The following is a 72,089-nucleotide window of genomic DNA, read 5'->3' as shown; positions in this document are numbered from 1 at the left end:
GAGGGCTTTACAGGGTTGCACAACACCAGTCTGGCCCTCTTGGGACTCTGGCCCTCTTGGGAGAGATAGAGAAGCTGCTCTAACTGAGAATTTGGGTACCGCTGGCTGAGACGCCGGTGCCAGAACAGAATTTGAATCAACAAAGGGGCTGCTGAGACGGGTGGGGCTGTCTTCCTGCAAAGTCTCAACGTCACAGTAGAGCTGGCTGTGGAGTTTTGTTTTTTTCGCAGGGCACTGACATCCTTGGTGACGAACAGATTGAGGGGCAGCCCCCGACATAAGGGATGGTTCCTGGTTACCTCAGCCTGCTTCTGAACAGCGGAGAACCACTGGGCAGTCTCAAACAGTGTCGCTGATAAAGGCCACCATGTGAGATGGGAGCATCGAGAAAGTGAACTCTGGCATGGGGGCGCTTCTGGACTGCCAGAGTGGATATTATCTGGCTGAGGGCCAGCGCTGTGACTAATCATGGTTAATCACTATGTACAGCTGAACCCTGACTCAGAACTACCTTCGTACATTTTGAGTATTTTGGCCTTCCCCCGACTTGCAGGGTTGCCATCACATGCAGGGAAGAGGCGGTCTGCAGTAGCACAGCCGCCCCACCATTTAGGGTAGTGAGAGAGGTAAACTTTTTCTATAGATGTTTGGCTTGCCATATAGGCGCTAATATGCTTACATACTGCCAAAGTTTTTCACACACCTGCGAAGACAAGGGGGACGGGGCAAGGCAATTATGCGTCGGCCAAAGGAAAGCATCGCTGTGAAGTCTGAATCCGATTCAGTATGAGCACACACACACTATTATAGTGGAAAGCTCAGCATCATCTTCATTTCCAGAGCGTAACAGCCCTCTCTCAAATGCAGCGATCGACATCTGATCCTCCCCTGGAGCCCTGAATGAAATGCTAGGTCCCTCATGAGGAGGACCAGCAATTCCATCCGGAACCTGCCAGGCATGTGAGACAGTGAACATGGCCGTAGGACGGCACATGGCATGCTGAGCAATACGAACAACGTGCCGACGTGGTAATGCTATCATGAGAGAACATGAACCACCCATGAGTGCAGTCTCAGCATGTTTGTGACGCAATAGAGTGAGGGGCCCACAGGGATTGGTTACCGGGCGGGGAATCCTTCACTGTAATCCTCAGGTCACCCTGGCTATTCAGTGAAGAAGCCCTTCTCTGGTTGCACCAGAAGAGGAACTAGATCGGGGTATAGGTGTGGTATATCCACCTCATTTGAGGCACTTGAGCCTCGACCGTGCATTAAGAGCACCGAACGAAGCATGCTGGGTTGCCGTGACAACCCGTGAGGTCAGCCGGCAGCTCAACGGCACACTGAGCAGCTCAAGCCTTTACGAGAAAGGTGAGATGAACAACGTGCCGATGTGGTCATGCTCTCATAAGAGAACATGAATCACCCACGACGTAGTTTCAGCACGCTTAAGCCCAGGCATATGACACCGTGATCGTGGCCTTAAAATGAGGATAGGAAACGACTGGATCCAGAAACACACGGTTTGAATGACATCTTGAAAAAGACGCAGTGTCAAACCGTGTATGCTCTTTCAGGAAAACTGCTCTCTCTGGTGCCGAGTGTACAGGGTTATGGCCACGGCTACACAAGCAGGACGATAGTGCAAGCCTGATGTGAGCACTCACATTCTCATTGAAGGCCCAACCTCTATCAGCTGATTTAATCAGCACACTCTTTGAAGACGCAACGTTCGAACTATGAAAATAGCTGTTTTGTTGGCTCTCTGTGAGATCGTGGCCAGCGTTGTCTTTCATTGTAATCCAACACCAGCTTTGAAGAGGCATTGTCCTGAAGAAGCAGACTTGTTTTCTTCTTTTTTGAAGTTAAAACACTCTTAGACAAGATTGTAGAGCAGGAACAACCACTAGGTTTCAAAGCAAAAAGCAAATATGTGACACACATATCTCCCTCCTCCCTTCCTTCCCCTGATTCAAGTCACTAAAAGTTCACTAAGATTGTCTATATATCACATATGATGTATCTTGTAAATCTATTGCTTTTCCTTTTCATGTTTGGTATCATTTTAAATGTCTCAGTGCGATTGGTAAAAATGGTCTATTTTCATTGCAGTCATTGGTGTTATGAGAAAGATTGAAAACTTAGGAGAATTCTGTTCTCTTTGGGTGGTGTCTCTTCAAGATATCTGATAATTCTCTCCTCTCCCCTGAAACCAGGTGTTACCCCCTGGGGTACATGAATTGACCCAAAACAACTCTAAAAATATTTATACAAGCCTTTTGTTCTGGTCTGGGAATATAATGGAAAGTGGCAGAGCAGTCTTTGGGAACCTGTAACCAGGAAAAAAACTCACACAGTGCTGTGTCAGTTACCCCTTTTCCACCAAGGCAGAGCTGGTGCTGGTTCGGAGCCAGAGCCTAGTTTCAAATCGGTTCTTTGTTTTTCCACCGCCAAAGCACCAGCTCCGAACCAGTAAAACTGGTTCTTAAGTAGCACCAAATCATTGCAGGGTCTAGAACGGAGCCAAGAAAGAACCGCTTGCGTCAGGGGCTGGGGGCGGGGTTACCGTGACCAACAAGACGAATAGAAACTTGTGACCGCCATTTTTAAATAGCAGCTAATCGAGCTAATAGCAGCTCGATTATAATATCCGTCTATGTAAGTTACGGCGAGCTGCACGAACGCGTTGGATTCCGATGTATTTTTGCAAACCCATGAGCATCCATAGTATTGCAACGTCCGTTATTGTTGATGGCTTGTTCGAGATGCATCGGAGCGGCGAGGACCGATCGGAGCTGCGGGAGTGTTTGGAGAGCATACGACTCCTTGTGCTTTTAGATCGCTATCGCAGTGCTTTGATGTCATGCGGCGATCGATCTGCGAGAAGCCGATGCATCTCGAACAAGCCTGGCGTGTTTGTGTTTGGCGCTACCGCACTAGCGGTTGCTGGGCAACATGAGACGTATACAGTGACGTAAGATCTGGCTCTGTTGTGGCTCTCTAGCCGGTGGAAAGGCAAACCGGTTCTTAGTAAGCTCGTCAGTCGAACCAACTCTGAACCAGCTTTGGCTCTGGCTCTGAACCAGCACCCGGTTCTTGTTGGTGGAAAAGGGGTAAGTGTTTCCCCAAGTCTTACACTTGGTACACACTCACGTAACACTGAGTGTCTCTGTCAGGTCAAGTCAAGTCATCTTCATTTATATAGCGCTTTTAACAATGTAGATTGTTTCAAAGCAGCTTCACAGAGATAAACGTATAATTTAAGGGTAACAGATTGTTTTGGCTTTATAGCGGTTCTTTAATAAAGTTATATTCCAGCTAAAGTTAGTTTTGATTGATTCGCTTCCGTCGCAACAATCATTTGTTTATAAATTAGGGGCCGCTAAGACGACACCATTCTCTCTATACAGACTTTAAACGCGAACCTGTGAGAAACGCTGATGGCGTTCACGTGCGCATTAAGAATTGGTTCTATAGTTATGTGCGTTTGAATATATGTGCGCAGGTTTGTAATTCCCTACAAACCAAGCCTAAACAAAGTACTGGTGTTTACTTATAATTTTTGATACAGAATTTAATTTAATTTTATCAATTCGGGGTAGATACGCGAATTGAGTTTCCCGACGATGCTTTATCTGTAGAGTAGTAAAGGGATCCTCCATAGGGAGAGACTAGTTGGCGCTTCAGCACTGCGTTGTCATCGGGTCCAGGCGCAGGTCCTTCATCAGATCTGGATACGGCCTGGATCCGGCAGGCTGCGGGAAAACCTCGGGATAAACAAAGACACTAAAATTAGCGCAGATGCCATTCTTCTTATGATGTAACGAGTACATCAGGATTTATGGGAAGTGTTCCCGGTTCCAGCTGACCTAATCTATGCAGCCTAACATTGAATTATAGAAGTTTATAATGTATTATGTGAATGCTAGGTCAAAGAGATGTGTCTTTAATCTTGCTTTGAACTGACAGAGTGTGTCTGCTTCCCCGAAAATGTTTGGAAGACTGTTCCAAAGTTTTGGTGCTAAATAGGAGAAGGATCTACCGCCAGCAGTCGACTTTGATATTCTAGGTATTATCAACTGGCCAGAATTTTGAGATCGCAATAGACATGAAGGACTATAATGCGTTAAGAGCTCGCTCAAGTACTGCGGAGCTAAACCATTTAGTGCTTTGTAAGTGATCAGCAATATTTTAAAATTGATGCGATGTTTAATAGGGAGCCAGTGCAGTTTTGACAGAACCGGGCTAATATGGTCATACTTCCTGGTTCTGGTAAGAACATGAGCTGCTGCGTTTTGAACTAGCTGTAGTTTGTTTATTAAGCATGCAGGACAACCACCCAGAAGAGCATTACAATAATCTAGCCTTGAGGTCATGAACTAACTGTTCCGCATTTGTCAATGAAAGCATATGGCGTAATTTAGATATATTTTTAAGATGGAAAAATGCAGTTTTACAGATACTGGACACGTGACTTTCAAATGAAAGATTGGTATCAAAGAGCACACCCAGGTTCCTAACCAACGACGAAGACTTAACAGAGCAGCCATCAAGTGTTAGACAGTATTCTAGATCAGGGTTTTTCAAAGTGGGGGCCGCAGCAAGTTGGGAAAAAAAGCGGAAAAAAAGTTTAAAAAAATTATATTTATATAAAATATTAAATATTTGCTAATATGAGTATTGTTATGAAATAACATTATAATAATTTGTTGCATAGCCTATCTGAACATTATACTTTTAATGCTAATCTTTTAGAGATAAACTGATTGATCGGCTAGTGACAAGAATTGGCCGATTTTCACGTGACTTTCAGTCTGACATTATGCCGATTCAAATGCACTCGGGCGCCGCATGAATAACATTGCGCAACATCAGCATCACACATGCACACAGAACGCACATGTAGGAAACCTTGTGAATTACGGCCGTTTCAGACCGTGAGCGGCGCGTGAGCAGCGCAAATTTTTTTCGGCATGCATGTTCAGTGAGTGTATTCACACCGCGAGCAGGAGCAGCGCATGAGCAGTAGTGAAGCGGAGGGTTTCGGCGCCGAGTCTATTTTTGCTGCGCTGCTCACGCTCAATTAAAGTGAAGGCACACTTTTGATGGACAAAATAAATATAAATGAAAATATAAATAAATGTGTTTGAACAAGAACTGGAGTAGGATTTTTGTCTTGAAAATGAAGACAAAAATATTTATAGAAAATGTATCCATTTAAACTTGTTTTTATTAATCAGTTTGGGTAAAAGTGGTGTTTTATTTAATATATATATATATATATATATATATATATATATATATATATATATATATAAATATTTGTGTGTGCTGTAAAGTGGTTAGAAAAAATTAAATCAGAATCGGCTAAAATCTGTATCGGCAGGTCAAACTCAATGAAAAATCGGAATCTGCCTTGAAAATTGTAATCGGTGCATTTCTATAATCTTTCTGGTATCAAACACCATCACATAATCTGATGTTCACCTAGATGTTTTATTTATTTATTTCTACACGTGCCATAGTATTGTCGATGGGTTCAATAACACATCCTGCAACACGGGGGCCTTGACCAGAACCTAGTGGTATTTGGGGGGCCTTGGCATGGAAAAGTTTGGGAACCCCTGTTCTAGATTATTACGCGAGGAAGTTTTTTGTCCAATAATTAGAATCTCTGTTTTTTCAGAATTTAGTAGTAGGAAATTATGAGTCATCCAATTTTTTATATCAGCTATGCATTCCGTTAATTTTGTGAATTGGTAAGTTTCGTTAGGTTTTGAAGAAATATAGAGCTGAGTATCGTCGGCATAACAGTGAAAGCTAATTCCATGTTTCCTAATGATATCTCCCAAGGGTAGCATGTACAGAGTGAACAGCAGCGGTCCTAGTACTGAGCCTTGTGGTACGCCATACTGAACTTGTGATCGATGAGACATCTCTTCATTTACTGCTACAAACTGATAACGGTCAGATAAGTACGATTTAAACCATGCTAGTGCAATTCCACTAATGCCAACATAATTTTCGAGTCTATTTAAAAGAATGTTGTGGTCGATAGTATCAAATGCAGCACTAAGATCGAGTAACACTAATAGAGAGACACAACCACGATCGGATGATAAGAGCAAATCATTTGTGACTCTAACGAGAGCAGTCTCAGTACTATGGTACGGTCTAAATCCTGACTGGAAATCCTCACAGATATAATTTCTTTCAAGAAAAGAACACAGTTGTGAAGACACTGCTTTTTCTAATATCTTTGACAGAAAAGGTAGATTCGAGTTCATAAAGTCATTGCTGCTGTGTTGCTTGGAAATTTCTGGGCTTGAAGCTTTCTTTTTCGTTAGTTTAGCCACCGTTTCAAATAAATACCTAGGATTATGTTTATTTTCTTCTAATAGGGTTGAAAAATAAGCAGATCTAGCAGCTTTTAAGGCCTCTCTGTAAGCAATCGAGCTCTCCTTCCATGAAATGCGAAATACCTCTAGTTTTGTTTTCTTCCAGTTGCGCTCCATTTTTCTGGCTGCTCTCTTAAGGGCCCGAGTGTGCTCGTTGTACCATGGCGTTGGACTATTTTCTTTAATCTTCTTTAAGCGCAACGGAGCAACTGTGTCTAAAGTGCTGGAAAAGAGAGAGTTAAAAGTTTCTGTTGCAATATCAAGTTCAGGAATGTATTGCTTACTCTTAGAGTCATCTTTGAGTAATTGATGTCATGTATTTATTATTTCTGAATTGGCTTTTAATCATTTACTTGTGTAATGGGCATGATACATTTTACATGACAAATAAAATGTTACATTTGAATTATTCTGCATTATTCTGAAATCATTATTCATAGTAGATTACTGTGCAGTCTGGTGTTTCTGCAAAGCTACTCCAGGATAGATCAAACTAAAGAATGAAGCATGGAGCACATCATTAAGGAGACCTTACGATTTCTGACTATCACTGACTTAGCACGTTGCATCTTGCAACTATTACATTTTTTTTACACCTTTTGGGAAGCATAGGGCGACCGCTTAAGGGTAAAATAGTTTGCAGTGCATCCTCTGACTATTTCAGAACTGGTTACATTTGTGATCGTGAGCGCACATTCGCGGCGTGACGTCACAAAGCGATACCGGGTCCATAATGAATGAATGAATGAAAATATGGGATACCCAGAATGATCAAAGATCTAAATTAAGTCATAATCAATATTTATGATTATTTTCTAATAAGAAACACAATCTAAATTTGATTATCATTTGAAATTGGAGTCAGATTTAGCGTAGGGCTAAAGTAATATTGAAACTAAATTCTAATAAATAAAGTGAACTTCACTGGAGCTCTGAAAAGACATACAGGCATTATACCTTCGCCCAGACTTTTTCTCCTTTGGCTTTTGGCTTGCTTAGTTGGGGAAAATTAATTTAATATTCAACAATATTATTGAGATGCCTGCATTGACACCATTATATGAGAGCTGCACTGAGTTGGACGATGACATTACAGTTCCCTTTCGTTGTCACTCCGAGTTACGTCGGATGACGACGAATGGGGTTTCGCTTAGAAATCCTATCATCTTCGAGTATTAAAACACGAGCCAATGGCAATGAAATGCCATGGGTCTGCGGAATTTGCATAGCGTAACTCCGCCCCACGCAGGGGGTATATAAGGAAGTGCGCGAGCAACATGCAGACTATGTTTTCGCTTCGGAGCCAAGTTCAGTACTTCACTCCACAAGCCTTTTGAGTGTCATCTCAAATCTCTTCGAGACGAGCGGCTCTTCAGTGTGTTGGTGTGACGGCGCTTCCAGCGAGATCGCATTTCCTGCTGCTGATTTGTGCAGTAATCTGCCGACAGTGAGTGTGTTTCTCCCTGGGTGCTTCAGCACTCTGCTGAGCTTTTCCACTCTCTAAAAAGAGCTGCACGCGGCACGTCTTTTTCAAGACGGTTCGCCCGTGTATTTTCTGGATGTGTGTGCGTCAGTCATCTGCCTAACGGTCGCGAGCGCTGTTTTGCGTGTTGGGCTTTATCACGCTTGGCAGCGCTCGTTGATGAGTCATGTTTTCATTGCGGGAACATGACCATCGCGATGTTTATAGATCAAGACTCAATGATCTCCATGTGAGTAGAGTCCCCTCTGCCACACCCCAATTTATCTCTTCCTCGAGAAGGGATACTTTGGCTGGTGGCCAGGGTGATCTGAGGGTTTGGTGTGGCACAACAACCGACGATTCAATTCCTCGGGCCACACCCCCCTCCACATCGCAGACCATGCACTCACAGCATCACAAGGCGGGCTTGATTCCTCTGGAAATGAAGTTTCGACTGCGTTGCCTCCCACGGGAGTGCCATCGTTGCCGGGACCGATCCAGAGCTGTCAGCCATGCTTTCCCGGGCAGCTGAAAGCATCGGCTGGAGTGGCCCCGCCCTCCCCCCGAGCGCTGTAAGCTTCTCCCGCACGTGCATCAGGACGCCTGCGCTGCGCGAGACTCCACGTGACTTTCACGGCCCGCGGGTGTCCTCCGCCTTCGCTGCTTTCGATCGCACGGCGATCATGGTCTGTATGTTCCCTGTCACTATAGTGGCACGGTCATGCAGTGCTGTGTGTCGCCTGCGCCTTCGATGCAGTGCTGTCCCGGGAGTTCTGTCGAACCGGCCGCAGTGGAACGCTAGTCCTTCCCTGGCCAACCCTGACAGAACGCGGAAACTCTAACCACGCCCCCATCCTGGGACGCTATACCTCCCATGCCGGGCCTGGTTGTTCCGCCACGCACACTACTGACCTCGCTCAGGCGACATCGGTACCTGCGTGATCCTGGGTCAGGTGATGCCCACTAATGTGGTCCAGACATGGGTTTAGCCAGGTTGATGTGGGGCGGTCTGAGAATGAATTTTCTCAAATTCCCCATGTCCCGGGCTGGGCTCTTTGGCGGTGTGGCTTCGACCACCTGAAGCAGACTCGGGTCCGGCACCGATGGTCATCCATCCGTGCGGCCTCCTCAGTCTGCTTCCCGCCAAGCCCCCCTCCATGCGGCTGCTCCCCTCGGGCCTGCAAAAAACGGACCTGAGCAGGAGGAAGCCGCAGGAGGGCGGCGCTGCCCGTCTCCGCCCCTTAGACTGCCACGCCAGCCTAAGCAGCACCTTGAGGCGGGCAGCCTGGTCGGCGGGCTGGTTGAAGACTGCGCCCAACAGTCTTCGATCAATCCAGAAGCAGACTGAGGCTTCTGCACTGACGGTCATCCGTCGGTGTGGTCTGCTTAGTCTGCTTTCCGCCGACGCCGCCTCCTTGCGGCTCCTCCCCTCGAGCCTTCACTGGCCTGAGCACAAGGAGGTCGCTGGAGGCTGGCACCGCCTGTCTCTGCCCCTTAGCCGGCTAACACCTGGCTGAGCAGCACAAACCTGAGACAGGCAGCTTGGAGTTAGGGCTCAGTTCTTCAGGAGCTGGTAGCAGGACCACTCCTTCCCCCGCTGGAGGGTCGGGGCAGAATCTCTACAAAAGAACTGATGCTCTTTCTCTGAGCCCCAAGAGGCTATGGATGACAGCACGCGCCGCCCACGGGCCACGCTCCTCTCATCCCCCTCTGTCGCCAGACCCCTGCCAGAGCACGCCCCCGTGGGACGCTGGTCCTCCCCCGGCCTCCTCTGGCAGGACGCGGTTATGACCGTGCCCCCGCACAGGGCCGCTATGCCACCCTCGCCTGGGCTGGTCATTCCACCTCGCTGCACCCCCGACGGTACGTCTGTGGTTCGAATAACCCCGCTGGCGCAGTTTCTGGAGGCCTGGCTAGAGCTTTCCGGACTGTCCCGCCGGGTCGCGAGAACCATCAGGCTCGGCTCCGTGATTCAGTTTGCGCGGTCTCCTCCCCGCCTCAGGGGATTCCGCTCACTATGGCCGGTGGCAATGCCCCTGTCATGAGAGCGGAGGTCGCTACCCTACTGGCGAAGGGTGCGATCGAGACTGTCCCTCCAGCCGAAATGAAGTCTGGGTTTTACAGCCTCTACTTTATTGTACCAAAGAAATCCGGTGGGTTTCGACCAATCCTGGACCTGCGCGTCCTGAACCGCTCCCTTCAAAAAAGAGGATGCCGTTCAAGATGCTCACAGCCAAACGCATTTTCGAATGCGTGCGGCCGCAGGATTGGTTTGCAGCGATCGACCTGAAGGACGCCTACTCCCATGTCTCCATTTTTCCTCGACACAGACCGTTTCTACGGTTTGCTTTCGAGGGACAGGCATACAGTATGCGGTTTTCCCTTTCGGGCTAGCCCTGTCTCCTCACGTCTTCACGAAGGTCGTCGAGGCAGCCCTTGTTCCCCTACGTGAACACGGGGTTCGCATCCTGATTTATATCGACGACTGGCTGATCCTAGCTCACTCTCGAGACCAGGTTTGCGAACACAGGGACCTTGTGCTCCGGCACCAAGCTCGTCTGGGCCTTCGGGTCAACTGGGAGAAGAGCAAACTCTGCCCGTGCAGAGGATCTCTTTTCTCGGTATGGAGATCGACTCGGTCGCCATGTGCGCGCAGCTTACGAGCGAGCGCGCGTAGTCACTGCTGACTTGTCTTCGCCAATTCAAGGGCAAGAATGCGGTTCCACTGAAACTATTTCAGAGGCTCCTGGGGCATATGGCATCCGCAGCCGCAGTAACGCCGCTCAGATTGCTTCATATGAGACCGCTTCAGCTTTGGCTTCACGATCGAGTCCCGAGGTGGGCATGGCAACACGGCACGCTCCGAGTCCCAGTGACTCCGACCTGCCGTCAGACCTTCACCCCGTGGTCGAACCTCAATTTTCTACGGGCTAGAGTGCCCTTAGAACGAGCTTCCAGGCATGTTGTTGTCTCCACAGATGCCTCCACCACGGGCTGGGGTGCCATGTGCAATGGACATGCTGCTGCAGGTTCCTGGACAGGTCCTCAGCGCCTTTTTGCATGTCAATTGCCTCGAGTTGCTGGCCGTACGCCTTGCCCTGCACCGCTTCCGAGCGTTGCTCAAGGGTCAACACGTACTAGTCCGATCAGACAATACCGCCACAGTAGCGTACATCAACCATCAAGGTGGTCTACGCTCCCGCCGTATGTCGCAACTCGCCCGCCACCTCCTCATATGGAGTCAGAAGCATCTGAGGTCGCTTCGAGCCATTTATATCCCGGGACACCTGAACCAGGCGGCCGACGAGCTGTCTCGAGTTCGGCCTCTCGCTGGAGAATGGCGACTCCATCCCCAGTCGGTCCAGCTGATTGGGATCAGTTCGGAGACGCACAGGTAGATCTGTTTGCCTCCCACGACTCGTCCCACTGCGACCTGTTTTATTCCCTGTCCGAGGGCGCTCGGCACGGATGCACTGGCGCACAGCTGGCCGCGGGGCCTACGCAAGTATGCGTTTCCCCCAGTGAGCCTCCTTGCGCAGACTTTGCGCAAGATCAGGGAGGACGAGGAGCAGGTAATATTGGTTGCCCCGTATTGGCACAACCGCACCTGGTTCCCAGAACTAGTTCTCCTCGCGACAGCACCTCCCTGGCCAATTCCTCTGAGGAAGGACCTGCTTTCTCAGGGACGGGGCACCCTTTGGCACGCTCGTCCCGATCTTTGGAACCTCCACGTGTGGCTCCTGGACGGGAGGAGGTAGGTTTGAGTACCCTACCACCAGCGGTGGTGGCTACCATCACTTCCGCTAGAGCATCGTCCACGAGACATGCCTATGCGTTGAAGTGGAACCTCTTCGTCAACTGGTGTTCTTCTAAACAGCAAGAACCCACGAAATGCCCGATCAGTGTCGTGCTTTCCTTCCTGCAAGAAGGGTTGGAGCGAAGGCTGTCTCCCTCCACCCTGAAAGTGTATGTTGCCGCTATTGCCACACATCACAATGCAGTTGAAGGTAAGTCTCTGGGGAAGCACGACCTGATCATCAGGTTCCTGAGAGGAGCGAGGAGACTAAATCCTCCTCGCTCTCCTCTCGTTCCCTCTTGGGACCTCTCAGTGGTTCTAACTGCCCTGCAGAGTGCTCCCTTTGAGCCTCTGCAATCAGTGGAGCTTAAGTTCCTGTCTATGAAGACAGCGCTCCTGGTTGCATTGGCCTCCATCAAGAGGGTAGGGGACCTGCAGGCATTCTCGGTTGACGAAGCGTGCCTGGAATTCGGGCCGGCTATCTCTCACGTGATCCTGAGACCCCGGCCTGGATATGTGCCCAAGGTTCCCACCACACCCTTTCGCCAGGTGGTGAACCTGCAAGCGCTGCCCTTGGAGGAGGCAGACCCAGCCTTGGCACTGCTCTGTCCAGTACGCGCCCTCCGTGCTTACGTAGACAGAACGCAGTGTTTCAGGACCTCAGACCAGCTCTTTGTCTGTCATGGTGGGAAGCTGAAGGGAAAGGCTCTCTCGAAGCAAAGGTTGTCTCACTGGATAGTGGACGCCATTGCTTTGGCTTACCAGCAGCAAGGTCGACCGTGCCCCCTTGGTGTGACGGCCCACTCCACCCGGAGTGTGGCATCCTCTTGGGTTCTAGCGCATGGCGCCTCGCTAACAGACATCTGCAGAGCTGCAGGCTGGGCGACACCTAATACTTCGTGAGATTCTACAATCTCCGAGTTGAGCCAGTTTCTTCTCATGTACTCGCTTCAACTAGCCGGTGCTAGATTCTGCTCAGGTGTCTTCGCTTGCTCGCCATTCCTCTCCACGGATGGGATACGTGCGATATTTCCTCAGGTGAGCCTCATAAGCCCTGACGCCCGTTTCACACATACTCCGTTTGCAGTGCGTGTGCGGTGCGTATTTTTTTCCGTACCCATGTTAACAGGTCAGAGCTTTCACACTGCACGCGGTTGCAGTCCGTCGATCCGTTCCAGTTGCGGTGCGTATACAGCAGTGCAGCGATCGTTTCCGCACCGAGTCTATTTTTGCTGTGCTGCACCGCAGTGAATTAAAGTGTCGGCGCATTGTTCACATTAAAATAAACACAGATTGACAAGAAACAAAAAATTTCATCATATACGCATTATAATTGCAGTTAATGTGTTCTACAGTTAATAAATTACAGGGTCAAGAAGTAAAAAAAAGTAAAATCAGTATAGTCCCAAGAGATGCAAAAAGCAATCAGATATTAAAAAATTTTTCCCTCAAGAAATACATAATATATATGTTGGGGAGGGGTTTGGGGGGAACACTCGCTGGCAATCACGTGACAGGCTGGCGGACAGAAAAGTACTCAAAAAGAAGGTGATATGGATGACACTCGTCTCATCGTGGAGGTGGAAAAACACAAAATTCTTTATGACCCGCAGAATATGTTGTACAAAGATTTGAATGCCAAGGAAAAGGCATGGGAAGCAATTTCCTCGGCTATTGGTGTCGATGGTAAGTTTTAAAATGTTTGTTTCAAGTGCCGTTTACATAGGCCTATTTTTCCATTGCTTGAATATCAATCTATATAAATCTAATGAATATAAGAAAGTTATTTAGGCTATATGATTATTATTATTATTATTATTATACAAATATATTATTGCTGTATGTTGTTCTATTTAAACTTAAATACTTTACTGTTTTTTCATCTGCAGTCCCTAGAAAGATGGTAAAAAGTCTCCCTAAAAGGGAGTAAAATTACATAATATAAAAATTGCAATACATTTAGTAATAAATACTAATATGTTAAAATTTTTATTTTACAAATAGTAAAAACTATATAATTATAAATCAAAATGTATAACCCTATATGTATGTATAACCTACCGCCAGCCTTTTACACAGTAGAGGAAAAATAATTGTTTTGGTGTAGATAATTGACATGTACTAACAATAATTAATATATTACAATATCTACATTGATACATGTATACATAATGTGTTAGATTAATGTTTTAATTACAAAAACAAACTGCAAGAACAGCTGTTTATTGACATACCTGATAATATAAATATATTTTCCAATTTGAAATTATATAATACAAATTATAACTTTATTAAAAAAATAATATTATATATATATATATTACACATGGGTGGGTGTTCTTACATTACAAAAGAACTGAGACAAGAAGTGGTTAAATCTATTTATTTGTTTGTTTGTTTTTCTTTCTAAAATATATGACAGGTTGTTTTTCACTCACAAAGTAAAACTATTTACAAGTCAAAATGTTCTGTACACTCAACACAGTTGTATTTTCCTTTCTTTGGAGAAGCTTAATACAGATCTTAGATCATCTGTTCTTGCCAGGACACTCTGCCTTCTGTGGAGTTGAAAAATGTGCAAAGCCTCTCGCGTACTTCATAGGCTTCCCTGCATCCCCTGTTGCCACCTACATTTCTCACACGTGGTAGTACTTCACCTCTTTCTTCAGACTCCTCCAGCCACCTTTGGTTCTCTGAAGGATTCAGGAGGTAGTTGTGTAAGATGCAGGCTGCAGTGACCACAGAATCAGCATTGGACGGATTCACGTTCATCTTTGTGTGGAGCACTCTCCATCTAGATGAAAGAATGCCAAAGGCACACTCAATTACCATCCGTGCCCGAGACAATCTGTAATTGAACACTCTGCGCCATTGTGGAATTTGTTTCCCAGGAAATGGCCTCATCAGATATGTCTTCAGGGGAAATGCAGCATCTCCCACCATGGTGAATGGCATCGGACCTTGTGCCCCAGACCCTGGCAAAGGGCAGTCTGCAGGCACAGCCAACTTTTTGGCCTCCATTGCTCTTCCAAGTGCTGAACCACTATATACTCCTCCATCACTTGTTCTACCAAAGTCACCCACTTGTAGAAAAGTGAATCGGTATTCAGCATCTGCCAGCGCTAAGAGAACAATAGAGAATGTCCCCTTGTAATTAAAATACAAGCTCCCAGAATGTGCTGGTGACACTAAGGTGACATGCTTTCCATCAATTGCACCTATGCAATTTGGAAAATTCCATTTCTCCCAAAATTTGGTGGCAATATTTCTCCACATTTCCTCAGTTGGTTTTGGGAACTGGGACGCCATCATTTGCCTCTCAATAGCTCTGCATGTCATGTGGACAGATTCAGCCACGGTACTTATCCCAAGCCTATATTGGAATGCCAGGCTGCTGAAACTCTCCCCTGTGCCAAGGTATCTGAGAACAAAAGAAACAACAATGTATTAAAATATATATGCACTTTTTTTCAGTGAATGAATGCAAGCGTAGATGGAGACTACTGAGAGATGCCTTTGTAAGGAGTAAAAAGCAAAAGAAAATGCCTAGTGGTTCTGCTGGTGGCACTGTGGAGGAGTGGAAATATGAACGGGTGATGTCTTTCCTGTTGCCTCATATGCAGGCCAGAAGGTTAATAAGTTTGTAATGTTGAAAAAATAACTCACCAATTAATTAAGGAAAACAAGAATTGTTTAAAGAATTTTGTATTACTATTTTTGGAATATTGTTATACCGTATGTTTTCAAAATGCATAACTAATTTGTTGTTTTTATATTACATTGTAAATGTAAATTAATATAACATCTGTTATTATTTCAGTTCAAAAACCACTTTGCAGCTAGAGGATGAACCAGTGGATATGAGTTTGGCTGAGGAGGATGTGGATCCAGAGATATGCCAGCTAAGCAGACCATACAGTCCCCTTACTGTTGTACAAAGGTCTGCAACACCTGTGCTGGAAAGTCAAATATCTTTAACACCCACTCCACCCCCAGCCACCTCTACTCCTCCATTATCAGCACAAATAGTTGACACCCCTGCCCATCCCAGAGTGCAGGCAATAATGAATGAAGGTCGACAGAGACAAAAAAGGAGAAGAGTTGCATCACCAAGTCCAACAGAACAACAGCTTCTGGATATTATAACTCAGCCAACAACTACAGCTCCACCTCATGTACCAAGACAGGAGGATGAGATGTACTATTTTGCCCTCAGTTTAGTGCCTAAACTAAACAGGCTTCATCCAAGGAACCAAAATAGGGCACAAATCCATATCCTCAACTACCTTGCAACTATGGAGTTAGAGGACGAAAATCAACGACATCAAGCCACACAAGCCGGCCCTGTGTTCTCACATACCCAGCCCGCACAAACAACAGGATTTCAGCCAATCCACCCCACCACCTCCTGCCATGAAGTCCAGACCCATCACCTCCACCGTATAACACCTTCCCCAACTACATCCTACCATCAGCATGGATCAGAACAGGACACCTCTCCTGTTTATCATCAGTTCCCTTAGCTCTATAAAGTATTTAGTTGTACACAACACTTAATGTTTTATTGTGAATTATTAATAGGTTTGCAATATTTGTTCATTTAAATTATGCCAATAAGTTAGGCTACTTTAATGTTATTTTTAAGGTCTAAAGTGTTTTATTACTCTGACTAATATGTATATAATAATAAGTTTTACCATGTATGCATGACTGAGTTGTAATGTTTAGATATTGTACTTAATAAATAAAGATATTTAAATATATATTGTGTTTCAGATATATACACACACATACATATACATATATATATATATATATATATATATATATATACTTTTTTTAAGTACACTTGTAGAAAATTTCACTTTTGTTGCATTTCAAAATATGACCAATCTTATATATATATATATATATATATATATATATATATATATATATATATATATATTAAACAAACATATAGCATTCTATTTATTAATTTATACATGTAATTAATGTGTATAAAATCTGTCCTTACCTCAGTGTAACAGCAAGCCTCTGCTTGGGTTCGATGGATGGACGATAAGTTGTGGTTTGCCTTGTGATGTCTGCTCCAACCAAAGAAAGAACATTATCCATCTGTTCGGCACTCATCCGAAAGTACTTTAGGTGCCGGTCACTGTAAAGTCGTAGTTCTGAGACAAGATGGTAATAAGCACCAAACTGTATTCTGCGCTGGTTGACTGAGTGAACCCAAATGCGTCTCTTTCTTCTCCTTTTTAGAAACAGATATAGCGCGATAGCTTTTCTTCTGTCAACAAATCGAACTACATATAAAACAAAGAATCACAATGATTAAAATAACTTTTCATAGTGTTTAAATGTCTTTAACAATGTCAGAGTTAAAATTTTTGATTTAAAATCAAAATGAATTACCCATTTTTGAATTTGTTGCACACAGATACTGCGGATCAGCAGCGCACTGCAAACGTGTGATGTGTGAAAGCACAATGGCACGTCATGCTTCCGCACCGCATACATACTGCAACACGCACCGCATACGTACTGCACACGGAGTATGTGTGAAACGGGCGTGAGTCTCCTCCAGCACTGTTGACGTCAACGCAAGAGTTATGCCACCGGCAGCTTTCGCGCTTGGCTAGGTGCCTCCATGTGCATGGTTCCCCCTCCGGGCGACCCCCACATGTGTATTCCACTGTAAGCCTCTTTGAGCATGTGTCTTTCCCTTGGCAAGCCACCTTGCCACCCCTGGGGTTTAAATATTCCACCTGCGGCTGGACACCCCAGTGACTCCGTATGCAGCCCTTCGGCGTCATATGTGTTTTCCAAGTCCCCCCCTTCGGGTTGGGCATGATTGCATATTTCCACTGAGATATGCTTCCCAGTGTACCTTGGTATTCCTGTGTTAAGTAGGAGTCCTTCGTCCGTGCCAGTCTCACGACAGGGAGCTCAGACTTACGCAGGGCACTGGAAGACAGTCGAGAGGTGGCGTGATTACACTGGGAACCCCATTCGTCGTCATCCGACGTAACTCGGAGTGACAACGAAAGGGAACGTCTCGGTTACGTATGTAACCCTCGTTCCCTGAGTAGGGAACGGAGACGTTACGTCTCCCTGCCACTTCCGCTGTACCGCTGGAACGCCTGAGTTCAGTCTCGGCTCCTCAGCGAAGACATAGTCTGCATGTTGCTCGCGCACTTCCTTATATACCCCCTGCGTGGGGCGGAGTTACGCTATGCAAATTCCGCAGACCCATGGCATTTCATTGCCATTGGCTCGTGTTTTAATACTCGAAGATGATAGGATTTCTAAGCGAAACCCCATTCGTCGTCATCCGACGTAACGTCTCCGTTCCCTACTCAGGGAACGAGGGTTACATACGTAACCGAGACGTTTTCTCCAGAGCAGGTATTCAAAAATGAACCATCACTGAACTTTCTTAAGTGATACTTTGCTATTTTCAAAGTGATACTTTGCTATTTTCTTCTAGAAAAAAACATTATTCATTATTTCATTATTTTCCTGTTATCCCTGTAAAGCTGCTTTGAAACAGTCTGTAGCCTATTATACAAAAATATAAATAAAGGTGACTTGACTGCTGATCTATATAAATATCTAATAATAATAATAAACTTGATTTTATATAGCGCCTTTAAATGTTACTTCTCAAAGCGCTTTACACAGACAAGGATACAATGAGAAGGTAAAATGTTAATCGGAAAACAAGCAAAATAAAACATCAAAACAATAAAACTCAACATGCAACTAACATACAAAATACAAAATATACAATCAACCAATACACTGCTAAATCACATAAAAGCAAGTCTAAAAATATGAGTTTTAAGCAAAGATTTAAAAGCACTAAAAGATTCTGCATGTCTAATCTCATATGGAATAGAGTTCCAGAGTTTTGGAGCAAGGGAAGAAAAAGCCTGGTCACCCATAGAGCGCAAGCGAGTTGAGGGAACAGTCAGAAGTCGGAGGAACGAAGATCACGCCTTGGAGTATAAACAGTTAAAAGTTCAGAAAGATACTGGGGTGCTAGGCCATGCAAGGCCTTATAAGCAAGCATAAGTATTTTAAAATCTATTCGAAAGAATCTATACTGAACCCGGAACATCCCTTTGATTATGAATAACCATTAACTACTTGTTTTTCTGGAGAAATGTAAATCATTTATAAAAGACAGTAAATCAGGACACTATAAAAGGAACATGAGAGGCTGTGAGGATGAAGAGCAAGAGCTGGAAACAAACATCAGTGAAGAATGAAGGGTTTAGTATGTTTACTGCTGCTGTTGGAAACCTTTGTGTGTGTCGTACAGCATCAGGTAGATGGAGGACTCAATGAGAATGAGATCAGTCAACAGCTCAGATCTGAGGACGGAAAACAGAATCCACCTCAAACAGACACTTTGAGAGATGAAGCTTCAACTGACAGCCAACAGACCTGCGAACCAAGCTTCCCTGACATCTATGCAGCGCTGAGAGAACTGACCGCCACCGTTACAGAGCAGAAAGTGAACATCAGAAATTTAGAGACACAACTGAGGGATGAGATGAACAAGAAAAATGATGGTACCTCACCAAAACATTCACTCTTTTATCAATGATCCTCAAAGTAAAACCAATGGAATACATTGCATAATGTAAATGTTAGTGTAAAGTTGAGTGTATAATGTGTAAATTGTGTTATCTATCTATTACAATAATCAGTGTAAATGTCATTTAACAGAATCTTTATTCCTTCACAGAAATTTCAAATCTTACTCTGGGTCAAGTGGAGTTGAGAAAGGAAAATAGAGGTGAAAGTGTGCTTGAATGATGTTAAATTCAGTGTATTCATTCTCAGTGTAATACAGTAATATCACAATTGTAATCGCAATATTGCTTATGTTTTTCAATAACAGACAGAGAAATAGCTTTTTCAGCGGCACTGGTGCAATCTGGCGGTAGAAATTATATTGGTCCTTTTACCTCTGGAATCACACTAACCTACAGGAACGTCTTCACAAACATTGGGAACGCCTACAACCCAGTTACAGGTAATTAACAATGAAATGAGTCATAAAACTCAGTTTATAGTAATGAAAACCCTTCTGCTCCATTCAGACCCCTCTGCAGTTGTGTAATGTGTATTAGAGAATTAAATGATCTGCCATCTTTCAAAACTATTACACAGTGTGTTTGCTGATTAAGTGATCATACAGGAAACCGCTGATTCTGTATCTCTTGTTATTTGATTTAGGTGTTTTCACAGCCCCACTGAAAGGAGCGTACATGTTCAGAGTCTCTGTATTTGGTATTGGCCCAACTGCAGCAACTGCAGACATTTATAAGAATGAAGAGCGTATGGTTGTAGCACGTGCTTATCAGCCTGAGCAAGGGTTAAACTCCTCGAATGGTGTTGTGTTGATCCTGGAGGTTGGAGATGTTGTCTATGTGAGACTTTCGTCTGGCTTTAGGATATCTGATGACCAGTATAATCGCAACACTTTCAGTGGTTTCCTACTGTTTCCCTTAAGATAACAGGAGCTATGCAGAATGTGATTCCAATAATTCTGAACCTTCAGCGTATGATTTAAGATGAAAATCATGAAGAATCATTAACATATAAACCTGTATTAATGAGGACTAATGTGTGTTTGAAATTTGCAATAGATTACTGTATAAAAGTCTGAGCTGTCTATACATGTAAGTGTGTATTAAGAGATTCAGCACTGAGACAGAACCCATGAATATCACCTGTGACTCAAAAGTGTTTTGTTAAAGCAGTAAATCTAATAATGTTAAATAATACATTTTTAAGTATAGTTTGTTGCTGATCCTTGATCTGTATCTCGTCACCCTACATACATAAATAAATAAGAGAATAAAGAGACATTGTGGCATTTTCTTTTCCTCATATTTTCATGAATATTTCCCCAACAATGCTTGCTATTATCATGATATCATGCTTATCGATCAAAATAACTGACTTTGTGGTGGCAATTTCCAGACATTTTTAAGAGTTTTATTTATCATTTACCGGATTATGTATTATGTTAGATGCACAGTAGTCATACAGCACGATAATCGAGGACATAACTGGAAAAAGGATCAGGGAAGGCAAACGATAGGGTCACAGGCAGGGAACAAGAAACAATAGTCAGTAATACAAATAAGGTTCATACACAAGAAGACAGTCACTGGAATAGAACGCTCAGAATGGCAGCCGGGTCAAAATATAGTTCACGAGGAGGTGTGTGTGTGCCTGGCTTAAATAGCTGGGTGATGAGAGACATGTTCATGGCTAGGTATGTGGGCTCTTGGGAATTGTAGTCCACGGTTAATACGCTGGAGATTGAGACCTCTGGTGGCCGATCGAGGGATCTCCAATGGAGTTTGTAACAAAAATAATAAACAATTTAAGACCTTGAAGGTATTTATGACATAAAAACTTGTTTTTGTATTTTGAAAAGAGATTTACAATCCAAATTTTAACTTGAATGTACAGTACGGCATGATTCAGGCTTAGACTTTCTGAAATGATCAGAACAAAGATAATTCTATTACGTAAAAAACAGTGAATTTATTTAAAAGAAAATATTACAGATACATTTGTTTTAAATTACTAGTTCAAGATAATTTAGTTTTTTAATTAGGATTTTATAACATAAAACATGGCATTTTTTAAGAGATGTACAATCCAAATTTTAAATTGAATGTACAACATGACACGATTCAGACTTTGACTTTCTGAAATGTACAAACTTTATAGAAAATGTATAATAATGAATCATGTATGACTATTTCATTCTTAGAAATTCATGACATAAAAAAATCTTCTTTTTTTACAATTAAAATAATTAACTTCATTGTAAAGCATGACACGATTCATGCTGAATTGAAACATTTGGATTTTCTGTAATGTTAAAAATGTAAGAAAATATATTTAAAAATAATTAATTAATTTAATTCTTAAGATTTTATAGTACAAAACACAGACAAAGACATAAGATAAAAACATTTTAATATAATTTTCTCCAGTAAACATATCTTGACTTAATCATGAGGAGTCTAAGGAAAAGGGGAAAAGTAAGGTATTGTAGCCTGAAAACAATGTCACAAAAGGAAAAACTAGATATTTCTAAAACATCTGAGCTGAAAGTGTTCCTGTAGCTCAATTGGTATTGCATTGCATTATCAGCACATAGGTTCAATTAGGTTAAATTCCCAGGTAACACACAAACTGATACAAATGTAAACATTGAAAGTAACTACAGATCAAGTTTAAAGACATAAATGATCAAACAACAATAAAAGGGAAGAGAACCAAAAAGTGGCGCCAAAGAAAAGAACAGAATATAACAAAACAATCCTTATACTAAACCTAAACCTAACCAAAGAAAAAGGTGAAAAGAAAACCGAAGTCTTCGGTGCATCCGGCACCTAAATAGACTAACTACTAAAACAAAACATACACAGAGTGGCGCTCACTCGTAACCTAGTGTATCTAACAAATAAACAACACTACGGGCATTATGTATACCGCGGCATACTGACCTGTCGTTCTCTTTCTCAAAGAGCCGTGTAGGACCCCATAGCATTGAACTTGGACACACCTCGAAACTATTGTCTCTAAGATTCAAACATAAGTACTAAAGGTACAAACAAACCGAGCACAAAGCACACAACTCATTCCACTACAAAGAGCAAGACTTCACTATATGGATCTCAATTCACATTTTAGATAACTCAAACCGCTACACGAGCTCATGGTCGCTTCAGAGAGAGAGCATGAATGAGCACGCCATCCCTTTGAACCCAGCTGGACAACTCTGATTGGCTCCCGGGCGCCGCCCCAATGATGAGTGACGTCCCGCTAGGCCAGTCACAGCAGCCTGCGAGCCGAGAGCGAACTAGAAACAGAGAGAGATAATGAGCACAAACAATCAACACGTGCGAAATATACTAGCGTGCGCAGACCAGTGAAAACAAGACAAAACACACATGGAACGTAACATGCATATTCACTCTGCGCATCGCCAGTGAAAATCGCTTGGGTATGAACAAAAAGATGCGCTGAAAAACATCTTGTGTGCGCGATAATCGTCTCGGTGTGCACGGGCTTTAAGGATGCACAATGCCGGATCTAGGCCGTATCCAGATCAGATGGAGGACCTGCATCTAGACACGACCACAACGCATCCCTGAAGTGTCAGCAGAGATTGTGTCAACTAGACTCTCCTCTCATCGACACGACAGCCATCAGCACTGGTCCTCAACAAACTCATCTCCATACCGGCGTGATGACTCCGATCTTCAACCAGATGGAACTGGATAAATATTTTAAATGTTCTGATCTAATCTGATTTCTGACCTATAATAGTGCCTGAATCATAATCACAGACTCTTTGTTCATTGGCCAGTGGAGAACCCCTGACTGAGCCTGGGTTCTTCCAAGGTTTTTTTGTCCATTCTGTCACCTGATGGAGTTTTGGTTCCTTGCCACTGTTGCCTTTTTCACCTTTGGCTTTTGGCTTGCTTAGTTGGGGACATTTAATTTAATATTCAACAATATTATTGAGATGCCTGCATTGACACCATTATATGAGAACTGAACTGAGTTGGACGATGACATTACGGTTTGAGGGGAGTGGTTAAGCGTTTTTCAACCCAAGCCGTCAAGCCTACGTCATCAGAAAAGGAACGACATTTCAGTCACAACAGTTATTTGCAACTTCCGGTTCACGGGGACTTTAAGCTGGACTGTGATGCTATTTTCTTCTAGAAACAAACTTTGTTTCATTATGTAGAAACATTTCGTTCCTCAGGTAAGCCTTTTTTTGCACATAATGCATTCAAGGACTGACAGAGATTGAAAAATCCAATAACAATTCATTTAATTAATATTTTTATAGATTGATATAGATGATATATGGTGTAATTTTGGCAATTCTTGGTCCGGATCCACTCCTAAATTTAATAGTTCCTCCCTTTACCTGTGCTACACCAGTTTGGGGGAAATTGGCCTGGTAGCTTTTGCACAATGCAGCTGACAAACAGACAGACAAGCATTGAAAACATCCTTTGTGGAGATAATGAGTTAGGATTTAGGTGGATTATTATAACTGTCAGTGTCAGTACTTTTATTTTTCTATTGTCTGTAAGTTGTGAATTGGTTGTGAGATTAAAACAATGAAGTTTCATACAGAAAACAGACCATAATGGATTTTTAAATGTTGTCTTCGTGTCATTTTTCCATAGCCAATTCAGAGAGTTTGAAAGACCTCCTCAAGTTTTGGGTTGGCTGGGTGGTCTTTCCACAACACCTCTACATTGAGGTTACCTCTGGTCTGCTGCCAAAGTCCAAGACCTGCTATGAGACCTTGCAAATTCCGGGACATCATACAGGCTACAGCAAATTGACATGTTCATTTCAACCCAATGCACTTATGTAAACATGGCTATATTTACAGTTATGATTTCATTGTTAGCCAATAAGTTGCAGAAACAGAAGAAATAATGTGGTAAGGTTTTTAGCAATGTGTCAACAAGACCATTCTCTTTGATACATTTAAGAAATGTTAATATTTTTTTTAAATGTATTGCTGTTCTTAACATTCGTGCTTCTTACAATGTTCATTTAAGGGGATTACTGATTGTACTAAAAACAAAGTTTGCAAAGCACTGTTAATCTCTTGTTTATGTATAGCACTAATGATGTGTTAAAAATGTTCTAAGAATAGCTTTAGGACTGATGTGACATAATCCAAGGTTATTTATCCTCTTCTGTGCATATGTTTAACAAGAGGTACAAAAGTAATATCAGGGTCAAGTGCCATGGAGTTCCAAGTGTCTGCAGGTTAACATTCCAAGCACATCCTGTACAAAATAAATTAACCAATTGGTTCCTTCTCTACAGCTTAAGTTTGTTTGTCTAAATATAGTCACATATTACAGTATGTGATAAAAAGAAAAACCTGCTAACTTCACATGAAGATGGTTAATTCACTTAATATTTTCTATATTTTCCAAGGGAAATTCAGTGATGTGAGTGAATTTGTTTTAGATACAACACATAGCATTATTGCAAACTGAGTATCTCAGGTGAGACTTTGAAAGTTCATGTTATGTAAGACTTTAATCTTAAAAGTTAACATAAAATAAACATGTATTTGTTCATTTTGTATGTGTGATGTGTAATTTTGTATGTGTCATTATGCAAAATTTTTATTTTGAAAGTGAATGTGAAATACAAAATCGTGGTTTCCCTGCAGGGTGAAAGTGAAGCCCCCTGGAGGGAGACAGGTACACTCAATTTCAGTGCACCAGTTTAACACGTAGGGATGGACAAGGGCCGGGAAAACTTAAAAAAAATCATGAATGAATTGCTACTACCTATACTATGAACAAGTGCAAGTGGACTACATTTATAAGAAGTGATTATGGTTGAACAATTGTTAGCTTATTTGACGAAGACTGCAGAACTGCAATAACTTAGGGCTACGTGAGAAACGTCATCGTTAGTCTAAGCCAATCAGAGGTAGAGTAAGGCGGGTCATGCAAGCAGGAGCGTGATCCAATGTTTGGGCGGGAGTGGATGCTAATCCAAATGCTATGAGAATGGACTAGGGTGACCAGACGTCCCGAAATCTAAACTGTTGTCCTGAATCCCGAATCTGGCTCTAATTGTCCCGAAAATTATACTAAAGCAAAATCTTGAGTAGTTATTGTCTGATAAACATTAAAAACTGTCTGCGGAGGTTGAGGCCGGCGGCACACTGGCTGCGTGGCGTGTCCGTTTTTATTTCGGCTTCCATGTTAACAGGTTAGAGCTTGCACACTGCCTGCGTGACACGCGCATCTCAGGCGCGGCTCGAAAACGTGCATGCTAGAAATAGAACCGACGCCTATTTTTCACGCGACACGCAAGCGTGTTGGAAGCGTTTCCAGGCAAAATAGAATAGGAAAAGATGTTTGTATGTCATTTTGACATGAAAACATATTAATAAATGACATGTTGATGTTTGAAAGTTCAAGTTTTGACCTAAATGCAGATATAAATGTAATTTAAAAAAATATATTATGGATTTTCAACTATTGCACCTGTCAATACAGAACAAAATATTCTGTAGCCTATTTTGCCATCAATAGCCTACTGCCGACGTTGTCTTTGCTGCTATATATTTATGTTTAACATTAAATATAGGCCTTCCACAACTCTCTCCCCATATGTCGAATATATCACGCACCTATCACCTATATGGCTACGCAGTCTAATATCATAGAAGCCCCCCATCCCGCAGACCAACGGGACTAACTGCCTTCTGGATGTAAGCTGTAGGCTGTATTTTACTGATTTTTATACACCAGTCACACACAAAGGGACATCTGTGCTAAAATATAAGAACCTAAAGCACCGTTAAAGACGTCACTCATTTTTAAGGCTGAAAGGTCAGATATGTTGAGAAAGGTCAGATATGTTGAGCATATAGGCTACTGCTGACTTGATTATCTAATAAGATTACAGAACACAGGATATGGTTACAAGGCCTTTTTCAATATGGCCATTCAGAGTGGCAACCAACATGAGCATCAGCTCCACAGTCACAAGATAAGGTCAAAGGTTAAGTTTATCACTCACACTTGATAAAGTTAGGAACCTTTCATTTATTTTGTTTTAGAAAATGATTATCAATTCCATCTTGGTCACAGACCAAATATCGATATGTTTTGTTACATAGTGTCCTAGTTTTTATGTTACAAAGTTACATTACTTCTCACAGTGTTGCTAACATAATCAACTAGTCTTATTGTGTTACTAAGTCTATTCCTTAATATTTCAGAATTTCAGACTTCTATGCTGACATGACTGATGCAGAACTTGATAAGATTATTTGTGACATTCAACACATGTTCCCCAACTGTGGCTACAAAATGGTTCAAGGACATCTAAATGGACTGGGCCTGAGGATCCAAAGTAAGAACCTATTTTTGAGTTTGAAGGGGCAAGAAAATACTTTTGCCAGTTATTTGAGAAGGATATTCTGGAAGGAAAAATGTTGTTCATCTTTCCAATAGCTATGTTATGGAGTGGGCATGTGATGGCCGACAACGTGGCCACACAGCAAGGCGGTAACTAAACCACACACACAGATATGCATCCTTCTCTTTTGTTTGTTTACATGTTATTTTGGTTGTCCTTTAGTACATTTCATAATTAAATATTTTGTTGCAGATCACCCTATATATATATATTTCATAATAAAGACAGACACAGATTTGGTTCATTTTACCCACTTTATTTCTAATTTATACTTTTACCATACATGACTAGGTTGGGTGCACACTTTCTAGTTATTAGTGGTATATTGTGTTAACATTTATTTCTTTTGAGTTTAAGTTACCTACATGTGGAAAGCGGAGGTTTGACGCTGTCTGGGCAAAACGCTGCACTTCTGTGGAGGTCTGTTCTAATAAAGGACCGGCTGGCGTCAGTGGCCGCCATTTTGTTCCAGTGGTTGAATCCATGTTGTAGGTATGTGGACAAAAAATTCTAACTCAACAAATAGACAAATGGATAGCATATGTGGAAAGACCTGGGAACCCCCTTAAAAAAAAAAAAAAAAGTAAATATGTCAAGTATGAAGAAAGTTACACCATTTAATAGTTCAGTAATCAGCGTCTATTATTGTCTCATTTCTAAGGTTAAAACTATAGAAATTAGTGTGACCGAAAACGAGTTGTTTTTTCACAAAAATGCTCATAACTTTTTCAATATTCAAGAAATCTTGATGAAATTTTTTGTGGAGATGGGTTTCATAGAGTTCTTTGGATCCAACGTGTTAAAACTTCATTTTAACACACATAATGACTGATTTGGCCTATCTTATGGTATTTTTCTGATGAGCAGTTGTTGAAAATACAAATAATTAAATGGAAAACAACGATCCAAGGAAAATGATATCATTTTTTTTCAAAACTAAAATCATGAACAATATTGCTGACTGTAGAAACACATTTTTGTTATATATATATATATATATATATATATATATATATATATATATATATATATATACATAACTTTTTTATTTTATATATTGCACAAAAATAACCTACGATACATCACAATTTTTTTAAGAAACATGCGATTTTTAAAAAAAATTTTAAACATACTACGTATTATTCATCATTTACATTTGTTTTCATGTGCTTTGTGCCCCCGTTTTCTTAAATAAATAAGTGACATAAATATTCCCTGTGTCACACTAACATTGGTTGGAGACGACGCTGGACCGTAGATTGTAGGTGAGTTGGAGACGACGCTGGACCGTACATTGTAGGTGAGTTGGAGACGACGCTGGACCGTGGATTGCAGGTGAGTTGGAGACGAGGTTGGACCGTGGATTATAGGTGAGTTGGAGACGACGCTGGACCGTGGATTGCAGGTGAGTTGGAGACGAGGTTGGACCGTGGATAGCAGGTGAGTTGGAAACGACACTGGACCGTGGATAGCAGGTTAGTTGGAGATGAGGCTGGACCGTGGATTGCAGGTGAGTTGGAGATGAGGCTGGACCGTGGATAGCAGGTGAGTTGGAGACGACACTGGACCGTGGATAGCAGGTTAGTTGGAGATGACGCTGGACCTTGGATTGCAGGTGAGTTGGAGATCGCGCTGGACTGTGGATTGCAGGTGAGTTGGAGACGAGATTGGACCGTGGATTGCAGGTGAGTTGAGACAACATTGGACCGTGGATAGCAGGTGATTTCCGAGCAGAGAAAGACTGAGGCAAGAGGACACTGTAGATGACTGGCGATCTGGCCTAGAAGTGGTGATCGATATATTGTCACACCCTTAACAGAGACTATATATATATAGTCTGTTAGATGGTGAGATCATCAGCAATTAGATCGGCTGCCAGCGCAAACACAGACATGTCAAAATCAGTTGCATCTTCATAGGATTCGTCCTCCCCCCAGTACGCAACAACACACCTTTTTCCTTTCGCTTTCATTTTTACAATTCTTCCATTGTACACAATGCGTTTTCCTTCTTCACACCAAACATGGCACATGTTCCTTCCAACTGCTTTGCCAGACAACAGCTCTGTGATCTTTTCGAGTTTTGATTTTTCAAGCTCTGGAAATTTCTATTCGAGATCTTCAATCTGGATATTCTTTAGTTTTCTTTCCAGTTTGTTTCTTGCGGTTATCTCCTTTGCTTGTTCTTTCATAGCTTGCCTTTTACTCAGCTCCTCCCTCACATCATTTCAAATCTATTCACACTGCTTAAAGTTTTCCAGCACCGTGCCGGATCTCCGCCGTGTGGCGTTGGCTGCGAATTAAAAAAAAAAAATAATCATGCGTTCGCCTACAAATAGTATGAGAGGAACACATCTTTCACTCTCAACCAAACTAACAAACTAGCCAATCAGAAGTAGAATGGGGCGGGTCTTTTAAGTGTTTAGTTTGTTTTTTAGTTTAGTTTAGTTTATTTGAGCTGTTCACATTCATGTTTGTTACAGAAGTCATAAACTTACACAGTAATGGAAGCTCAAAAGGAGTAGGCTGAAGCTAGGAAGCTTATGTGCGCCTACCCCTATGTTCGTATGCCCCTAAGTGTGGTTGAGATCCAGCTGCAGATGCCACGCGGAGAAGTCACGTAGCAAGTAAACTTCAGCAGGATGAAGAGTAAGTTTATGAACCCTAGGGAAGACGACCTAATTGATAGAGGACTTAAATCAGTGGCGCTGGGCGTGGATAGAAGGAATAGGCAGAGACGGGCAGCATTTTAGTAGCTGGTGTGAGAAATTAAGAGAACCAGGTGCTGGCTGCTTTGACAAAACTGTCAGTAGGCTATGCCAGTTATTTAAATATCAGGAATGTATTAAAGCGTCACAGGATTTATCATCAAGGGGAAATGCTGTCTAGCAATATCAGTATAAAGTTGCGTTTGTGTCAAAACGTTTTACTTGCATTATATTATTTTGTAATCACATACGTTAACGCACGCATCCATGCGAACCAGATCCGACATCATCCTGACGAACACACGCATACATTTGCTCCTCTTGATGGTTCGTGAATCTGGTTTGCAGGTGTGCGTTAACGCTTGCGATTACAGAATAATATAATGACAAACACACATTCGTGGATCTGGTTTGCTTGCGTGTGTGTGTGTGTGTGTGTGTGTGTGTGTGTGTGTGTGAAACACGGAGCTCTTGACTGTTAAATGCTTTGCCAAAAGAACTATGCAAAAGACAAATGCACTTGACTGCCAAATTTATCTTTTACTTTACAGATAACTAAACTGTCATTGTCTGGTGGCAAGAACTTAAAGGAAACAGTTTGGAGAGTCTGCACAAAACTATTTGATCAGAATCTTTCAACCCAGCTGAACTGGTGCGGTAGGGGTCAGAAGACAGGCCTTAAATCACGGCCTATTCATCAGGTACTCCTGATAAGAGAGCTAAATGTTATTTATGAGAACTTTATGTAAGTGTTATTTATGTCAATTAGATGTTGGAAAGGCTGCCAATAAATGTACACGTACTGCACCTAAAGAGGAGAATCTCGAAAGTTCAACACTTGCCAGGTTTGGAAGAGTAGTGTCACTCTCTCTCGAGTTCACCAGAGAAAAACATGTCGAGTTTAATTTGTATGATGTTAAAATGTTATTTATAAGAGAGCTTAATGTAATTTACATGTTATTTATGAGAACTTTATGTAAGTGTTATGTCAATGAGATGTTGGAAAGGCTGCCAATGAATTTACACGTAGTGCACCTAAAGAATGGGAACCTTAAAAGTTGAACATTTGGAAGAGTAGTGTCACTCTCTTGAGTTCACCAGAGAAAAACATGTCGAGTTTCATTTGTATGATGTAAAAATGATATTTATAAGAGAGCTTAATGTAATTTACATGTTATTTATGAGAACTTAATGCTATTTACATGTTATTTATGTTTAAAGAGAATGAAATGTTATTTGAGATGTTGAAAGTATACTTAACAAAAGAACTTGAAATGTTATGTTTACATATTTATAACAAAAAAATAAAAATTTATTAGAGAACAACTTATTTGAATATAATTAATTAAAACAAACTTGAAATGTTATCCTATGACTACTGTGTTTCTGACTTCAATTACTGATAGTAGTTCAGAAGTTTATTTGATTATGCAACATGTAAGGGTGTTTTAGGTGTTTGGGTTGTTAGGGTATACTGGGCAGTTGCTAAAAGTTTTCCAGGGTACTCAGGGGCCAGTTGAATAAACAGCCGATCAAGTATGACCCACTAACTGTTAGTCAACCAGTCTTACTTTTCGGTGTCTTATTAGGCCAATCCAATAGTTTTGTGTAACTATTTTAAAAGTTATGAATGGTCTTAAAGGGAAAAAAAATGTATATCTAACTTTGTAAGACTAGTCTTAGCGGTTTATACAACCGTCCCACAGTTTTGATGCTAGGGAATGGCTTGGCTGCTGATAATAATCCAATGATAGATATAATATTTATAATTACCTTTAAGGGGTATGCGTTTGTATTATATTACCTTGCCATTAATAATAACGAAACACATTTTATGCATGGTGAATCACAGATTCATAGTCGGCAATCACAGATGAATACATTTTAATCTGTACAGACTTTGCAATGTATGCAATATTTCACTGAAAGTCCACAATGTTTCTTCTTTTTCTCCCTCTTGCTTGTGTCAACTGCTGCTGAATAATACACAAAGGCACTTTTAAGAGCCATCCAGACCCAGGTCACGGCATCTTTTACCACGTAAGTAAATTTTCTGACTGACTGTCATTCATACATATAGTATTTATAATTAGATTAATTAAAGCTATGTATCCAAGCAGCAAGTTAGTGTCAACCATTTATTAATAAAGACAAGGGGGACATTAAGTTCATCATCATTTACATGAGCAATAAGTTACGAGAGGCTGTGCTGTATCGTGAAAAAGTCATGGCTGAAGGGCGTTGTTAAGACACGACACAAAGCGGAGTCAGCCGTGATTTATTCACAATACAGCACTAGCTTCGAGTACCCTATTGCTTTTATAAAACAGTTACCACACAACACAATTATTAAAGCCAAAAATATGTATCAAATGCAATTTTCATGAAGTAAAATCAATAATAGCCTTGTGAACAGAATTTACATTATTGTGCCATTGGACTGACTTAATATTTATATTTATTCTGATTAATACAATGACATGCACTTTATGCTGTTTAGTTGAGTTCTCATTATAGTTCTAGCTTCTGTAATACCAAACACATAAGCGTTTTCACTATTTAAAAACAGTTAACAGAATATACTGGGCTAAGCTAAGTACTACCAGAGCGATTAAGTGCACGCACTGAGATGAGAGAGGTATGTATCAACTCGTCTTAGTTAAAGGAAAAACATAGTTTAATATGAAAAAATGGTACAGTATCCCTTTAAGTAAGTCATTCTTATATTGTTACATTTTCTGTTGAACATCCGGATGACTCATAGCTAGCTAACAGCATTTGTAAATGCAAAAAAAGGTTTAATAACATGTGTAAACATTTCAATTTACTTTAAATAACAACCTGTTAATTTACATTTACATTTATGCATTTGGCAGACGCTTTTATCCAAAGCGACTTACATTGCATTTTCAAGGTACACATTTACATTCTTATCAGTTCTTGCTTTCCCTGGGAATCAAAGCCATGATCTTGACATTGCAAGCCCCAACGCTCTACTGTTTGAGTTACAGGAAAGTGCTGTAGTTAATCATTATGTTATGTTCAATAGCAAACTTTAACATGCACATTATCTCATATTTCTAGCTATGTCAAGTCAAGTCAAGTCAAGTTTATTTGTATAGCGCTTTTCACAATACAGATTGCATCAAAGCAGCTTCACAGTATTAAATTAAAATAATACAACAAAGTTTGTTTCAAGAGGAATTTATTGATTGATAAAATTAAATTAAATATCCCCAAAATATCCCCAACTGAGCAAGCCAAAGGCAACTATGTGAATATATATTAACTATTGATCCATTAATCACTATAACATTTTTGTAAATGATTTATAAAGTGCTACCAAATGTAAGATTTAAGGCCATTGCACACTGAGTCCGAAATTTTCGTATGCGTTTTTTCGTGTTCGTCAGCCTTAAAATTCGTCACGCACAGAAACCTTGCACACTGAGTCCGATGTGTATTTATTAAACCTTTGCGGGAAAAAACGCAAAAAATACAAAATGGATTCGTCAAGCAGTGAGGATGATTTTGTTTTTGTTGCCCTCTTTCTTCTTAAAAAGAGAAAAAGAAAGAGGAAATATTGGGTCCATCCAATCCTGAGATTGCGCCGAGAGGAAGGAGTTTCACCTCCTTATCAAGGAGTTGCGAAATTATCCCAAACGATTCAAAATTTACCTCAGAATGTCAGTGGAACAGTTTGATGCTTTGCTAGCGATACTGGAGCCAAAAAGAAGACCACCAATTTCCGTGAACCAATCGATCCTGAAAAGACACTGGCAGTATATGTCTAGGTATGGGCGCGCGCGCGAACACACACACACACAAACACACACACGACCGGCGGAAGCGCTGGGCAGACAGAACAGCTGTATACAGGTTATATTTTATACCCAAATAATACATGATTAGTAATTGAATTGGCTGCTCAATCCATTGTGGATTTTGTCGTTCGCTTGTACGGTGGCTCTGAATTGTCCAAAAAACCTCTCAAAATACTGGCTGTGGATGCGAAAAACGCAGAAAATCGAACCCGATCCGAATTTTTTTATTACGGACGAAAGTTTCGTAGACAGTGTGCAAGCTTGATTGACATAACGTGAGGTCGAATATTTTTTTTAACGTGCGAAAATTTCGGATGCGAATTTCGGACTCAGTGTGCAATGGCCTTTAACCTGAATGCTTAGATAACAAAGGTTACCATCACTTTAGCTTTCAACATGATCAGTGATAAAAGGAAAGAATCTCAAAGCAGGGAAAGTTATTTATTAAGCATACAGACAGTAGAATAAAAAATAAAAAAACTGTATAGAGAAACTTAGCTGTAACGCCAGAATGAACTTTCAAAGATGGAGTTGCCTCACTTTTTATAATCAGCCTTTGTGCACAGCCAGTCTTGTATACTCTCCCAGATTCTGGAAACTGTCCTCCGAAAAATGCGCAGCACATAGTCTAATATTTTGGTTCATGATTGCTGAACATTTTTTAAAGTCAAATTTAAGGCTTTTTAAGACATTTGTAAGACCTATATGTAACTGAACTGGGAAAATGGCACTCTTGCTCATGTGATATTGTAATATAATACATAAGACAAAAACTAATTTGGGGACATACCTCACATCACATACTGTAGTGAAAGTAAAGCACATGTGACAAATGCTAAGTCAGCTCGCAGTGACTCGCACATCGTTAAAACAATGATTACAATATCATCATATATCATACATATCGGCAACGCACACCCCCACGTACATAAGAATGAACTTACAATTGAAATGACATTAGCCATTTTCTTCTCCTTCTTTCCTCCTGTTTTGCGTGCAGGAGACAGATGCTGCCGTAGATGACGCAAATTGACATGTGAACAAGCAAATCCATGAAGATAGAATAATAAAAAATAATATGTATGCTAATTAGATCACTTTAATTTGGTAAAGCATTCAAATGTTTAAGTCAAAGTGTCATCCAAAATTTAAGACCTATTATAAGTAAAAAACTTAGTAAAGTAAAAAAGCTTAACCACTGTTTTCTAATTGTGTCCTCTTTTGGAAGGCCAAACAAAGTAGTTTGGCTTTCGCAATGAAAAAACAGCGTCTCCACAACATGGCGGCAACAATAATATTGCGAAAATAAAAGTTACGCCTTCTTTCTTTGCCCCCACACACTGACAAAGATTTGTGGTGCCGTGTTTGAATGAAGCGTTTTTAGGAAAGCGTGGCTGAGCCTTAACTTTTACAAAGAATATCTCTTTGGGTTTGAGACTTTGAGCTTTGTAACTCTGCAGATCTTATACATGCACAAACAGCTACATAACACACTAAAGAAAAAGGAAAACGCGAGGCGGATTCAGTCTCCTCACACCCCTCAGAAACCTGACGATCAGGTCGTGCTTACTGAGGGATTTTCCATCAACTTCATTATGATGTGTGGCAATAGAGGCAACATACACTTTGAGGGTGGATCAAACATCTTCAAGGGTCTTCTCAGTCAGAAGAACACCACTCAATGAACAGATTCCACTTCAGAGCGTAAGCATGCCTCATAGAGGGTGCTCTTGCAGAAGTGATGGTGTCTATGACTGCTTGTGGTATATAATCTAGAACCTCCATATCCCGTCCAGGGTCCAGACACGGAGTTTCCCGAGGTCTGGACGCAGGTGCCATACGGTGCCCCGTCTCTGAGAAAGGAGGTCCTCTCTCAGAGGAATAGGCCAGGGAGGTGCTGTCGATAGGAGTATCAGTTCGGGGAACCAGGTCCGGTTGGGCCAATAAGGAGCAACTAGCAAGACCTGCTCCTCATCCTTAGTGACTGGGAAGGGTAGGACTTTGTACTGATACGCTTGAGTCTCAAACGCAAGCGCAGGAATGGCTTGTGAATGTGTTGCGGGAGGATGGAGACATGAAGGTACGCATCCGTCAGGTCGATCACTGCAAACCAATCTTGGGGACGGATGCATTTGAAAATGTGTTTTTGCGTTAGCAACTTGAATGGAAGCTTGTATAGGGCCCGATTCAAGACTCGCCGGTCCAAGATTGGCCCTAATCCACCGCCTTTCTTGGATGCAATGAAATACAGGCTGTAGAAGCCGGCTGGATGGACCGGTTCTATCACACCCTTCACCAGTAGGACTGCGATCTCTGCACACATGACAGGGGCCCGTTCGCTCAACACCGAAGTGCAGTGAACACCCTTGAACTTGGGAGGGCACCAGACAAACTGAATCATATAGCCAGGTCTGATGGTACGGAGGAGCCAGCTGGATGGGCTGGGAAGCACTAGCCAGGCTCCCATTACCCGAGCCAGGTAAACCAGAGGCACCACAGACGTACCCCGGTGGTGCAGTGAGGTGGAAGACAGGGACCCGACTTGGAAGGCATAATTGCCTGAAGTCGGGTCTGAGTGTGAGGTGCAACACTCACCTGTTTCCATGGGTCGGCAGGGGGTGCGTGAGAGAGCGTACTCGGGTCTTTGAACTGCACCAGGCTGCCGGCTGCCGATACAAGAGGGGGCTGACGGGGCACAACACCAGCCTGGCCCTCTTGGGACTCAGAGATAGAGAAGCTGCTCTAACTGAGAATTTGGGTACCACTGGCTGAGACGCCGGTACCAGAACATAATTTGAATCAACAAATGGGGCTGCTGAGACGGGTTGGGCTGTCTTCCTGGGAAGTCTCAACGTCACAGTAGAGCTGGCTGTGCAGTTGTTGTTTTTTCGCAGGGCACTGACATCCTTGGTGACGAAGGACGTCAGCCTGCTTCTGAACAGCGGAGAACCATTGGGCTCAAACAGTGTTGCTGATAAAGGCCACCTCGTGAGATGGGAGCATCGAGAAAGCGAACTTTGGCAATGTCCTGCACCTCTGCAAGGTTTAGCCTGGGGGCACTGCTGGACTGCCAGAGTGGACATTATCTGGCCGAGGGCCAGCGCTGTGACTTAAATCATGGTTAGTCACTATGTACAGCTGAACCCTGACTCAGAACTACCTTCGTGCATTTTGAGTGTTTTGGCCTTCCCCCGACTTGCAGGGTTGCCATCACATGCAGGGAAGAGGTGGTCTGCAGTAGCACAGCCGCCCCATAATTTTGGGTAGTGAGAGAGGAAAAACTTTTTCTACAGATTTAGGCATGTTTGGCTTGCCATATTGGCGCTAATATGCTTACATACTGCCAAAGTTTTTCACACACCTGCGAAGACAAGGGGAAAGCATCGTTGTGAAGTCTGAATCCGATTCAGTATGAGCGCACACACACCATTATAGTGGAAAGCTCAGCATCATCTTCATTTCCAGAGCGTAACAGCCCTCTCTCCAATGCAGCGATCGACATCTGATCCTCCCCTGGAGCCCTGAATGAAATGCTAGGTCCCTCATGAAGAGGACCAGCAATTCCATCCAGAACCTGCCAGGCATGTGAGACAGTGAACATGGCCGTAGGATGGCACGTGGCATGCTGAGCAATACGAACAACGTGCCGACGTGGTAATGCTCTCATGAGAGAACATGAACCACCCATGAGTGCAGTCTCAGCGTGTTTGTGACGCAATAGAGTGAGGGGCCCACAGGGATTGGTTACCAGGCGGGGAATCCCTCACTGTAATCCTCAGGTCACCCTGGCTATTCAGTGAAGAAGCCCTTTTCTGGTTGCACCAGAAGAGGAACTAGATCGGGGTATAGGTGTGGTATATCCACCTCATTTGAGGCACTTGAGCCTCGACCGTGCATCAAGAGCGCCGAACGAAGCGTGCTGGGTTGCCGTGACAACCCGTGAGGTCAGCCGGCAGCTCAACGGCACACTGAGCGGCTCAAGGCTTTACGAGAAAGATGAGATGAACAACATGCCGATGTGGTCATGCTCTAATAAGAGAACATGACTCACCCACGATGCAGTTTCAGCACGCTTAAGCCCAGGCATATGAAACAGTGATTGTGGCCTTCAAATGAGGATAGGAAACGACTGCATCCAGAAACACACGGTTTGAATGACATCTTGAAAAAGACGCAGTGTCAAACCGTGTATGCTCTTTCAGGAAAACTGCTCTCTCTGGTGCCGAGTGTACAGGGTTATGGCCACGGCTACACAAGCAGGACGATAGTGCAAGCCTGATGTGAGCACTCACATTCTCATTGAAGGCGCAACCTCTGCATTGGCTTGTCTTGCTGAGCATACATTGATAGAAGACGACGAAGAAGAACTAAGTATACGAAGAAGAAGATGTATCTTGTAAATCTATTGTTTTTCCTTTTCATGTTTGGTATCATTTTAAATGTCTCAGTGTGATTAGTAAAATGGTCTTAATTTCATTGCAGTCATTGGTGTTATGAGAAAGATTGAAAACTTAGGAGAATTCTGTTCTCCTCTTTGGGTGGTGTCTCTTCAAGATATCTGATAATTCTCTCCTCTCCCCCGAAACAAGGTGTTACCCCCTGGGGTACATGAATTGACCCAAAACAACTCAAATTATAAAACAAAATAAATAAAAAATATTTATACAAGCCTTTTGTTCTGATCTGAGTATATAATGGAAAGTGGCAGAGCAGTCTTTGGGAACCTGTAACCAGGAAAAAACCCCACACAGTGCTGTGTCAGTGTTTCCCCAAGTCTTACACTTGGAACACACTCACGTAACACTGAGTGTCTCTGTCAGGAATGTATTGCTTACTCTTAGAGTCATCTTTGAGTAATTGATGTCATGTATTTATTATTTCTGAATTGGCTTTTAAACATTTACTTGTGTAATTGGCAGGATACATTTTTACCTGACAAATAAAATGTTATATTTGAATTATTCTGCATTATTCTGAAATCATTATTCGTAGTAGATTACTGTGTAGTCTGGTGTTTCCACAAAGCTACTCCAGGATAGATTAAACTGAAGGCACTAATTAATGGAGCACATCATTAAGGAGACCTTCCGATTTCTGACTATCACTGACTTAGCACGTTGCATCTTGCAACTATTAAAAAAAATTACACCTTTTGGGAAGCATAGTGCGACCGCTTAAGGGTAAAATAGTTTGCACTGCATCCTCTGACTATTTCAGAACAAGCTACGTTTGTGATCGTGAGCGCACATTCGCGGCGTGACGTCACAAAGCGATACCGGGTCCATAATGAATGAATAATTGAAAATATGGGATACTCAGAATAATCAAAGATCTAAATTAAGTCATAAATTAAGACAATCTAAATTTGATTATCATTTGAAATTGGAGTCAGATTTAGCATAGGTAAAGTAATATTGAAACTAAATTCTAATAAACAAAGTGAACTTCACTGGAGCTCTGAAAAGACATACACGCATTATACCTTCGCCCAGACAGTTGGATTTCCGTCGTTGGGCCAATGGGTGGTCTTTACAAGAGGGAGTTGTTATGGAGAGGAATTGCAGATCAAATAGGATTCAGGGAATGAATTTGCATATTCACTCTGCGCATCGCCAGTGAAAATCGCTTGGGTATGAACAAAAAGATGCACTGAAAAACATCTTGTGCACGCGATAATCATCCCGGTGTGCACGGGCTTGAAGGATGCACAATGCATTATGTAGTCTGCCGGATCTAGGCCGTATCCAGATCAGATGGAGGACCTACATCTAGACACGACCACAACGCATCCCTGAAGTATCAGTAGAGATTGTGTCAACTAGACTCTCCCCTCATCGACACGACAGCCATCAGCACTGATCCTCAACAAACTCATCTCCATTAGAGCCCTGCATTTCAGCCCGAGCCCGACGGGCCCCGACTTTTTTACGCCCCTAGGGCCGGGCTTCGGGCCAATTTTCACGTCATAGTTCACATGCGGGCCGGGCCTCTGGCCTTTTTTGGGTTATCCTTCTTTTGAAATTTTTAGACATTAATTTAAAAAATATGAGAAGTTGACGTCGACGATAGAAGAAAAAACATAGAAAGACATTTAATAACCTCATAACTTTCATAATCTTATAATTACACTGACATATGATTGACATGACAGTCTCACGCACGCAAGCACGCGCACACACAGAAGGTTTCCCGTCAGCGCAACCAACGATTCACCTCACGTGCAAATAATGGAGAATATTAAGAGAAAAATCGCAGAGTGATAGAAGAGAGGACTGGGTTAAAATCTTCCACTGCGGATGCTATTCTTTTTCTCCACGATGCTCTGTAAGAGACTGTTCTAACTTTTCGTTTGATTGGACTTTATTTTCGTTTAACTGTTGGAAACTAGGCTACTGATGTTTTTCGTTTGATTGGACTTTATTTTCGTTTAACTGTTGGAAACTACTGGAAAAAAGAATGGCCATGTTTTGTGGTGCATTTTTGAGGTAAGATATGCTGCAAGTTTGTTTTTGATTTATTTTATTTTATTTGCTCTATTGCTCATTTCGTTTGCAAGCGCTGTTGCGAGCAGCCTGAGCCTGCCTCAGTATTTAAAAAAAAAAATACTCACTGTGGTTTAATAAATAAACATTAAACTAACTGTCTGTGTGATATGCTTGAAGTGTTTTATATCTATGGATTTTATTGTAGCCAAGTAAAGTATTAGCGTTGATTTGAGAGGCTAAATTGATCAAACATGTTTTACTCGCTGTTGGCTCGGCTGCTTGGTCGTCTTTTTTTTTTTTTTTTTTTTTTATGCTCCAAACATTTGTCTAAATTAACATAATAAAGAAACGAAAAGAAAAGAAACATAACTAACAAAACGGACATATTTTAATGGCTGCAAATAGGGCAGGCTGCTGCTGTGAAAAAAAAAAAAAAAAAAAAAAATCCGGGCTCGGGTCGGACTCGGGCTGATAATTCTGATGAGCTGTCGGACACGGGTCGGGCTAGGGCCTGAGCGTCTCGGGCCAGGGCCGGGCTCGGGCCTAGATTTGAGGCCCGTGCAGGGCTCTAATCTCCATACCAGCGTGATGATTCCAATCTTCAACCAGATGGAACTGGATAAATATTTTAAATGTTCTGATCTAATCTGATTTCTGACCTATAATAGTGCCTGAATCATAATCACAGACTCTTTGTTCGTTGGCCAGAGGAGAACCCCTGACTGAGCCTGGTTTCTCCCAAGGTTTTTTTGTCCATTCTGTCACCTGATGGAGTTCTGGTTCCTTGCCACTGTTGCCTTTTTCGCTTTTGGCTTTTGGCTTGCTTAGTTGGGGACATTTAATTTAATATCCAACAATATTATTGAGATGCCTGCATTGACACCATTATATGAGAACTGAACTGAGTTGGACGATGACATGACAGTTTTCTCCAGAGCAGGTATTCAAAAATGAACCATCACTGAACTTACTTAAGCTGGACTGTGATGCTATTTTCTTCTAGAAACAAACTTTGTTTCATTATTTTCCTGTTATCCCTGTAAAACTGCTTTGAAACAATCTGTATTATAAAAAAAAACGCTATATAAATAAAGGTGACTTGACTTGACTGCTGATCTATATAAATATCTACTGAACCCGGAACATCCCTTTGATTACGAATAACCATTAACTACTTGTTTTTCTGGAGAAATGTAAATCATGTACAAAAGACAGTAGATCAGGACACTATAAAAGGAACATGAGAGGCTGTGAGGATGAAGAGCAAGAGCTGGAAACAAACATCAGTGAAGAATGAAGGGTTTAGTATGTTTACTGCTGCTGTTGGAAACCTTTGTGTGTGTCGTACAGCATCAGGTAGATGGAGGACTCAATGAGAATGAGATCAGTCAACAGCTCAGATCTGAGGACGGAAGACAGAATCCACCTCAAACAGACACTTTGAGAGATGAAGCTTCAACTGACAGCCAACAAAACTGCCATCTCTTCTCCACTGACATCCATGCAGCGCTGAGAGAACTGACCGCCACCGTTACAGAGCAGAAAGTGAACATCAGAGAACTGACCGCCACCGTTACAGAGCAGAAAGTGAACATCAGAGAACTGACCGCCACCGTTACAGAGCAGAAAGCAAACATCGGAGCTTTAGAGACACAACTGAGGGATGAGATGAACAAGAAGAATGATGGTACCACACCAAAACATTCACTCTTTTATCAATGATCCTCAAAGTAAAACCAATGGAATACATTGCATAGTGTAATTGTTAGTGTAAAGTTGAGTGTATAATGTGTAAATTGTGTAATCTATTACAATAAGCAGTGTAAATTGTCATTTAACAGAATCTTTATTCCTTCACAGAAATCTCAAATCTTACTCTGGGTCAAGTGGAGTTGAGAAAGGAAAATAGAGGTGAAAGTGTGCTTGAATGATGTTAAATTCAGTCTATACATTCTCAGTGTAATACAGTAATATATCACAATATTGCTTATGTTTTTCAATAACAGACAGAGAAATAGCTTTTTCAGCTGCACTGATGCAATCTGGCGAAGGACATATTGGTCTTTTTACCACTGACTTCACACTAACCTACAAGAACGTCTTCACAAACATAGGGAACGCCTACAACCCAATTACAGGTAATGATCAATGAAATTAGTCATAAAACTCAGTTTATAGTAAAACCCTTTTATTCCATTCAGACCTCTCTGCAGTTGTGTAATGTGTATAAGAGAATTAAATCTGCCATTTTTCAAAACTATTACACAGTGTGTTTGGTAATTAAGCAATCATACAGGAAACATCTGATTCTGTATCTCTTGTTATTTGATTTAGGTGTTTTCACAGCCCCACTGAAAGGAGCGTACATGTTCAGAATCTCTGTATTTGGTCATGGAGGAACTCCAGCATCTGCATTCATTGTTAAGAATGGAAATTATGTGGTTGTAGCATATGATGTTCAGGCAAAGGATCGGTTAAACTCCTCTAATGGAGTTGTGTTGATCCTGGAGGTTGGAGATGTTGTCTATGTGATACTTCGGTCTAACACGAGGATACATGATAACGGGAGTAACCACAACACTTTCAGTGGTTTCCTACTGTTTCCCTTAATATAACAGGAGCTTTGCAGAATGTGATTCCAATTATTCTGATCCTTCAGCGTATGATTTAAGATGAAAATCATGAAGATTTTTTTACAAATGAACCTGTATTAATGAGGACAAATGTGTGTGTTTGAAATTTGCAATAGATTACTGCATTCCCTCTGACTGCAGACCTTCAGATTTGAATCCTACTTGCATCTCTGTTAGTGAGAATACAAACAGTAGCCATGATTGTAGCAGTACTGGCGAAACAAACGATGAAAGTGATCTCAGAAGCAGCATTTCTGACTGGGCACTTCGTTTTGGTGTATCTCTCATTGCACTTTCTGCTTTATTGGCAATTCTTAGAGTGAATTTACCATTCCTGCCAAAAGATGGAAGGTCACTGTTAAAAACGAAAATAGAGTACAATGTGGAGATGATTGCCGGTGGATCTTTCCACTATTTTGGTATTGTCAATGCTTTCAGAAACACGTTGAGAAGTGTATGTTCTCATTTTACAGACGGGCACACATTTAACATGCAGCTAAATTTTGACGGCATCCCACTTTTCAAAAGTTCTTCAGTTCAACTTTGGCCTATTCTTGGCATGGTCAAAGGTCTATCTAAGAAACCTGTTGTCGTAGGGTTCTTTTGTGGGACCACTAAGCCAAAAAGTCTTTCTGACTATCTCAGTCACTTAGTTTGTGAGTTGCAGAGTTTAAGAAGAGGTTTTGTTTTTGGTGGCAAGACTTTCTTTGTCAAGGTAACGTCTATCATGTGTGACGCTCCAGCACGAGCCTTTATCAAAGGTATAAAATCTCACACAGGATACTATGGCTGTGACAAATGTCAGCAGAAAGGTTCCTATGTGAAACACCGCATGACATTTCCTGAGAACGATGCCTCCTGTAGAACAGATGAAGCTTTTCGACTAGGATTAGATGAGGAACACCATCTAACACACTGTCCTCTTCTAGAAACTGACATTGACATGGTAACTGGTTTTCCTCATGATTACATGCACCTTGTGTGTTTGGGTGTAGTGAGACGTCTAACGGATCTGTGGTGTGGTGCAGTGGGCCCCCTGCGTACAAGGCTTTCGAGCATTCAAGTCTTGGGTATCTCTGAGAGACTGGTAGCATTGAAGGAGTTCATTCCAGCAGAGTTTGCCAGAAAGCCTAGGGCTCTCAGTGAGAGACTTCGTTGGAAGGCCACTGAATTCCGTCAACTGTTGCTGTACACAGGCCCTGTTGTTTTAAAGGGTGTGTTGCCTCGCCAGGTTTATGATAACTTTATGCTGTTGTCTGTTGCCATCTACATTTTGGCAAATTCAAACTATTGTATAGAAATGAATGATTTGGCTCACTCCTTTTTGGTATCATTTGTTGAGCATTATGGCTTGTTGTATGGCAAAGAGATGGTGGTATACAACATTCATGGCTTGGTACATCTTGCTAGTGATGTTAAAGTGCATGGTCCTTTAGATAGCATATCTGGCTTCCCCTATGAAAATTATCTTGGTGAGCTTAAGAGATTGGTAAGGAAGCCTCACAATCCACTTGCACAGATAATCCGCAGGCTGTCAGAACATGAGGAAAGGAACTGTTATTCCGCTGATGAAATATCACTAATGTGCCCCCATAAAAATGGACCTGTACCACAAACACTGACAGAAGCAGTACATCAGTTCAGACAGCTTACTGTTGATGGTGTCATGCTGCGAATATCGAGCAAAGATGATTGCATTGCTATTCGTGGCAAAGTGATTTCAGTAAAAAACATCATTGCTTATGGGGGTAAAGAGTATGTTATGTTTCAAGAGTATAGAGAGAAAGAGGCCTTATACACTTACCCTCTTGACTCCAGAAACATGGGAGTATTCATCGTGTCCAATTTGTCAACAGTGATGCACTTTACTGAGCTCACAAAGCCCTGGCAGAAGTGTGTGAGGTTGCCTCTGGGAGACAAATTTGCAGTCTTCCCTCTGACTCACACATCTTAATAATATCACCAATTAATGTACATAGTTCTTGAGAAGCAGCAACACCATTTCTGGATTATATTGTGGGACATGCCAATTGTAAGTGGCATTTATATGAATTCGATTTTTAAATGAATCTAAATGAAGTCTAAAATTAATTACAACTCTTGTTTTTTTCAGCCAATGTATCATATTGTAATCTTTGAAACCACAAATGAAGTCGAGGTTGTCCCCCATAATTGGGTAAGGGACAATGTTTGTATGTGGCCTCCATACAAATATGAAGATAGAGTTAAAGCCATAAAATCAATGGTAAAGCCAGGACCATCCTGGATTATTTTTACTAGAGGTACATATCCTTAGCTTCCATGGGTCAGATTTACTAACAGGTTGCACCAGCATAAACCGTCTTTTGGTGTCGGGATTTATTGAAGACACTTAAAGGCGTGAACAGTTCATTTTTGCGGCTGACCTTGTTGCATATGCGTTTTTAAGAGTTTCCCTTTCAAACTCATGCAGAATCATTCAGATTAATTTAAATGAATCATGCAAGGTGATTAACTAAGGTTTGTGCTAGTTAATTTCCTGGTATTTGCACCATTGTTTACCTCCCCCAAAAAGAGATTGTGCCTATTTAGTAAATCTGGCCCTAATATATATATTTTTTTTTCATTTTCTCCTATTATTTATTCATAATTTCTCTTTAATGTTTTTTTTAGTTTGCTTCACAGAAACCTTGTTGTTTATCTATACAGAAACATATGAAGAAGCTCGCCAAAAACTACCAGAGGCAGAAATAAACACAGACCTTACAGACATGGACTCGCCCCCCGTGAGAAGAAAGAGACACATGTAAATACAGCACATACAGAGCAGTGTATGGCTGCTGAATGAGGACAATCAATTGAATAATTTATTTATTTTTTCTTCAGTAAAAGGGCACGTTTTTTCGATGATAGTGAAACTGAGGATGAAGCAAACTTTCCACTTCCAGCAGCGCCAGAAGTGCAAATCAACCGCATCAGGAAATGTAAGATTGGCCAATTTGTGCAACAGTTATAGTTCTATTAATTTGTTTAATTAACACATTTGCTCCTGAACACTGACTTCTCCAATTTCTCCCTCTTGCTTTCCTGTACAGGTACCAGCAGAGCAGGGAATTACTCTCAACCACTGGCCAGAGAAGACGCAGAGACTATAAATTGTGAGTATTTGAAAACACTGGGCATGTGAGTTACAGAGTAGATGTGCTTCAATTTGATAATAGTTAGACTTAAACTTGCCTCAAAGCTCCTGAACACTGACTTCTTCAATTTCTCTCTCTTGTTTTCCTGTACAGGTACCAGCAGAGCAGGGAATTACTCTCAACCACTGGCCAGAGAAGACGCAGAGACTATGAATTGTGAGTATTTGAAAACACTGGGCATGTGAGTTACAGAGTAGATGTGCTTCAATTTGATAATAGTTAGACTTAAACTTGCCTCAAAGCTCCTGAACACTGACTTCTTCAATTTCTCCCTCTTGCTTTCCTGTACAGGTACCAGCAGAGCAGGGAATTACTCTCAACCACTGGCCAGAGAAGACGCAGAGACTATGAATTGTGAGTATTTGAAAACACTGGGCATGTGAGCTACAGAGTAGATGTGCTTCAATTTGATAATAGTTAGACTTAAACTTGCCTCAAAGATCCTGAACACTGACTTCTTCAATTTCTCCCTCTTGCTTTCCTGTACAGGTACCAGCAGAGCAGGGAATTACTCTCAACCACTGGCCAGAGAAGACGCAGAGACTATGAATTGTGAGTATTTGAAAACACTGGGCATGTACTAGTCCAGTCATTTTATGAAAAAAGGTAGGACAAATTGCAACAGAAGCAAATTCAACTGATTTTTGTATCCTGAATATGTCCTGAGTAAGGGGAAAAAAAGCCCAGAAGAATCCCTTTAGGGGAAAGTTTAGAAAGACCCAAATATAGCCTATTCATTATTTTTCTCATGATTTGGGTAACATTTTTAACCTGTATATCACCATGAGAATTACTGAGTTGTTTACTTGCATCAAGACAAACAAAAAAATTTTACATTTTTTTTTAAAATGTTGTTAACATGGGCAAACGGTGCATAATCTAATTATGTATGTGCTAATTTGCATAAATACCACAACAGATCTAAACATTGGGTATAGCCAAGTGAAAATGTCTTGTTGGCATATAACAGTAAAAGACTTGATGTTAAGGTCTGAATGGAACCTGTTTAGGCTACCCATGAGCATTAATACATAGATGGAAGTACTTTAAACCAGCCTTTATTACTTATTATTGCAGAGATGGGGTTTGGGGATGGGTCTGTGGGACTGTTTCTGGGAGATGAGTCTGAGGGAACAGGAGAGAAGGGGTAAGGAGAATGCAGAAGACAAAGGAAGGTAAAATAAAAAGTGAACCCCCAGAAACAGTCCCACGGACCCAGCCCCAAACCCCATCTCTGCAATAATAATTAATAAAGGCTGGTTTAAAGTACTACTTCCTTTATGTATAATCCCAAATGGGATTCTTCAGGGCTTTTTTTTTTTTTTTTTTTTTTTTTTACTCAGGATATATTGAGGATACAAAATCAGTTAGGTTTGCTTCTGTTGCAATTCGTCCTAGGTTGACCCCCATTTTGGCTTAAAATTACTGGATTATAATGTTTTTTATCTTAGAATGTTTATAGCTGTGTCTGAAACCGTTCACTCATTTACTAATCCCTATATAATAGTGTATGGCGTTTGAGTGCACTATATCTGCAAGGAGTGAACGAAAATAAGTGAGTGAATTCGGACGCTGACGTTTACACTGCGCGTCGGAGAGCTGGAGCTGTCGCAGTAAAGGCTTTGTCACACGTGATAAAACTCCTTTTATCTTACATGTTACTTGCTTTATAAAATAAAATTAACAACAATCATATTGACTATTTTGTATATACCTCTGTGCCAGCTTTGTAGTTTCATCAATTGAAATTGTTAAACTCACGCTCACAGATGACAGGGTCATTGAGCGCCTCAGACGACCGTTATGATTACATTCAAATGACAGATGATCAACGAATATTTTTCAAATCATCCACCAAATTATCATCTATTCCTTACAGTTTAACGAGTTAAAACATATCGTTTTAATGCCTAAATAATATTTTAATAAAAAAAAAAAATTTTTAAGGTAAAAAAAAATACCTTATTAATATTTAATTTCATTTTAACAAGTTATCTATATATTCTAAATATTTGAATACGTTTTATTCAAGTAATGATTAATAATAATAAAAATGTTAAAAATAAGGATTAAATCAATGTTAAAGCAGAAATAAGATAAGCTGTAAAGTAATCTCTGGTTTAAACTCACTCGCTCCCGGACTTTCATGCGAGCTCAGTCCTCTACGCATTGGATTGTGGGAAATTGTGCTTCAGCAAGTGTACATCGGATGTACGCTCTAGTTCAGAGAGGATTGTGGGTAAAAGTAGTGAACAAATGTAGGGAATGATGTCGTTCACTCAGAATTCGGACACCACTACAAAATGGCCGACACCCTAAATAGTGCACTATATAGTGGATAGGGCGTGATTTCAGACACAGCTTATCTCTTTGTGTTTTGTGTTAAAGGAGAACTCTGGTCAATTTTAACATTGAGCTCTTTTTTTTTTTTTTTTTTTGGAGTGCTGTCAGTACAGAGAACGACAAAAATAGGTGTTGCCTACACCGTGTTATCCTCTTTTTAAAATTTCCACCCTGTTGACTTAAATGGGGCACATTTTAAACCTGCTTTTAGCCTCTTAACATCCTTGATGTGTCATTACAAGTGCCCAGCCATGTGAGTGATTCCTTCAGAGTGAACACGGGTGAATCTGACTGCAGTAGATGTGAAAGATATGAATAAAAGTGATGTTAATTCAGCCAGCACACATGCCTGTATTTACTTCCTGTTTTCGGTCGAAGTCCACAGTAGTCGATTGTCGAGACTCTCGACAATCGACTACTGTGGACTTCGACCGAAAACAGGAAGTAAATACAGGTATGTGCGCTGGCTACAAATTTACAAAAAAAATTAGCTCAATTTTAAAATTGACCGGAGTTCTCCTTTAATATCTAATGTTAGCCAAATTCAGGGGTGACATTTATTTATGGCTTGTTTTGAAGCCATCAGGGCGCCAAAAACAAATCCACAGCAACCAAAGGAGGACATCAACACCATTGAAACAGACATCAGTAACCCGTAAATTTACGATAAAACCTTTTCTTCCCATTTAACCCATATTTTACCCATATACAGTCAGGTCCATAAGTATTGGGACATCGACACAATTCGAATCTTTTTGGCTCTATACACCACCACAATGGATTTGAAATGAAACGAACAAGATGTGCTTTAACTGCAGACTTTCAGCTTTAATTTGAGGGTATTTACATCCAAATCAGGTGAACGGTGTAGGAATTACAACAGTTTGTATATGTGCCTCCCACTTTTTAAGGGACCAAAAGTAATGGGACAGATTAACTATCATAAATCAAACTTTCACTTTTTAATACTTGGTTGCAAATCCTTTGCAGTCAATTACAGCCTGAAGTCTGGAATGCATAGACATCACCAGACGCTGGGTTTCATCCCTGGTGATGCTCTGCCAGGCCTCTTCTGCAACTGTCTTCAGTTCCTGCTTGTTCTTGGGGCATTCTCCCTTCAGTTTTGTCTTCAGCAAGTGAAATGCATGCTCAATTGGATTCAGGTCAGGTGATTGACTTGGCCATTGCATAACATTCCACTTCTTCCCCTTAAAGGAGAACTCCGGTGAATTTTTAAGTTAATCTTGATCGTTTTACCTTTGTGAGTACTGTCTATAGAAAAAAAAACGAACCGGATCGGTGCTTGCAACGCGGAGCTGTTACAGTTAATGCCCAGAGCTCCCATTCAGCTAAAACGGCAGTTATGGGGGCATTAACCTAAATAGTGTCTTTGTGCCTCTTAACAGACACAAAATGCAATTAAAATGTCTGTCCAACATGAACAGGGCCCTTACATGACAACAAGATGCGTTTAGCAACTTAGCCATTGTTTAAACTCACCTAAATAGTGTTTTAGACGGCTAGCTGTAGTCTCGCGCTGAAGTCCCGTGGGAACTCAGTAGTAGCCGGAACACGACGCTCCTCCCACCTGCACTATGTGCGCGATTTTTTTTTCCCCCAAACCACTTCAGCGGAAATCCCGCCCTGCAGCTGATTTAATTGGTTTAGGTTACAGTGACGATTGACATGACCAATGAAAACCTTAGAATCAGCTGCAGGGTGGGATTTCCGCTGATGTGGTTTGGGGGAAAAAAAATCACGCGCACTTTTTCCGGCTACAACTGAGTTCCCACGGGACTTCAGCGCGAGACTACAGCTAGCCGTCTAAAACACTATTTAGGTGAGTTTAAACAATGGCTAAGTTGCTAAACGCATCTTGTTGTCATGTAAGGGCCCTGTTCATGCTGGACAGACATTTTAATTGCATTTTGTGTCTGTTAAGAGGCACAAAGACACTATTTAGGTTAATGCCCCCATAACTGCTGTTTTAGCTGAATGGGAGCTCTGGGAATTAACTGTAACAGCTCCGCGTTGCAAGCACCGATCCGGTTCGTTTTTTTTTCTATAGACAGTACTCACAAAGGTAAAACGATCAAGATTAACTTAAAAATTCACCGGAGTTCTCCTTTAAAAAAACTATTTGGTTGCTTTCGCAGTATGCTTCGGGTCATTGTCCATCTGCACTGTGAAGCACCGTCCAGTGAGTTCTGAAGCATTTGGCTGAATATGAGCAGATAATATTGACTGAAACACTTCAGAATTCATCCTGCTGCTTTTGTCAGCAGTCACATCAATAAATACAAGAGAACCAGTTCCATTGGCAGCCATACATGCCCACGCCATGACACTACTACCACCACCATGCTTCACTGATGAGGTGGTATGCTTTGGATCATGAGCAGTTCCTTTCCTTCTCCATACTCTTCTCTTCCCATCACTCTGGTACAAGTTTATCTTAGTTTCATCCGTCCAAAGAATGCTTTTCCAGAACTGGTCAGGCTTTTTTAGATGCTTTTTGGCAAAGTCTAATCTGGCCTTTCTATTCTTGATGCTTATGAATGGTTTGCACCTTGTGGTGAACCCTCTGTATTTGCTCTTGTGAAGTCTTCTCTTGATTGTAGACTTTGACAATGACACGTCTACCTCCTGGAGAGTGTCCTTCACTTGGCTGGATGTTGTGAATGGGTTTTTCTTTACCATGGAGAGGATCCTGCGATCATCTACCACTGTTGTCTTCCGTGGACGTCCAGGCCTTTTTATGTTGCTGAGCTCACCAGTGCATTCTTTTTTCTCAGAATGTACCAAACTGTTGATTTGGCCACTCCTAATATTAATGCTATCTCTCGGATGGATTTATTTTGTTTTTGAAGCCTAATGATGGTCTGTTTGACTTGCATGGAGTGCTCCTTTGAACGCATGATGTAGGTTCACAGCAATAGATTCCAAATGCAAATACTACACTTAGAATCAACTACCTGCTTAATTGATGAAGAAATAATGAAGAAATAGCCCACACCTGTCCATGAAATCGCTTTTTTGTAATTCCTAAACCCGTCCTCCAATTTGGATGTAAATACCCTCAAATTAAACCTGAGAGTGTGCACTTTCAGCCCATATCCATTAAATAACTATAGCTTGAATATGTTTTGGTAAATACCTGAAAAAAGAAAAATTGTGCCTGTGTCCCAATATTTATGGACCTGACTGTAACGTGTGCTAAAATCTACTGCTAAACTTTGGCCTTTCCCACTAATTAGCCTTGACAGCAAGGAATCGCACCTCACACTTTAGACATGGAGAGGCAGAAGTCTTAAGTTGTAAGTAATACTGTGTCTGTTCACTAACACTGCATTCAAATTTTAAAGGTTTACCCATATATCCAAAATACTGTTACACAACATGCGTTATCTTTCACAACAATTTAAGTTCTAAAACTGACCGTGTTTAACTCATTAACCTATTAAACCAAATTATGTACAACCAAATCTGCAGAGCTATAGAGTAAAAAAAAAGAGTTTTACTTCCTTCTACTGTCATTTTACATGTTCAAACTAATATATTGTTGTGGTGTTCCCCTCTTTAGCATCATCCCACACTGGTTTCAGTGAAGGTTGGTACTGACATTTTTTTTTTAATGCTTTTTTTCTTTTTTACACAGTAATATGCTTTTTTTTATATATATATTAGCTTTTTCTTTTTTATAGCTTGGATACGCAAAATTCTTGCAAACCAAGAAATGATCAAAGAACAGATGGGAACATTGGTTAAATTGGTCTACGATCTCAAAAAATTATCAACTACAGAAGACAGCCCAACTTTAAACACAGACTGTTTTCCACTGTCAAGTTTTCAACAACTTCAAGTCATTGAGGGGCAACTGCAGCAGGAAGACTACAAGACAGCTGTGGTAAGATTTCATATTTCAATAGAACAATTTAACTCATCAATTAACTGTGTCAGTGTTTTCATCTTTTGTTCATTGTACATGGTAAAAAATGTAGTCAACCACGTGTTAAAATCATATCTGTACTGGCTGGGCTGGTTCGACATGGAATGGTTAAGCAACAAGAAAGGTTTGGCTTGGTGAAGAAGCTGCAATTGTACTCACTCTAGCTGATTTGCTTAAGTCAAAATGTGGATGGTCATAGTTAGCACTAACCAATGAGATTGATGGTTGCGAATAAGTTCCTCCTACTGCTGAAGGAACTGAAATGAATGTAAATTAGCTAATGATTTTCTCACCCTCAAGTCATCCTAGGTGTATATGACATTATTCTTTCAGACAAATACAATGTTATATTAAAAAAATGTCCTGGCTCTTCCAAGCTTTATAATGGCAGTGAATGGCTGTATATTTTCCAAGGCCTGTCTGCTGGAAGCTATTTATTTTTCTTATACGAACGCATCACTTCGCTTCAAAGAGCCTTTATTAACCTCCCCAGAGCTGTGTGGAGCACTTTTATGATGGATGGACGCACTTTTATGCACTTCAAAACAGAAACGGCTATTCTACTATCCTTTTATAGGCTAAATAATTTCAAATGAACTGTTATATTGACCGGTAAAAGCCCACCCCGTTTTTGAACGTTCTAATCAAGTATGATGTTTGCTTGTTCCTTTATTTGTCCATATATTTATTTTTTACAGATAAACACGTTAGCCTTGAGGGGAGGCACAACAGTAAAGGAAAGTGTATGGCGGATTCTGAACTTCCTTTTATCAAACGACATGGCCCGGCAAATGAACTGGAAGGGAATCAATGGAAAAGCGGCATTCAAAGACACCTCTCTGAAAACTGTAATTAATGGTATGGCTTTCTGAACTTAACTACTGTGTTTTATTTGTGTTTGGTGTCAGCTAAAAAACAATTCCCTATAATAATTTTGATACCATATCTGGCTGGTTTGCTTGGCATGTACTGCTTGAAGCTACAGCGTCCTCTGAAAGGTACCAGGCATTCATCAACTGTAACTTCTTTGCCTGGGTTGTACATTTTAGGCAGATTTTCGACCCATTTGTCCCAGATATTTCGTATCGCAGCCAGTTTGTCGTCTCTCCAGCGGTCAGGTCTTGTGTCTCGGTTGTCAAACCGGATGACCCTTGTCATGACTTCAAATGCACCCAGAGACATTGTAGCACGAAAAATGGCTCTCCCTGTGTCCGCATTCCACAAGCTCCTTGTGGCCTCGTTGTGAGAATGATAAACACCGGCCAGCAATAGCAGACCAATGTAGGCCTGTAAGTCCACCCAGTCCACCTCTTTCCATGACTCCCCATACACTCTTTTCCCCTCTAAATTTGTCATGTCAATCAGTGTCTTTTGAGTTTCCTCAGGAAAAAAAAGCTCAAAAGCTGACCTTATGTTGTCCACACGCGAACAGGCATATCTGGTTGGCCCAAGGGTCATCTTCATCACGTGCTCTGCAGGTGCTCTCCCTGGTGTCTGGGTAGGTCCAGTAGCAGTCCAGACGATTTCCCCATTTTTAGATGCATAAGTTAGTACACCAGGATCCTCTTCCTCAGAGTCTTCCCCATCAGTGTCCTCACAATCCTGGTCAAACTCTGTCTGACTATCCGTTTCAAATCCTTGATCACATGATGACTCCAAACCACAGTCTGGCAGGCCTCCTTCCTCCCCACTGGATTCCAGGAGAATATCCAGGGTCTCTGCTGCACTGAACCTCTTACTCATTGTGCTGCTTACCCATCCGTTAGAAGTGGCCATGTTAGATGTTTTTATCACTTATTAGCCTATATTTTTGTATTTTAATAATTGCATAATTACTTTGTTCATTGTAATGTCAGAGTCACCACACTAGAACATGGGAACAAATAAAAGTGGAGTACGAAAATATTCTACATAATGGTAATTTTTTGTTATATTATAGTCTCTTTTATAAAAGGCAGTGTTAAATAAATGGTTGTCTGTTTATAAAAATAAAACCAAGAAAAAGGCTGAGAAAAAAAGAAAGAAAAGATCTTAGTAGCCTACTCTGTAAAATATTTTTTGCTGCTTTAAATTAAGGCCGTATAGTCATTTCAACTGTTAAATCTTAATGATGAGTAATGATGAATTGCTTTGACTTGTGAAAGTGAAAACTGATAAACTTATGTTAATGTAAAAATATTTTGCCATGAGTTATTGATCACATTTTTCCCGAGTGTAGTTCATTGTAATGACATTGTTTTTTCCTCTTTTGTGCACTTTTACATAATACACCAACACTTGTATCTGTTCCCAAGAAAGTGGTGGCTGAAATATGTGCAGTAAGTGGACATTTTCTAACTTTCCAAAGGAAAGAAAGTATAAGACTTTGTAATGTCCATTTGTTTCCATTGCACTGGACAGTGAATAAACCCTCTCAGATAACTGTCATATGGAGGAACTAGCCTACCTGCAAGTGCATAAATAACTTTTACATAAATTACTTAATTTATACTTGTATGCTTTATGGCTGCAATATAAGTTGCAGGATTCCACATCTACAGAAAGGCCTACAGAAGAGTCTGCACAGACAGAGGAGACATAGGCCTACAGGTGGGCAGTGTATAGACAACTTTTCCTTTTTATTTGTTGCATGAGGCATGCGTCTAATATCTCTTGTTGCAGGCACTTGACCACTGGCTTTTCTTTACAAAGAACAATTGAAATAAAACTCAAGGAACTAAGCATATTTGTATTTTATTAAACATTTAATGAAGTGGGTTTTTTTTTTTTGCAATGTTGTGTAATATGGCACATGCAACAATGTCACAGGCCCTGTCAGGTGTGAAACCCTCAGACTTATCAGACACTGAAATCTTCCCTTTAGTTAGCCAAAGTTAATTTCATTGTGTGCCCTTGTCCTGGCTAGAGCTGCATTGTAACTGGTTTGGGTCAGGGAATGGGGTCATAAAACACCTGTCTGCAGGCAGGAATATGTCATAATCACCTATGAAAAAATGCAGTTCTGTTAGGATCAGCATAAGTGTATGTAATACAGTGAGCTTGATATTTAATTGTGGAACTTTTCTTACCACTTTCAAATAATGTGCATAAATATGAATCTCTGAAAATTCTTAAGTCATGCACAGATCCTGGCCATTTTGCTTTCACATTTGTGATATGGAAGATTTTAGTCAACTGCCTTTTTTTATTTGATATAATATTACTAATCTGGAATATTAAGAATCACAATAGTAACTGGGCTGCACATTTACATTGTGAACCCCCTTTCTGTTCACATAATCCCCTTCATTGAGGCCTTGATGGCAGTCTATGGTCTAGCCTAGTGGTTCTCAACGGGGGCGGTACCGCCCCCCAGGGGGCGTTCAGAGAACAACGGGGGGCGTTGGAAGCAAGATTTTTGAAAGGGGGGCGTTCAGGTGTAAAAGGGGGGCGTTCACGAGTTTAAATATGTAACGCAAATTTTTGTTCATTTACTTTTATTCATTTTAAGCATTTAGTAATTTAGTTGTAATAAAGACTTTAAGTGGGCTATTTAAAAAGTGTTAGGACTATGTTTTTGTTAAATTATGTTGTAAAACATATGCGCAGAGTGTGATATCATATCATATTGTGTGTGAACGCGCGTCTATGGTGCGCGTGAAAGAATACGTCAGCAGCGCGTGCAAAAAAACCCCAAAACATTCGCCCGCAGCCGCTCTATCCTGACCGCAAGTCCACCGTCAGTGTTGTAGGTAGGCACTAGGCAGGTTTTTTGTGTTCATTTCTATTGCATTACGATTGAAAGCAGTATCAATAATGTCAAAAATATGATGTGCAGTCAAGTTCGGGTATGTGTATATGCTGTGAGTGTTCTCACCGCTCGCGCTTGTTGTGATTCGCGGAGTTTTGACGAGTTGTATTTTGACGACTTGATATTATTTCTTATTCAAAAGTTTAGAATGTCTAACATTTTAAAATCTTCCAGTTTAAAGCGACATGTAGCCTATCGTTACTTTTGCAACGACTCTATTATTTTTCCAGTCATAGACCAGCGCTCAAGCACTGACTAGAATCCAGCGCTGACTAGAATCACGCAGCGGAGGAATGGAGAGTTGACAAGCCATTAAAAAATATTGACTTAAGAAACACTTATATCTTTTCAAATATTTTCAATAAATCATGTTCCCATTCACTCTGGCGACGAATTTAAAAATTAATTTAACTAAATTCTATTTATAAGGTAAAACTTTTACATTTTTAGGCATTAACAAATTCCAATCCCTAATGCCAAAATGTTTTCTTTGTTCACCAAGTAATTTACTGGTCAGGCATTATTGTTAACTCGCAAGACAGTAAGAAGAAAATGATAATTTGATGGATAATTTAAATATATTCTGCAATCACATTTTGGTAATGTATTCATTCCGCCATCACATCTGAGCGGAAACACTGCTTGGGTAGTTTCAAGATATAAACATAATTAATAATACAATAATAATTTAATTGTTCATATGTGTTTAATCTTGTTAGAAGATTTTTTTTACTGATTATGAACACAAATTAATCACGACAAACCAAATTAATTGTAATTGTATTAATTATACCATTGATGAAAACAAGCTGATACCAATGTATTTTTAGGCCTACAATTCTAACATAATTTTTCATGAAAAATCATGATTGTATTTTTTTTTTTTTTTGAAAGTAAGGTTAATGTAAGCAGCTTCTTGCAATACTCTCCTAAATGCGTAATAAAACCTAAGTGCAAACATTACCGCTTTAATGACCGTCCTTTATTTTTCAGTGCATTTGTTTTACAATATATGGCTATTACTGTCATGGGATTAATATTATAACTATTATTATGTAGTAGTGTAATGTAGACACTAACTAAAATTAAAAGAGGTTTGAATTTTTTCAAATTTTTTTTCGAAAACCCCCCTAGAAGGCCCGAGGTCCACTCACCACAGATTTTCCAAAAATCCTGTGAGAAACACTGGTATTGCTATGCCAATGCAGTTTATAGCTTGTTTTTTGAATGAATCACTGTGGAGTATTGTTCAATTGTATTAATAAAAGATAATTTTGCACTTTTTGCAACTGTTAACTCTCACTCGTTCCTGGTCGCTTATTAGTTTAGGGGTGGGGGGCGTTCAGGGATTTGGATATTGGATAGGGGGCGCTGGCCCAAAAAAGGTTGAGAAACACTGGTCTAGCCTATAGTCTATGGTACCAATCACGTTAGTGAAGCCTATATACTGTAATCGGCATGGTCATGATTGCATGATCTTCATAAAAAATGATGATTGCCTTAAAAAAAACTGCTTTAAAAAAAACTGCTTTACAACATTGGGTCTTAATTAGTGGCTTGGAAATAGCACAAACAAAACTAAAACTTTTTTTTAAACCTAAAAGCACCAGGTAAACTCCGAATGACACGACAGACAGCACTTTCCATCAAGTTCTCCGCATCTCCAATAGTGTAAAGGAAAGAGCCGCAAATAATCTTAGGGCAATGCAAACAGTTTGTGCTGTAGTTAAAGCCCGACTCCGACAAGTCGAAAATAAATGTGCGTTTCCAACAAATTAATAATGTAAACGACAATCTCACAAGTCACGAGAAAAAAAATATATATCAGAAAGTGCACTATCGCGCTGCGCTGGACTTCCCATATCAGCTCCGCTTATGAAGCCGCAGTCTAATCCTGTTAACATGAAATAAGATTGCGCACCTGTTGCTATGACAGCAAGTCCAGGATGAGCTTCGAAGAACCAAACAATCCAAGATCATGCCAAATCGCCAACAATCAAATCCAGCTAACTGAGTTAGCGACGTACGAAGAACGGGCCCCTGCTCTGTCATAGGCTCATTGAATGCATTGTTTGTGTTTGTGTGTGTGTGTGTGTGTGTGTATGAGTGAGAGTTTTTGTCATGTTGAGAATGTTGTACAGGATCAGCCCTTCATTTGTGTGTATGTTAGATATACATTGTATTGGATTTATTGATTTATTTATTTTTTTTACAAAAAAACAAGAATGCTCTGAATTACAGTTTTTCCCATTCATTCCTATGAGTGCCCATTTTTGTCCACGAACAAAGTCAAGTCAAGTCAAGTCAAGTTTATTTGTATAGCGCTTTTCACAATACAGATTGTATCAAAGCAGCTTCACAGTATTAAATTAAAATAATACAACAAAGTTTGTTTCAAGAGGAATTTATTGATTGATAAAATTAAATTAAATATCCCCAAAATATCCCCAACTGAGCAAGCCAAAGGCAACAGTGGCAAGGAACCGAAAAACTTCATCAAGTGACCTAATGGTGTCCTAAAACTCCATCAGGTGACCTAATGGAGAAAAAAAAACCAAGTAAAAGATCAAGTAAAACTAGTATTGAGATACAGCCTTGGTCAGAAGCTAAAAGTAAATCATTTGTGATTTTAACGAGCGCAGTTTCAGTGCTATGATGCGGTCTGAATCCAGACTGAAACTTTTCATAGATCTCATTTTGTTGCAAGAAAGAGCCCAGTTGAGCGGACACCACTTTTTCTAATATTTTAGACATAAATGGAAGATTTGAAATGGGTCTATAATTTGCTAGATTATTATGATCTAATTGTGGTTTCTTAATGAGAGGTTTTATAACTGCCAGTTTAAATGTTCTTGGAACATGACCTAAAGATAAAGACGAGTTAATAATATTGAGGAGAGGATCTTCCACTACAGGTAACACTTCTTTCAGTAGTTTAGTTGGTATAGGATCTAATAAACATGTTGTTGTTTTAGATGAAGTGATAAGTTTATTTAACTCTTTTTGTTCTATAGTTGTAAAGCACTGTAATTGTTCTTTCGGGGTGATAATTGAAGCTGAATTATAAGGCGCGATTGAAGATTGAACGTTTACAATTGTGGTTCTGATGCTTTCTATTTTCTCAGTGAAGAAGTTCATGAAATCATTACTACTGAACTGTAACGGGATATTTTGTTCGGGTGACGTCTGTTTATTTGTTAGTCTAGCCACGGTGTTAAATAAAAACCTTGGATTGTTTTGGTTGTTTTCTATTAGTTTGCGGAGGTGCTCAGCCCTGGCCGCTTTTAGGGCCTTTTTATAACGTGACATACTGTCTTTCCACGCGATTCTAAAGACCTCTAAATTAGTTTGTTTCCATTTACGCTCTAAAATACGCGTTTCTCTCTTTAAAACATGCGTAGTATTGTTATACCATGGTGCTTTATTTTTCTCTCTGACCTTTTTTAATTTAATAGGTGCAACCACATCCAATGTTCTAGAGAGAATGGTGCTCATAGTGCTAGTTAGTTCTTCTAGTTCATCTGTTTGTTTGGGTTCAGGCAGCAGCTGAGACAGATTAGATAAGCAATTTGAGAAATTATCTATGGTGGATGGGAGGATTGTTCTGCCTGGTTGATAACGCGACGCCGCATGACATATTACAGCAGTACGTAATATGCAAGTTACCATGTAGTGATCAGTGACTTCATCACTTTGTGGAATGATATCTATATCGGTTGGATCGGTTCCATGTGATATAATTAAATCGAGTGTATGATTAAGACGATGTGTTGGTCCGGTGACGTTTTGCTTGACCCCAAATGAATTTAATAAATCTGTAAACGCAGCTCCTAACGCATCATTTGGATTATCTACAAACAATTAAGGAGTTTTTTTTTGTGTGTGTGTGTTCAAGTAGCCAAGTCTTGTACCGCTCAGATCAAGGGAAGTATTTTTTTTAAATAAATCAAAATAATTTTGCCCACATTTGTCCCCAATAGGGTTTTAGGTTAATTTGTAAAACAACATCCGGAATGTCCTGAAACGGTGCAGGTGACACTGTGAGAAGGTGTATATGGGCTCAATATCCCGTCTAAAGTATTGCAGCCACGGATCAAAAAATAATAAAAACTGTAAAAACACATGTAAAAATATATTGCACAAACTGAAAAAAATTATGCAAAATGATCAGAATAGCAAACAACGTGGTCACGGATCAAAATATAATAAGCGTGAATCAAGAAATAACAAGCATGCATGGACGGTGGAAGTAGGGGTGCTGCAGCACCCCCTGTTGGCAAACTGTGATGACAATAAAATGATAGCTTATAAATATATCTCTGGTTGTTGGTTCTGTTCCACGACATTTTGTATGTCATGTTTGGGGTGTGGGATGAAGAGAGGGATAATTTTAGTAATTATTTAATAAAAAATTATTTAATTTATCTTCAGTGTGTAGTATTAGCCAATCAGATGTGTCTTGACGCGAATCACGCGATTACGATTCAGCCTTCGCAGCACGCACACTCACGGCCCACACACAAGTTGCACAACTATATAGTTGAAAAAAAACACCTAGTCTAAAAAACTCCTAGTGATATAGTCTATATCAATATCAGCGCTAGTTAGCAATGTCTCAAAAGAGAATTTTGGATTTTTTTCAATGCAACCCCAAAAACCCAAGGCCGAGGACTAGCGAGAAGATTTCTCCAACTGACTCCTCATCCAGAGGTACAGCCCCTACGCTCGAGCAGGACAAGCTAGCTTCTGTCGTTCCCGGTGCTAGCCAACACGACCAGTGTTGAAAAATTAAAAAATTTCTCGCTCTGCCCCCGACAAGAGTGAGACTGCTGCAGCAGGGACATCCCCTTTACCATCTGAGCCATTTCAGCCAAGGAATTTCGACTTCCCCACCAAGCGTTTTGGGACTGAAGGTTTTTCAAGATCGTTTAAATAAGCTTAGTTTGAAAGATGGAAATGGCTCCGTTATGTCAATGACACTGACAAAGCCCTGTGTTTTACTTGTTGATCTGTGGTAGCCAAAAAGTTGGTACATGACTTTCACAGAGCTGACGCCGTATTCATCAGAGGGGGCTTTTCGAATTGGCGTAAAGCTACAGAAAATTCTGAGATCACGAGAAGTCATTCTTCTACCTTGAAGCTGTGAACAAAATCGCTGCGCTGAATAGTACACCGATCAGTGCCCTGAACTCAGACGCGGTTGCGAAGGAGCAGAATACTGGCAGAGTGGTTCTCCAAGATGCCTTTTCAAGTCAGTACGCTATTTGGTCCGACAGGGCTTACCTCTCCGAGAAGAATACAAACTTTAAACGCATTAAAGCACAAAGTACAGAGTAATAAAACCAAGGAAAACATACTTTTTAAGAAAGCATGACCATAAGTTTAAGTTTTGTGCAAAATAACTTTTAATGCGTTTAAAGTTTTTATTCATGCTTGTTATTTCTTGATTCACGCACTGGACTATAAGTCGCATTTATTTAGAAATGTATTTCACACAAAAAAAAAACAATGTTACAGACGGGACAGTTCTCCATTACGGACGTGAGCGCTTTAAAACTTTCACAGAGACCTCAAGCAGAAAGCACAAAGCCTGTCTTTAAATTTAATTTCGTTTTGTATTAATTGTATCTTAATTTTAATCAATGTTTCATCAACCAATTACACATTGGATTCACGTTTATTATTATATTAAAAAAATACCCCAGTTTTTATGCCGGTCGTATCATTTTATTTTGTTGTATTTATCTGCCACACCTTAAAGGCCGGTCCGTGAAAATATTGTCTGATATTAAACCGGTCCGTGGCGCAAAAAAGGTTGGGGACCGCTGAGTTAAATGATGGAAAGGCAAAAAAGAAAACTGAAAGGTGGCGCTGAGAAGGTCAGACTCAAAAGGAAAAAAAATGATGGAGGAGGAGGCAGTGAAATCAATGCTCCAAAATAACAGACATGTTCTGGGCATCAACGAGCAAAGATACTACAGGTGAAATAAACTGAAGCACATGTCGTCAAAGCTAGGCACAGATGGGCATTAGCACCAGAGCTACCAGTAAAAATAATTACTAAAAATAATTTTGCAAGGGTTCTATGACATTAGTAGTATATATTTTTAGCAAATCTTTTTTCTTTTTTTTTTTGACCACCGAGGGCTACGAAATTTCCCGGTATTTTTTTTGGTCTTTATATTAGGGCTGTCAAAGTTAGCGCGTTAATAACGCGTTAACGCAAAATCAAATTAACGGCACTAATTTTTTTAACGCGCGATTAACTCAGCGCGTATTTTCTGTTTGACCCGTGGCCCAACCTCTAGTTGGAGAAATGGAGATACACAGTGTTGCCAACTTAGCGACATTGCAGACCCCTTTAGCGATTTTTTGTAGATTTTGCCAAACCTTATGTAGTTTCTGAGAATCTACCGGTACCGACGGTACTGCTCTCTCAGCCCGCGCGCGCACTCTCGCTCGCTCTCTCTCTCTCTCTGCGTCCCGCGCGGAGGAGCAGCGCTTTAATTCAGTTAAGCACAGATATTATGTTGCTTCTCTAATTTTACAAGTATAGCCGAAATCAGAGCACAGATATTGTCTTTATCTTATGTGAATTTGATTTCACCAGACGACGGCTCGATTATCAGAATTGTTGTGCAGATTAACTTAACATCTTGGAAGGGAGAGCTGGTTATGTCTTAATGGGTCGCGTTTCAGTCACCATTTCAAATTCATTCCGTTGTTTGACAACAGAAGCAGTAAAATATACCAATGAAAACAGTTTTATTGAGAATTTAGCTTCATCAAAATGGGCACAGAGAGAGAGAGACAAACTACAATGTAATAATAAATGTACATTTAGCATTTTCAGAAGAGCTGCACTGTCATGCAAAAATCTAAACATGTTTGTGTTAGTAAATTGCTCAGTGCAAAGAAAGAGAAGTAATGGTAACCTGGCATTTTTTTTTTCTTTCTACATGTGTCTAATAGACATGAACAAGTTCTTTGAAAAACATCTATGACCTTTGAAACATGTCTCGTCCTTATGCTCTATATTGACTATGGTTTCAATAATAAACATACATTTGCATAAAGCATTATCCATGCCCACGTTGATTAGAGTATTACAAGCGCGCAGCCATTCACAGACACCTATACAGCGCGCGAGGACTGAACTGAGCTCTCTTTTGTGTCTGAATGGACAAATAAATACACACAACATTATGTCGAAATGTCCGTTTTGGAGAGTATTCACGTAAACTATGTTGATTATGTCAACTAACTCAAAAATGTTTTGAGCTGTATGTATTTTTCTCTTAATGTTCATATATGTAAAAAAATAAAATAATACTTTGTAGTTTATAGATAACTACTTTGAATGGAGCTAAATAAATACCCAGCAAACACAAAAACGTTGTAAAAACGTTTTTTTCACGTCGTGAAAAAGTTGTCACAACGTTTTTATCCTGCGTATTTAATACGACAGATGTCTGGTTTTTTAAACGTTATAAATACATATTTTCACAACGTGGCTGAAACATTTTTTTTAACGTCATAAATACGTATTTTCATAACGTGGCTGAAATTTTTCAGATGTCGGGTTTTTTAAACGTTATAAATACGTATTTTCACAACGTGGCTGAAACATTTTTTTTAACGTCATAAATACGTATTTTCACAACGTGGCTGAAATTTTTTTTTAACGTCATAAATTCGGATTTTCACAACGTGGCTGAAACATTTTTTTAACGTTATAAATACGTATTTTCACAACGTGGTTGAAACATTTTTTTAACGTTGCTTCGACGATATGCGTCACCCCTGTGACGTTTTAAAAACATCAATATCACGTCTTATGTGGTACTTTTTTTCCTATTGATTTTTACCACGTTCACCCGAAACTCGAAAAATTCACAGAAAGAACGTGTTATTCACTAAAACCTGAGATGTTTCCATCCTTGGATGTAGCCTACAAGCGTTTGTACAGCAGCCTATGTTCTGCAACTGCTGCCACGTCCGTCTTCCAAGATTCCAGTGTGAAGAGTAATCGATCCAGAGGGCTATAAACTCATCTTTAACACAATTCTTTCTGGGACCCGTTAAAAACATTGAGAAATCACTGGACACAAAACATAAAAGGTAAGCAAATTCTTTAGAATTTATTCATTGATAACACAAAAAATGTATTAATAACACAATATGATTAATGGTTTTAATTAATGATTGCATTTCTGTAATATATTACTAATTTTAGAATAAATAATGATACAATCTATTCTAGTGTATATATACATATATAATTATTATTATAAGAAACAAAACAACAATTTTGATAAATCATTTGATAAAACACATGGACATTTTTAAAGAATTATATACAAATTAGTAATATTTAATAAAAACAAAATGGCAAAGAAACACTTTAAAATCCAAGGTCTTCACTGTCAAAGTGGAAGAGGGGGGGAGACTGAAATTCAAATCATTGTAATAAAATCAATTGTCTGTGTTTACTCAGAGAAGTCTATTTAAAAAATACAAGTTTGTATCAGTTCGGCACCTCAGTGAAACAATTAATTTGTGAAGTAACATATGAAAGTGTACCTGTCCAATTTGGGTCTGTCAAAGAAGAATGAAAAAGCATGTCATGAGTATTATCAATTATTGATTATTATCATTCCCTACACTGGTAGAGCCATAAAAGCTGTATATCAACACACTTGTTTGACTAATTACTTAAAAATTTATATAAAAATAAAAATTGCGAGATTGTTTACTTTATTTTAGTAATGGGTGAAACAAGTATGGCTCACGCCCAATATGTTCCCGATCCCTGGCCTAACAGTAGAATATAGAAAAAATTAGATGAAGAATATATTACCTCATCATCATCTTCAGCTGTGGGCTCATCAGTCTTAAAAAAAAGGAACACATAAGACATAAGACATAAGACACAAGACACAACAAGTGTTTCTTTCTAATTGCTTTGTAATTGCTAACATGTAAATAGCCTCAATCTTAAATAAATATGAAATCTTGAAAACCCTTATATATAAGGCAATTTAATCAGACAAATATTTTTCTCTGTCACACATGCAAGTTTATGCACTGTTTGCACACTGTATATTCTAGGTTTTAAAAAATCTATGAAAATCAGGTTTTACTGTCCTTGTAATTAGCCTACTTCTTAGACATATTGCATGTAGATACAGTAAGTACCCTGAGTTTTTTTTGGTCCTCCACGTTTGTTTGGGGCATGCTTTAAAAACTCTGCCACTTCTCCCTCTATCTCTCGCATCTTTGCAGCCTTAAAGGTTTGAAGGCATGCTCCTGAAAATAACATTAACAGATAAAACATGAAACCAAAGAAAAAATAGGAAAAATATTCAATCTGAATGGGGCTACTTTCTAAGTCAGAAATTGTCTCTGATTATGTAAAATCTGTCAAAGCAGGCCATTTTACAATCATTGATATCTTCAAAGAACTACTTTATTATAGCTACAGTAATGCAAAAGTTCTGCATGTTACATATTACTACAAGGGCTCAACATTAAGCCTTGTCATGCTTATCCTTTGGACAAGTAAATCAGCCATTCACTTGTCCGAGTAAAAAGTTGCTTATCTGGGAAAAAATATTTTTCAGGAATATCATTTAGACTGAAGCGTTCTATCAGCGTTCTATCATTTCCTTTTACCTTTATAAAAATGGTATATTTTTATACCATTTATACCCCCCACACCATCTTGTGTGCTTCATCTTTCATTTTAAATTCATTAATTGGAAAATTTACAACTGCATTACTATGAGAATGTTTTTGTTTTGAAACTACAAATAAGAAATGTTGAGGAAAAAAATGATAAAATTATACTTTTATACATGAAACTAAACCGCCAGTAGGTGGCCTACACATAATAGTTTTTCTGTAGGCCTATAATTGCAAATTGCACATGCGCCAACATCCAGGCGTCCAGGCGGGAAAGTCTCGAGATTATGTGTGAAATTATGCTGGTAAGTTTTTAAAAAAAATTTTTATAATGTTATTCTTAATGCAGATGTTAACTTATTTAATGGTAAGATTTAACTAAAGATTTGTAATGTGCTCGCTTCTGTTATCTTGTCGGCGCCACAGCCTGCTACTGACAGGTTAGAATTGGAGGTTGGTCGATTTAGCTTTGATAGCGGAATACAGGGTCCAATTAGAGCCCGAAGCCATTTGTTTTGAGAATAATGGCTGGCTGATGAAGTTATTGGCTGGCTAGCCGGCTCAGCCAAAACCTAAATGGCTGCTGCAGCCGCCAAACTTTTCATAGCTGCAAATGGCTGAAGCTGCCACTTCATGTCTACAGATGTCTATGTTATACTGATTTACTAGATCTCTATATTTCCAAGCAATGCATGGCTTACACTATATTTCTACAAAATGCAATACAATGTAATAAAGAAAACACCAGATTTTACTTTCACAACGTATGTACATATTTATTTTGTAGTCTGTATGCTACTAAACATTTTCAAATAGCGACGGCAGAGATCGCAGAGAAGTATGTTGATTAAGAACGCAAACTTTTGTTGAATTTAGGAGAAATCTACAGACGCGAACAGACAAAGTGTAGTAAAATAAAGACCTAAATGTGTATTTCAGACCTTTTTTCACCACAAGTCTGAGAGAAGACATGTTATTGAAGACAAATATCCAAAAATCTCAAAATTGACCAGTAAAAAAAAAAAAACGATGTTTTTGCCTGCCATGTCTCGCCTTAATATAAACACACACTGTTATCAGTATTATTTTGGACAAAGTTTTGCACATTTCACTTCAATGTACACTGAAGCATGCGTCGTGAATTAGCAATGTGGAAACGGTGGTTTGTTACTGCAGTAATATCACGTTCAGTGCTATAAATCTCTCCGTTCCAGAATATTTGGTTCATAACATCAATCTTTGATTCAGGTGTTTGTGCAACCGTGCCCTGAAGATTTAACAAAAGTCTGGGTAGGCCTAAGTTAAAAATAAAAGTAAGTAGGAATTAAGTGAGATCAAAATTACCTTGCTTGCTTCTTTCCGCCATTTCACCTCAGTGCGAGAAAAAAATGCATCGCTTCTTCTGTACGGAAAACGAGCAATTTTAATTGGTCGTCAATTCACTGTGAGTCTGTGTATCGTAGCAACAAGCACAAGACTGTGCTGTTATGAATCCAGTGGGAAAATAGATCTCGTGTATTGTTTATATATTTCGTGTGTGTATGTCTCTATGTGATAGAATTATTATTTGATGCAAATAATTCTAGCCGGCTCAGCCAAACTTTATCAGATGGCGGCTCAATTTGGCTTATGAAATTATTGGCTGGCGGCGGCTGAAATTCTAAATGGCGCAAATGGCGGCGCCTGGCGGCGGCTTCGGGGTCTAGGTCCAATATTGGCAACTACAACTGCGAGTAAAAAAAATGGACACTGATATTTAAAATATCAACTATCAGTAGGCCTAGTGTTATGTACATGGCTGAAATTAGTGAACAGCTTTGTGAAGGTGCAGCGCTTTGGGTCTGTGTGTTTGACAAGCGAGAGAGGAGGTTCATGTGCTTCATTCATTGTATATCATTATTTACAATTATTTAACGTGCAAAAAAATAACAATTCTCAGCTTTTGGTGATTCTAGGGGTGTGTGAGTTTCCTCAGGTGTAGTTTAAACACACGTTTAACTTAGAGTTACATTTGTAATGAATGTATTGTATGCTAAAGACAATTCAGCATCAGCAAAAACAGCGAGTCTATTACGTTAGCCAAAATCAGTGGTCAAATCGCTCCCTCGTGATTTGTAAGAGCACTCTTCCCTTTGATTAGCCTAATTAATTTGATTTTAGTAAAGACAAGAACAGCTTAATAAAAAATTAAAATATTGTTTGTATCCATAACATTTACTGATGGTCGCTGTTACGCCGACGTTATTTACAACACACAATACAGTGCCAGTTAGGAGATCGATCATTTGATTAGCTTAGCAGTCCTAAAGCTATTCTGTCTAGCGCAACTTCCTTCCCTTCACAGCGGTGCGCTGTCCTTTCTCCCTAAAACCCAAACATAACGTCAAAATCTACATGATCAGTGATTATTGTAAAATGTAGTCTATACTATCACTTTATGTTTCCATGTTGACGCGTCATTGCTTGTCACGTGACACACCGTAGCCACAATAACGCTGAATGACTGAATAGCCACCTTTATTTAATTTGTACTTTTGTATTCAAAATATTTACAAATTTGTTAGCTATAGCAGAAAAACATCTGATATTCCGATTGTCAAATATGTGCAAATGGATGTGTTTTGTTGTTTAAACACCTTTATAATGGCCGCGTTAGCTATATGTGCGATGGGCGCCGCCATGTTTAAGCCTTGTTTATACTTTCGCCTGGCTCCGCAGCATGAGCCTCCGCTGCCTGCGCGCGCACCTCCCCAAACGGAGGCTTCGAAAGCTAGGCTAATGTACCCTCAGCATAGGCGTAATTTACGGGTGGGACGGGTGGGACATGTCCCCACCACTTTTTACCAGGCTCGATATTGTCCCCACCACTTTTAAAAAGTAACTGAAAAATAGATTGCGTAAGGTATGTATTAAAGGAAAAGCACCATCTACAAATCGTCACTCTTCGTAATCTAATTCATTCATTTAATTAACACATTTTTCCGCCGGTCAGAAGCTTTTCAACGTCCTCAAAGATGAATATTAAGTCTCGTTGTGAAACTATCGCGAGACACGCGATATGCGTCCTGGGATATGTAGTTTCCTTTCCTAAGTCTACAGATTCCTGTACCTTTCTTTTTACGATGTTCGTATCAAGGTCTGTTTCAAGGTTGAAATATTTTATTTGAGATTTTTGAGAAGATTAATTGGACAATATCTCTGGTCCACAAGTCAAATCATCACTCACTTTAGTCATCAAGTGATCAAGTGATGACTAGAAGGTGGACGACAGTTCTTCTTCAACCACGAAGCGAGGTGAGTTCACTTGAGGCATTATTAAAAAGTCACGGTTATTATCACAAGTCATGAAGTGTTATATGAAAAAATTAAGTTATGTAAGAAGTAAATAATTCATTTTGTAAACTCGTCTTAATTCAGTAACGTTAGTAACGGTTCGTTCGTTACTAACGAACGAGCACGTGAAGCAGTTTAGGCTTGACGTTAGCTAACGTTAGCAAATGCGATTTAGTGGTGGTAAGAATCATATACAGATTCATATAGGTGTCAGTCCTCTTGAAAGTAAAAATGCAATGAATTGGCTTTTATTGTTAACTAATGTTTTAATTCTGTAACATCGTTTTAGTGAAACCGTTTGATGTCAGCCTTTTCCACGATTCCATCACAAGTGCGGACTAAAGAGGTAGGCTAAGTTTGTGCTACCATAGAATGTTATTATTGTTATTTCATTATTATTATTATTTATTTCCAATTGTATTTACTTTTTTTGGTATATCATTTTATATATGTTTGCTTCTAAGGTAACGCTACATAGTATTTTAAGTGTTTAATAAGTGATAAAGATGAAAATGTATAGTATGACAAAATGTTGAGCAACAAAGATACATGCTTTTGTTAGAAGTCAACAGTAATCTTGTTTATTAACAATAAACAATAACATCGGAATGTTTATGAACACATCAGAATGAACTGTAATAAGAAATAAAATAATATTGTAATGGATGTAAAAAAAAAGCAGGAAAAAAAGCAGAGTATCAGAGTACTCTAGAGGAACTAAATCTCTTTAGGTTTAGTTAGCTTTGTCCACTAAAATGAACCAAAAACCTGAGCACGTCTCTCTGAGGCCTTTATGAATCCCTGGCTTATTTTTGTTGTGTCTAATTTATTTGTTCTGTCTTTGTGAACATGACAGACAATAACGCTGTTCAGACGGTTCTGGGACATAGTTGATCGAAGCCATGTCTTCAGGCGCCGGAGAGCGCTGAAGCTTCTCTCTGCCTCAGCTGATGATGCAGGAACTACGAGAAGTAAGCGGACCAGAGTCTCCACTTGCTTGAAGAGTCCACGGACCTCAGGTACCATGTTCTTCAAAATATTGACCACTTCTGTACAACTTTGGTATTTATAATTTGTGCGAAACATGGCCATCTGCACCTTTAGGGACCGGGATTCCAGCTCAGGGTACAGTTCAACAGTGTTGTTGACTTGCCCAGAGATCAGGACGTTTTCAAGCATGACAATGTTGCGCAGACCCTCCTGCTCAAATCGACGTGTCAGCTGTGTCATCACTGTATCAAGAACTTGGAAGAACTGCACACGATAGTACTCCTCATCTGTATTTGGACTGTAAGGCTGAGCTGGACCAGCGTGTCTTGCAGAAGGCCTTCTAAAATGTGGTACTTTTATCGCCTCAAGGTCCAGTGATGTTACCACCTCAGATGCCTTTGTGTAGAGCTCTCTGAAACTTTCATCTGATCTTTTGTTCTGAAAGCCATTTTTCACACACTCAACTGCACTTAGCATGCCTCCGACTGTTGCTCCTCTCGCTTGCAGTGAGGTGTTCAGGCCTTCAAGGCCTATCATGATGTCCTGTGCCAACAGCAGTCCAAGGACAGTGTTCCCTCTCTGGAAACGCTCGTGAAGGCCATTGGCTTTGGAGGCAGTGTCATGTGTGCCGGATGATGCCATTTCCTCCAGTGCTGTCAAGACAGCTTCATATTGGGTGAGGACAGAATTGATGGCTGGTGTTCGCACTGTCCATCTAGTTGGGCACAATGGTTTCAGTGTTGTATAGCAGCCAGATGTAGATTTTGCCACAGACTTAAAAATGGTTTTAAATTTGCCTGACTGGCCAAACAAACAGCCCAGCTCATGTATCCATTGCAAAGAATCGCGAATTATTGGTGCGGCTGAACAGGCTGCTTGTGTGACCAAGTTCACACAGTGGGGGCCACAGTGAACAAAAGTGGCAAGTGGTTGCTCTCTGCGGATGTGAGCTTGTACACCTGACAAATGCCCAGACATGTTTGCTGCTCCATCGTAGGTTTGACCACGCAGACTGGAAAGGGGAAGGTTTAGACGGAGGAGAACATCAGAGGCAATCCTGCCTATTTGCTCACCAGTTGTAGAAGAAGCTTCATAAAGGCCAACAAACTCCTCTCTAGGTTCCAGGTCTGTGTCAACATAACGTATGCAGATAGACACTTGCTCAACACCACTAATGTCCTGCGTCCCATCCATTATTATTGAATACTGCACTTCTGGTAAAGCAGAAATTTCCTGTGCAATTCCACGAATTATGGTGTTGCTCATTAAATTCATTATTTCATTTTGTATTGCAGGGCTTGTGTAGCAGTGATTGCGTTTGAGCCAGCTTGCCAGACCAGGATCACTCTCTGCCATGAAAAGGAGAAGCTGGTGGAAATTTCCTTCCTCTTGGTTGTGCCCCCTCAGAGGCAAGCCTTGTTGGGTCAGGTATTTAACAGCATTTACTATTTTTGACAAATTTAACCTGGCCTCCTCTTGTGCCTTTGATGAAATGCTGCACAGTTGCACTTTTATAGATTTTTCAGAGTGTATGAATGTGTTCACAGCAATGTTGTGAGCTTTGCTTTTTGTATGTCTCTCGAAAGCTTCTGGACCATGTTTCCAGTTCCTGAAACCCTGAGAGACGAATGCTTGCTCTGTATTTTTGGCCAGTGTGGATGTCTGTTCGGAAAAGGCATTGAAGCAGTAAAAACACACTACCCCTTTAAGTTCAGAGCAGTAGTGCAGCCATGAGAAGCTCTTAAACCAGCTCTCCTGAAATCTAAGAGTTTTGTTTGACAACTTCTGAACCTCAATGAATTTGGGATCAGGCTGAAATGGTTCAGTTGTTCTGTATATTTCAGGTGCCTGCTGTCCTGGCTCTATGGAAGGAGTTGGCTGTATTGATTGCTGCAACTGTGTGATCTCCACAGTCAAGTTTTGCCCTGCCTCACCCAAGCTATCAGCTGCCTGCCTCTGTAGATAGTTCATTACATTTTTAGCAATTTTACATGAGCATTGATGAATTCATATTTTGTAAATAGTTGTTATGTGTTACATAGTTAAGTGTTTTCTAATTATTTATAGCTATTTAAAAATGCAATATGAATTTAATTTATACATGACTAATTATAAATGAGTATGTGAATGATTTTCTATTGTTTTTTTGGGGGGGGGGGGGGGGGGGGATAGTTTTAATAATCTAATTTATGTGAACTATGTGAAATGTTTATAGTAATATTAAAGTAAAAATATGTATTGCAACATGATTTTATTTAAAATGTATTTGTAGTCTACAATGTTAATACTGTATTTTAGTCTTATCCTTACCTCTACATTTTCTGCTCCCTGTTCTTGTTCATTGTCAGTAGGCACATTTGTCTGATTCTGGGGGGGAAATTACTAGTTCAACCCAGGATCTAAATGTTTACATTTGCAAATCATAAGCAATATATTTGCATTTGTCCATCATTGAAGGCAGAATAATAATTAAATCACTTTTA

At 40.4% G+C, this 72,089-nt stretch overlaps 2 protein-coding genes and 1 long non-coding RNA gene across 23 annotated transcripts; all 3 read left to right on the top strand.

Moving 5' to 3' along the window:
- Window positions 1–18,884: 18,884 nt before the first annotated feature.
- Window positions 18,885–20,539, top strand: LOC309496111 (complement C1q-like protein 2). The gene is made up of 4 exons (XM_082166107.1): window positions 18,885–19,236; window positions 19,413–19,463; window positions 19,569–19,703; window positions 19,907–20,539. Exons 1-4 carry the CDS (start codon window positions 18,927–18,929, stop codon window positions 20,185–20,187), a joined length of 777 nt encoding a protein of 258 aa, XP_082022233.1. The 5' UTR covers window positions 18,885–18,926; the 3' UTR covers window positions 20,188–20,539.
- Window positions 20,540–42,466: 21,927 nt separating this feature from the next.
- Window positions 42,467–52,720, top strand: LOC309496060 (uncharacterized protein). 16 transcript variants are annotated; one of them, XM_082166002.1, is made up of 12 exons: window positions 42,467–44,514; window positions 45,027–45,123; window positions 45,204–45,301; window positions 45,413–45,475; window positions 45,611–45,673; window positions 45,809–45,871; window positions 46,007–46,069; window positions 48,447–48,515; window positions 51,118–51,177; window positions 51,444–51,470; window positions 51,565–51,767; window positions 52,508–52,720. In XM_082166002.1, exons 2-12 carry the CDS (start codon window positions 45,089–45,091, stop codon window positions 52,679–52,681), a joined length of 918 nt encoding a protein of 305 aa, XP_082022128.1. In that variant the 5' UTR covers window positions 42,467–44,514; window positions 45,027–45,088; the 3' UTR covers window positions 52,682–52,720. The 16 variants fall into 16 exon arrangements, 14 of the variants coding, with proteins under 14 accessions (XP_082022128.1, XP_082022131.1, XP_082022134.1 ...); XM_082166005.1 differs by having other exon boundaries at window positions 42,467–44,620; XM_082166008.1 differs by lacking the exon at window positions 45,413–45,475 and having other exon boundaries at window positions 42,467–44,620.
- Window positions 52,721–68,077: 15,357 nt separating this feature from the next.
- Window positions 68,078–71,781, top strand: LOC309496144. 6 transcript variants are annotated; one of them, XR_014204977.1, is made up of 5 exons: window positions 68,078–68,577; window positions 68,906–68,962; window positions 69,473–69,635; window positions 69,721–70,731; window positions 70,902–71,781. It is a non-coding gene; the product is annotated as an uncharacterized lncRNA (long non-coding RNA). The 6 variants fall into 6 exon arrangements; XR_014204978.1 differs by having other exon boundaries at window positions 69,473–70,731; window positions 70,902–71,034; window positions 71,193–71,781; XR_014204981.1 differs by having other exon boundaries at window positions 68,079–68,577; window positions 69,473–70,282; window positions 70,604–70,731.
- Window positions 71,782–72,089: the final 308 nt, after the last annotated feature.

This window comes from Leuciscus leuciscus, assembly GCF_965113295.1.
Source record: "Leuciscus leuciscus genome assembly, chromosome: 4".
NCBI classification, from domain to species: Eukaryota; Metazoa; Chordata; class Actinopteri; order Cypriniformes; family Leuciscidae; genus Leuciscus; species Leuciscus leuciscus.
The sequence above is the reverse complement of the archived record's forward strand: the minus strand, read 5'-3'. Positions and strand labels throughout refer to the sequence as shown.

Coding starts and splice junctions, on each gene's coding strand:
- LOC309496111 (XM_082166107.1), top strand. CDS start 18,927: ATGAAGGGTTTAGTATGTTTACTGCTGCTGTTGGAAACCTTTGTGTGT. Junction 19,237..19,412: donor GATGAACAAGAAAAATGATG/GTACCTCACCAA, acceptor ATTCCTTCACAG/AAATTTCAAATCTTACTCTG. Junction 19,704..19,906: donor CGCCTACAACCCAGTTACAG/GTAATTAACAAT, acceptor TATTTGATTTAG/GTGTTTTCACAGCCCCACTG.
- LOC309496060 (XM_082166005.1), top strand. CDS start 44,413: ATGAAGTCTAAAATTAATTACAACTCTTGTTTTTTTCAGCCAATGTAT. Junction 45,872..46,006: donor AGACGCAGAGACTATGAATT/GTGAGTATTTGA, acceptor TTTCCTGTACAG/GTACCAGCAGAGCAGGGAAT. Junction 51,768..52,507: donor AAGACTACAAGACAGCTGTG/GTAAGATTTCAT, acceptor TATTTTTTACAG/ATAAACACGTTAGCCTTGAG.